The sequence below is a fragment of the Mytilus galloprovincialis genome, chromosome 9, assembly GCF_965363235.1.
Source record: "Mytilus galloprovincialis chromosome 9, xbMytGall1.hap1.1, whole genome shotgun sequence".
In the NCBI taxonomy this organism is placed as follows: domain Eukaryota; kingdom Metazoa; phylum Mollusca; class Bivalvia; order Mytilida; family Mytilidae; genus Mytilus; species Mytilus galloprovincialis.
In genome coordinates, this window is record NC_134846.1 from 33,876,533 (window position 1) to 33,948,621 (window position 72,089).

General features: G+C 33.5%; 6 protein-coding genes across 7 annotated transcripts in view; 1 reads left to right on the forward strand and 5 right to left on the reverse strand.

Annotated features, from left to right (window-relative positions):
* Positions 1-1,816: 1,816 nt before the first annotated feature.
* LOC143044861 (actin-2-like) lies at positions 1,817-3,258 on the reverse strand. Its single transcript, XM_076217062.1, has one exon. The coding sequence runs from the start codon at positions 3,252-3,254 to the stop codon at positions 2,256-2,258; it is 999 nt and encodes a 332-aa protein (XP_076073177.1). The 5' UTR covers positions 3,255-3,258; the 3' UTR covers positions 1,817-2,255.
* Positions 3,259-8,869: 5,611 nt separating this feature from the next.
* On the forward strand, positions 8,870-9,891 carry LOC143044858 (uncharacterized). The gene is made up of 2 exons (XM_076217057.1): positions 8,870-8,924; positions 9,372-9,891. Exon 2 carries the CDS (start codon positions 9,373-9,375, stop codon positions 9,883-9,885), a length of 513 nt encoding a protein of 170 aa, XP_076073172.1. The 5' UTR covers positions 8,870-8,924; position 9,372; the 3' UTR covers positions 9,886-9,891.
* A 5,071-nt stretch (positions 9,892-14,962) lies between these two features.
* LOC143044859 (actin, cytoplasmic 1-like) lies at positions 14,963-28,270 on the reverse strand. 2 transcript variants are annotated; one of them, XM_076217060.1, is made up of 2 exons: positions 28,089-28,270; positions 14,963-16,097 (listed from the first exon to the last, which is right to left on the reverse strand). In XM_076217060.1, exons 1-2 carry the CDS (start codon positions 28,209-28,211, stop codon positions 15,093-15,095), a joined length of 1,128 nt encoding a protein of 375 aa, XP_076073175.1. In that variant the 5' UTR covers positions 28,212-28,270; the 3' UTR covers positions 14,963-15,092. The 2 variants fall into 2 exon arrangements, with proteins under 2 accessions (XP_076073175.1, XP_076073173.1); XM_076217058.1 differs by lacking the exon at positions 14,963-16,097 and adding an exon at positions 23,416-24,560.
* A 3,631-nt stretch (positions 28,271-31,901) lies between these two features.
* On the reverse strand, positions 31,902-34,073 carry LOC143044860 (actin, cytoplasmic 3-like). The gene is made up of 2 exons (XM_076217061.1): positions 33,823-34,073; positions 31,902-32,924 (listed from the first exon to the last, which is right to left on the reverse strand). Exons 1-2 carry the CDS (start codon positions 33,940-33,942, stop codon positions 31,920-31,922), a joined length of 1,125 nt encoding a protein of 374 aa, XP_076073176.1. The 5' UTR covers positions 33,943-34,073; the 3' UTR covers positions 31,902-31,919.
* Positions 34,074-42,543: 8,470 nt separating this feature from the next.
* LOC143044862 (eukaryotic translation initiation factor 3 subunit B-like) overlaps positions 42,544-72,089 on the reverse strand; it is a 34,982-nt gene continuing 5,436 nt past the window's right edge. Inside the window, exons 2-17 of the mRNA XM_076217063.1 lie at positions 71,676-71,868; positions 69,291-69,410; positions 66,782-66,839; positions 65,976-66,104; positions 64,959-65,248; positions 63,266-63,332; positions 61,752-61,798; positions 61,130-61,370; positions 58,939-59,011; positions 49,385-49,504; positions 48,433-48,511; positions 47,849-47,987; positions 47,367-47,492; positions 44,325-44,402; positions 43,701-43,809; positions 42,544-43,046 (exon numbers count right to left, since the gene is read on the reverse strand). Coding sequence (XP_076073178.1) covers positions 42,955-43,046; positions 43,701-43,809; positions 44,325-44,402; positions 47,367-47,492; positions 47,849-47,987; positions 48,433-48,511; positions 49,385-49,504; positions 58,939-59,011; positions 61,130-61,370; positions 61,752-61,798; positions 63,266-63,332; positions 64,959-65,248; positions 65,976-66,104; positions 66,782-66,839; positions 69,291-69,410; positions 71,676-71,868 — 1,961 coding nt within the window. The 3' untranslated portion in view covers positions 42,544-42,954. The remainder of the gene's footprint in view (positions 43,047-43,700; positions 43,810-44,324; positions 44,403-47,366; positions 47,493-47,848; positions 47,988-48,432; positions 48,512-49,384; positions 49,505-58,938; positions 59,012-61,129; positions 61,371-61,751; positions 61,799-63,265; positions 63,333-64,958; positions 65,249-65,975; positions 66,105-66,781; positions 66,840-69,290; positions 69,411-71,675; positions 71,869-72,089) is intronic.
* Positions 50,325-55,045, reverse strand: LOC143044863 (uncharacterized). Its single transcript, XM_076217064.1, has 5 exons — positions 53,800-55,045; positions 52,180-52,979; positions 51,677-51,825; positions 50,912-50,998; positions 50,325-50,461 (listed from the first exon to the last, which is right to left on the reverse strand). Exons 1-4 carry the CDS (start codon positions 54,914-54,916, stop codon positions 50,989-50,991), a joined length of 2,076 nt encoding a protein of 691 aa, XP_076073179.1. The 5' UTR covers positions 54,917-55,045; the 3' UTR covers positions 50,325-50,461; positions 50,912-50,988.

Below are 72,089 nucleotides of genomic sequence, written 5' to 3' on the forward strand. Positions count from 1 at the left end.
GTGATCCATAATGTTAAAGGTCCTACGATTACCTATAACAGCTTAAACGTTTTTAAGAATCTTTTTGGAAAAATGTCTCATTGTTGAGGCCTTTCATGAGGGTGTCCAAGTAATCACATAATCACAATTTGTTGGCCAATATAATCACGTAATCATTAATTATATTTGTAGACAAGATAATTAAATAATCAAGAAACCAAATGACGTAGAATTTAACAACTACAGGTCACCGTACGGCCATGAGCAAATCCCATACCGCATAGTAAGCTTAGACAAGGCTCGAAATGACAAATATACTAAATGAATAAAAAAAAAAAAAAAAAAAAGATGTCGGCCTGATTATGAACAAAACAATAAACGAAAAACAAAGGAGCAGGTCCGGTAAGGACCAATTTTGGCCTCAAATTTCAGGTTTACCTGAAGAAAGATTTCGACCACTTTTTAAGCACTTAAGTGTCTATTTCATTTGAATCAATTAGTTAATGTGAAAGATTTTAACCGATTTAGTCATTAAAAACGATCCGATTTAAGCTCAAATATGAAAAATCTACCAAATATGCCGAAAAATGTCACTTTTCAGATAGTTATTGTCAAAAATGAAAGTGGCCGCATCCGTGTTCATCCTAAACCTTTATATATGTTATGTATTATCATAAAATACAACTTACATTTCAATATGAAGGATGAACACGAATGCGGCCACTTTCGTTTTACACGAAAACCGTCTAAAATTTAACTAAAATGATAGAATTGTGAAGATTTCAGTAATTTAGCATGACTTAATGGTGCTAGTACCCGATATATGTGCATTGTATTGTCAAAAACAGCCCATATTTATGTAGCAGAAGTATTCTACCGTCCAATAAACAACTAAAAGTTTACATTTTAACAATTTTGTAAAACTGCTATATTTTGGGGCCAAAAAGGGGTCTTACTGGCCCTACTCCTTTGATATACAGCGACAAACGACAAACGACAACCACAGAGTTACCGATTTAATATCTGCCAGACTTGCTCGTCACTATAAGAATTCACAGCAGATTTATGTGTTATTCCTTTTTTCTTAATCATGAAGACTTTAGTTTTATTCGCAATGCGTTGTACACTTGTTCTTTTTCTCTTTGGTCTTGTCAGATATTATCTGATTTTCTTTTGACTTACGGCTTTTCATTGTACCCATGGTAATTTCCGCCTCTTTTAAAATAAATACATAGTGTTTGACAAACCAGAAAATGTTCCACTCGCACCCAGCAATTGTAAAAGGAAACCTATACCATACTGGAGTAAGCGATGTGAAAAGCTGCCTTATATCTGATGGTTAAAGTCGCGTAAATCTGGAACGACACAACAGGAAATATCAAAAATGGAATGTTTTCATGAGAATTTGATTAAGGAAATTTGACTCATTCTACGAATTAAAGACCTACGGATGGACGGCCTACAGGGTAAGTTACAGTATAACGTAATAGGCAACATCTTCGCCTGGACGTATAAGAAATGAAAGAATTCAAATGGTCATTTAATTCAAAATTTAAAAAATTACTAAAATGGTATTTTGACGGCAACCATTTTTTTCTCGGCTACTTCGACTTGTCTCTCAATATTTCTAACATGCTAAAGGATAGGGGCAATTTACCCCAATTTTCGTCTGGACAGTTGGACGAAGTTGCATTTGTGCGGATATGTCAGCGGCTTGCATGCAGATTGTATCATTGTCTCTGGCTACTGATCAATTTATCAACCCTCGTCCTAACTTGATTGTTTATCAAAAAATTTGCTTTGAAATGTTTAGCTCACAACAATAAAAGAACTGATATAAGTACCAAAAGCGGAGTAATATATGCAAATGTCATAAGTTACACCAAAAATAAAACTAACGTGCAATGATGCGTTACATATCAAGTTTTCTACCGTGTTGTGAGGATAGTGACATATCGACTCTCCTCCCCAAAATGTCATCTTTATCGTTTGATTGTGTTAATACGATTTAAAAAAAAACGTTTTACATTTTTAGTAAGCCTTAAATTTACAATTTTCCCTCTAATAACTGTAAACCACCGTCTAGTGAATTTCTAATAATTCAAACAAACTTTTGGAACACATGAAATTAAAAAACAATGTCACACATCAAACATTTTGTTATATCATTCATTCGAATTTTCACAGTTTCATAATATATATTTCAATCCATTAATTGTGATTTAATATCGGTCATATATATGCATGCACTTTCATATAACTTTCCTTATATCAGCCTAGAAACATTTTCTATGTACGATACTTGGGCCTGCTTCGTCGTACTCTTGTTTGCTGATCCACATCTGCTGGAAAGTCGAGAGTGAAGCTAGGATCGATCCTCCTATCCATACGGAATACTTTCTCTCCGGAGGTGCAATGATTTTAATTTTCATGGTGCTCGGTGCCAAAGTGGTGATTTCTTTCTGCATTCTGTCGTCAATGCCGGGATACATTGTGGACCCTCCAGACAGGACGATGTTGGCATAAAGATCTTTTCGAATATCCACGTCACATTTCATTATAGAGTTGTACGTAGTTTCATGAATTCCGACAGACTCCATACCCAAAAAGGATGGCTGAAGCACAGCCTCTGGACATCTGAATCTTTCATTTCCAATTGTAATAACTTGTCCATCTGGTAGTTCATAGCTTTTTTCTAACGACAATGATGATGCTGCGGTGGACATTTCTTGTTCGAAATCTAAAGCCACATAACAAAGCTTTTCCTTTATATCTCTTACAATTTCTCTTTCAGCGGTAGTTGTGAATGAATATCCCCTCTCTGTTAAGATCTTCATCAGATAATCGGTTAAATCTCGCCCAGCTAAATCTAAACGGAGGATAGCGTGTGGCAGTGCATAACCTTCATAGATTGGAACCGTATGTGTGACACCATCACCAGAGTCTAACACCATCCCTGTGGTTCTTCCAGACGCGTATAACGACAATACAGCTTGGATGGCTACATATGTGGCTGGCGAGTTGAAAGTCTCAAACATAATTTGCGTCATCTTTTCTCTGTTGGCTTTTGGATTGAGCGGAGCTTCTGTGAGCAATGTTGGGTGTTCCTCCGGGGCTACCCTAAGTTCGTTGTAGTATGTGTGGTGCCAGATCTTCTGCATATCATCCCAGTTTGTGACAATACCATGTTCAATTGGATATTTCAAAGTGAGGATTCCTCTTTTACTTTGTGCTTCATCTCCAATATGGCAATCTTTATTGCACATTCCAATCATTACTCCCTGAAAAATATATGAAGAAACGGTTTACAAAAATGACTTCTCGCTTTCTTTATTAATAAAATATCAATAAAAGAACAGCGTTCCAATGTCCGACGCCGCGCAGCACATATCTTCTCTGTCCAAAGGCAATTACTCTAATAATTTTCCATTTTATCCAAAGATCGTTCAGTTTTCAAAGTCAACGATATTGCTCTTAGAAATAAATTTACATTTCAGGGGGCATATTTTCCATAGAAATATAGTTAATTTTCTATCCTATCCGAGACATTTCTGAAATAAACCTTTAGTATACATTTTAGGGGGGGGGGGGGGAATGAAGTAGGCGTGAAAGTCATTACATTGCTATATTCCAAATTTACATTTCTATGGGAAAAGGTCTTTAAGAGAATTTTGTCTTGTTGAACATTAAGACTGAAACTGTTTAGAATTACATTTAATATTCACCGAGATTTTGAGGTCTTTAAATAAGCAATTTTTCTAAAACATATGACAAAAATTGCATATTTTTAAATATTTGTGATTGATAAAAATAGTAGACTATTGCAAATGCCACAAAAAATAACATTAGTTCCTTAACGTAAAAAGGCGTGGTGTTGTTCATAACGCAGTGGTAAATTGTTTGGTTGTTACTTGCAAAATGCGCAGACGGTACTTTTCCATGACGACACATGTACATATTTTGTGACATCATAGATCATAAACTACCGGATTTTTGTTTTGTATCTGGCTCAACTTCAGAATGGATATACATTACATTAAAACTTCATATTTCACTGAAAAATTAGGCCAAATCAGACCTTTATCGCACCGTGTCCTTTGTAGCAGTTAAAGAGCATACACACCTCATGGTTTTATATAATTTTTCCTTGGTGCATAACTCCCCTAAGAATAGTTGTTTGGCACTGATTTTCGAATTACTCCGAGACTGCTGATATAAACCCTTTGTCATTTCATATTTTGTAAACCAACTTATTTTCGCGTTTATCCCTTTCAAGCCAACTTCGCGGCGATTTAATTTCGCTTTTTTTCTAATTTCTTGAAGTAGTTTAATAAGGAAAGATCCAAGTTATATATATTCGCGTTATTTTTCTACTCGCGAATTTCGCGAAAATAAGTTGGTTTATTTTTGCAAAATTTTGCCAAAATCTGACAAGAAATCTTACCCTACTAAAATGAAGATTAGCACTGATATAACGGGATGCTGATTTTTTTGGTCTGTAGTAGCCCTGTAGAGGCTGTAGTCTATTAGAATTAACTGAAATTTGTTAATTGTATAACTGCTGCCTATTATCAAAAGGAAGATATACTCAGCTAATCAATTTTGCACGAGATGGCTTATTCGGGAATATGGACAATCTGTAATCCTGGGGTTAAGGATAAACAGACAACTGCTCTGTTCTAAAATCATTGAGCCACTCGTGGTAATGTTCAGTTCAGAAGTCATGAAGTAAAGAAAGAGCCACCGTCCTAATCAGAATGATAACCACTTTGAGCTAGCTTTCAATAACTGTAAGCATTATTTACGATGGATCGGGTATTTTCCATCATCTCATACCGTATAGCGTGTTATGTTCGCGGGGTGTACATTTTCGCTTATTTTCGCGGACAGAACAAAATCGCCAAAATGAATCACATGTAAAGGTATTGATAACAGTTTGGAATCCACCAAAATAATAAACGACAAAATATTTCGTATACTAGTACCTTATTCAAGGAAAATCTATACGGCAATGTAAAACAGATACACATTAAATCAAATACATGTATGCAAATTTTGAGAGAGAGATGTAATTCATTCGTAAATTGTATTATGACTGCTTTGCAAACGCAGAATATGTTTTGTTTAATATTTTTCCCCAACTTAGCAATAGAAGGGGAGATGATTATCTCAAATAATTTACTTTTATAACAGGACGTACATTTTAAAATTTAGCGTTTCAAGTTTTTTTTCTATGCAAACATTATTTTTTTCTTTATGAAAATCTGACAAATTTGCAAAACCTGTAGTTTGAAAAAAATCTGAGTGATACAAATTGTTCAGTGAAGGTCGTATGAAGACCTATATAAGCTTAAACTTCATTTTCAATTTGTTGGAAAGATGTCTCAATAGCAATGACAATCATACCACATCCCTTTATTTCATGTTGTATTTTATTTTGAAAAGAGCATGTAGGCATAAAAGTCAGAAGATTGGATCACCACAAGAGATCAAATGACGTAGAAGTTAACAACTATAGGTCACCGTACAGCCATGAGCAGATCCCATACCTTTTAGCAAGATATAAAAGTCCCGAAATGACAAATGTTAAACAATTCAAACGAGAAAATGAACGATTATGTACAAAACAATAAGAGAAAACAATTTGATATACAACAAACGAAAACCACAGCGAAAACAATTTGATATACAACAAGCGAAAACAATTTGATATACAACAAACGAAAACCACAGCGAAAACAATTTGATATACAACAAGCGAAAACAATTTGATATACAACAAACGAAAACCACAGCAAAAACAATTTGATATACAACAAACGAAAACCACAACGAAAACAATTTGATATACAACAAACGAAAACCACAACGAAAACAATTTGATATACAACAAGCGAAAACCACAGCGAAAACAATTTGATATACAACAAGCGAAAACAATTTGATATACAACAAGCGAAAACAATTTGATATACAACAAACGAAAACCACAGCGAAAACAATTTGATATACAACAAACGAAAACCACAGCGAAAACAATTTGATATACATCAAACGAAAACCACAACGAAAACAATTTGATATACAACAAGCGAAAACCACAGCGAAAACAATTTGATATACATCAAACGAAAACCACAACGAAAACAATTTGATATACAACAAGCGAAAACCACAGCGAAAACAATTTGATATACAACAAGCGAAAACAATTTGATATACAACAAACGAAAACCACAGCGAAAACAATTTGATATACAACAAACGAAAACCACAGCGAAAACAATTTGATATACAACAAACGAAAACCACAACGAAAACAATTTGATATACAACAAGCGAAAACCACAGCGAAAACAATTTGATATACAACAAGCGAAAACAATTTGATATACAACAAACGAAAACCACAGCGAAAACAATTTGATATACAACAAACGAAAACAATAACGAAAACAATTTGATATACAACAAACGAAAACCACAACGAAAACAATTTGATATACAACAAACGAAAACCATAACGAAAACAATTTGATATACAACAAACGAAAACCACAACGAAAACAATTTGATATACAACAAGCGAAAACCACAGCAAAAACAATTTGATATACAACAAGCGAAAACAATTTGATATATCAACAAACGAAAACCACAGCGAAAACAATTTGATATACAACAAACGAAAACCACAGCGAAAACAATTTGATATATAACCAACTAAAACCACAACGAAAACAATTTGATATACAACAAGCGAAAACCACAGCGAAAACAATTTGATATGCAACAAACGAAAACTATAGTGAAAACAATTTGATATACAATAAAGGAAACCCCCACCGAAAACAATTTGATATTCAACAAACGAAAACCACAGCGAAAACAATTTGATATACAACAAGCGAAAACAATTTGATATACAACAAACGAAAACCACAGGGAAAACAATTTGATATACAACAAGCGAAAACAATTTAATATACAACAAACGAAAACCACAGCGAAAACAATTTGATATACAACAAGCGAAAACCACAACGAAAACAATTTGATATACAACAAACGAAAACCATAACGAAAACAATTTGATATACAACAAACGAAACCCACAGCGAAAACAATTTGATATACAACAAACGAAAACCACAGCGAAAACAATTTGATATACAACAAACGAAACCCACAGCGAAAACAATTTGATATACAACAAACGAAAACCACAGCGAAAACAATTTGATATACAACAAACGAAAAACACAGAATTACAGATTTGTTATCTGCCAGATATGATTGTCCTCACTGGAGCACATGAATCCACAGCCGATTTTTGCTGTGTTCGTTTTTTCTCAGTTTTAAGGACTTTTATTCGCCGACAGTGTGTTGTAGACTGCTGTTTTTCTTTTTGATCATGTCAGATATTCTTGATTTTCGTTGACTTACAGCTTTTTATTGTACCCATGGTAACTTCTGCCTCTTTTAGCAATACAAAATATTTTGTAAGACAAACTGGAAAATTTTCAAAATCGGAAGTGAGCTCCTTTTTATCTCTCCCAACAACAGTACTAGTATAAAGCTTTGAGGAAATTAGCACACGCATACTGGAGTGCGCGATGGGAAAAGTTGACGTTAATCGGACGGTATAAGTCATGCACGCTACTCTGGAACGACACAACAGAAAATATCCAAAATGTAATTGAAGCTTTTCCCAGTCATTGTACTGACTTCATGAGAATTGGGTTTCGGAAATTTGACTTATTGTATGAAGTGAGGACATACGGACGGATGGACTACAGTATAAGGAACGACTTCAAAAGTTCAATGTAGGATAAAAAACTTAATTCATATAGTTTTTTCACTGACCCCCCTACCCCCTCTTAACTTAATCTGGGAAAAATTGATTGACCAATAAGGATATATCGATGGGTTATTGCCACAACCAAGTAACATAAAATTTGTTAAATTTGGATTTTGGGTTATTAATGTGTTTTAAAGTCAATGCTTTAATCGCACCAAATTATAGAGCAAAAGGTATACTAAAGTATTTTTAATTGATAAAACATCAATCAATTATCTATTAATAATTGAATTGTTGGATGCATCAATCATCTATTTATAGATAAGTTACTTGGTCATTATAGTAAAATATTTTATATATTAAAACAATATACCTAAATCAAATATCTGGAGATAAATTGTTTGGCAAAACCAAATTTCAAATTATTTTCACAATTTCTTTATGCCTCAACATTGTGAATAAGGTTAACTGTTTGTTGCTGTCATGTTTACAATACTTAAATCTATTTTTAGCATGCATCATCCACTGTGTCTAAAGATAACCTGTTGCAGCTTTTAAATATAATCAGCAGATGAAAGGTCAACAAACTAATAAATCCTGATAATCTTTTGGGTCATTAAGACTTGTGTAAATATAATGTTGATTCGAGGTTAAAACCAAGTATCTTATTTCGTGTTTTTGTTTCATTTACACTATTACACATCTTGTAAATACTAATTTTCTCAGGGAAGGAATGCACATTGCTATTGTTAAAAATGATCATCTTTAAACAATCCAAAAGCAGTTATAGGTATGTATGACATTGTAAATTATATTATGAAAAACATTTATCTAAATATTTTTGATTTTATACTATGATAACAAAATAAGTATTAGCGTTGATGAATAATAATTAATTTTACTCTGAGAAAGATATTATAATTCAGATTTAATATGGATAATAATTAATTCTGTTAAAATGAATCAAATAAATACACAAAACATGGTCTAACTGCATGTTGCTTGAACTATTTTTTTTTATGTATAATTAAATGTTTTATGTGTCTCATAGTTCACACTGTTTTATTTATCTATTTTTTCTTCAGATTTTAGTCACAGAAATAATAAAGAAAAAAAACAGAGATCATAAAAAAATAGCACCAAGGTAAGATTTTTAAGTATTATATATCTATTTGTTATGTTACATTAGTATTTACAATAGCTCTAATTTTCAAATTATCTATCGATTCATAAAGATAAATGGTCAATCAAGAAGTATCAATATCAAGCTTATAAAAGACATCTCGATCATGGACAAGAAAAACAAGAGATAACTAACAGGGAACAACTTTAACAATGAGAGAAACAGAGGACCCTTTAAAATGGGCAAATCATATAGTAAAACAACAAAACTATCAAATTCAAAGTAGAATTAAAATCGTTATGTCCCTTATCAAACAGCACAATAAAAAGCTTAAACTCATTACACGAATGAAAAACAACTGTCGCATAGGAAATATCAAAATTTAAAGACTATAACGTCCAAATGTCATTAACAGAAAATATTTCCGAAGGCTAAACATAGACAATAATTTAAATACATGTTTTACAGGATGGAATGCACAGAATGGTCATCCGATGATGAATGGATGAATGCAATTGCAGTAGAAGAAAATAGTCATTCAATTGAAAACACAACTACCGAGAACAACCTGTCAGTGACAGGAGATAGTCAACGACAGCCAGTCAACACAACGCCTGAAAATATTGGACAAGAGGTTGTTGACACACCACATGAAGATATACAACAAGAATTAAATGACACAAGGCCCGTACAGAATGAACAAGAGGGCGATGATACACCACATGAAGATATACAACAAAAATTAAATGACACAAGGCCCGTACAGAATGAACAAGAAGGCGATGATACACCACATGAAGATATACAACAAGAATTAAATGACACAAGGCCCGTACAGAATGAACAAGAGAGCGGTGATACACCACATGAAGGTATACAACAAGAATTAAATGACACTAGGCCCGTACAGAATGAACAAGAGGGCGATGATACACCACATGAAGATATACAACAAGAATTAAATGACACAAGGCCCGTATAGAATGAACAAGAGGGCGATGATACACCACATGAAGATATACAACAAGAATTAAATGACACAAGGCCCGTACAGAATGAACAAGAGAGCGGTGATACACCACATGAAGATATACAACAAGAATTAAATGACACAAGGCCCGTACAGAATGAACAAGAGAGCGGTGATACACCACATGAAGATATACAACAAGAATTAAATGACACAAGGCCCGTACAGAATGAGCAAGAGAGCGGTGATACACCACATGAAGATATACAACAAGAATTAAATGACACAAGGCCCGTACAGAATGAACAAGAGGGCGATGATACACCACATGAAGATATACAACAAGAATTAAATGACACAAGGCCCGTACAGAATGAACAAGAGAGCGGTGATACACCACATGAAGATATACAACAAGAATTAAATGACACAAGACCCGTACAGAATGAACAAGAGAGCGGTGATACACCACATGAAGATATACAACCAGAATTAAATGACACAAGGCCCGTACAGAATGAACAAGAGAGCGGTGATACACCACATGAAAATATACAACAAGAATTAAATGACACAAAGCCCGTACAGAATGAACAAGAGAGCGGTGATACACCACATGAAGATATACAACAAGAATTAAATGACACAACACCTGAAAATATACAACAAGGGGAAATAGTATCCATTGATGAAGAAAGTAGTGACGATAATATTCCTCTATCTCGACTGAAACATAGGACAACCTTCGTAGAAGATGAGGATATTGAGTCTATAATAGATAGTGAAGATTCATACAAAGTAACTAAGGCAGATATCAACTCATCTGATTCTAACTTATCAGCACCGTCTTCAGAAGGAATTTCAAACACAGACTCTGAATATGAAACCTTGACTCTTCATAAAAGACGGAGAAAACTTTCGAAAAAAAGAAACACTAAAGAAAACAAGATTAATAGAAAGACAGAAAAAAAATCCAAAGTTGTACAAGTTATTTCAAAAAATAAAACTGCAAAAACAATCAATGCAGACAGAAGTACAAATGGTAATGTTCAGAACACACCACTTTCCTGTAAAGAAACTTACACAAGTCTCCAGCACCAAACTAATATTTCAAAAGGTCAGTCAACCAAACAGATGGAAGAGTATAGCATAATACAGTCAATTAAAGAAGTTAGTGCACAGGAGTCAGAATATTTTGAAAAAGAACGAAATCAGTGTGAACAAAAACTGGATACATTACTTGCTGCTAATGGTCTTGTCAGGAAGGAAGTATCTCCAGATGGAAATTGCTTTTTTAGGGCATCGCTGCTGCACGTGCCGTATGTTAGAGATGAGAATGAATTAAGAGGAATGTTATGTGGACATATTATAGACAACGCTAATGAATATGTTGTTTTTTTTCTCAAATAACGAAACAAATGAATCATTTGAAGAAGATATGATTTGGATCGATTTTCGCACAGAAGTTGAAGAGCTCAAATGTAGTGGGAAATGGACAAATCGAGCAGCTGACCTTTTGCCACTTGCACTTTCTAATTGGAGTAGGAAGCCAATCAAAATCTTCACAAGTCTTTCCCAGAAACCAGTGATAGATATAACACCAACTTTATGTGAGTCTGACCAATCAAGTTTCATTTTTCTTTCCTACATAACATCAGAAGATCACTCAATTCCATCTCATTATGATGGATGTGTCAAGAATAGTTCACAGGCAAGCCAGGAGCAGCCATGCAACAAACATGCAGAGAAAGACCAAAATGACGTACAGAATGATGCAATTGAAAATATAACAGACCAACAACCAATTACTCCTTCAAAGACTAGGAAAAAGGTTGGGCGGCCAAGAGGAACTCCTATACGAAAATCGCATACGTTTATGACACCTCCTAAAAAGAAACTCTATAGAAAAAGAAAAGCTACTCCAGATGAATGGAAAAAAAACATACGAAAGAAGTTGCGAATGTCTGGGAAAGAATATGTGTCACAAAGAGGAAAGCCTGTACATCAAAAGGTGGTTAAATCTGTAGATTGCAGCAAGTGTAAATTCAAATGTAGCCAGAAAATTACTGAAGAAAACAGACAGAAAATATTTGATTTATTTTGGTCCCTGGGATCGTACGAAAGGAAAAAGGATTTCATCATATCAAGAGTAGAAGAAAAACAAACAAGAAAGTACATCGACCCAAACAATGATATCACACAAAAGAGAAAAAGAAATATTCATCGATCATATTTCTTTGATATTGGAGGTACGAAGACAGTAGTTTGCAAAATGTACTTTAAGAAAACATTAGATGTTGGCGATGCTTACATTGACAATGCCATGCAAAATGAGTCAGGTGGAGTATTTTTTGGCGCTGACAAACGAGGTAAACACACACCCCACAATAAAACCAAATCAGAATATTTACAGAAGGTGAGAAGTCATATTGAGTCTTTTCCTGCTGTCGAAGGGCACTACACTAGGAAGTCTTCCAACAGAAGATATCTAGGAGCAGAGTTGAACGTACCCAGGATGTATCAGCTTTATCTTGATTACTACAAAGAGTCAACTCCACAAAACCAATTAGTTAGTTTAACAATATACAGAAAAACATTCAACGAAGAGTACAATTTCTCATTTCATGTTCCCAAAAAGGACCAATGTAATATTTGTGTTACTTATGACAGAGGTATTGCAGATGCATCTATTTCAGAAAACGAAAAGAAGAAGTATTATGAGCACCAACAGATGAAGATGAGAGCGAGAGAGGAAAAGAAGAAAGACAAAGATAAATCTAAAACAACTAATGATACCTTTGTAGCAACTTTTGACTTACAGGCTGTATTACAAACACCTTGTTCCTTAGTCAGCCAAATCTACTACATGAGGAAACTGAATTGTTATAATCTGTCAGTTTATAACTTAGGTACCAAAAATGCAACTTGCTACTTATGGTCAGAGGTAGAGGGTAAACGTGGAGCCTGTGAAATCACAACCTGTTTATATCTGCAACTGTTGTCTCTCACAGCCAATATCAAGAATGTAATTCTCTACTCAGATGCATGTGCAGGGCAAAATAGAAATCAGTTTACTGCAACTGGCTTAATGCATGCTGTCATCAATCTTCCAAACATAGATATAATTGACCACAAGTTCCTAGAAAGCGGACACACCCAGATGGAATGCGACAGCATGCATTCAGCAATCGAGTTTGCGAAGAAAAAAAACTGAGATTTACATCCCAAGCCAGTGGGCAACAGTTGTCAGGATGGCGAGGAGGACTAATCCGTACTCGGTTGTACCTATACAACATGAGGATATCTACGATTTCAAAAAGCTCCAAAAGACAACACTTACCTACAGCAAGGTGGATGCCAACGGTGAAAAGGTCAACTGGCTGAAAATCAAATGGCTACGATATTCCAAACAGGAACCTCAACATATATTATTTAAGCATACATTTGACGAAGACTTCAGAAGATTGAGGATCATCGAGCTTGACAAAAATGGAGTTCCTGTAACAAGTATTAAAGGACACGAATTGCCAAGAAAATACAAAGGAAAGCAACCAATTACATTGGCAAAGAAGAAGGATCTTCTTAACCTTTGCAAAACCAAGGTTATTCCCGCTGAGTATCACAAATTTTACAAAGATCTTCCTGCCAATGGAGAGGTTCCTGATAATCTACCGGACCCGGATGTAGAGGAAGAAGAACAGGACTCAGAACAAGAGTGATAGATTGCATATATGCTTCAAGCTTTAACATTTTAAAAATTCTGATCAATATAGTCAATTCAGTAATTCTTACAAAAATATCTTACAAATTTACATATTGTTTAACGATATTTCTATCAATATATCAATAATGATGTTTGTTTCAATTCATTAATTGATTATCTTATATTGGATATTGCGTTGTGGTCTTTATTTTTAAGATAAAATAATGATAAATTTTAATTGCCAACATAAGTTATTTCTTTATAACAGGTTATGGCATATTTTGTAAAAAATAAACAAATTTATTTGTAATGCCAAAAAAACATAATGCCTGTTATTGTATTCTGTCATACAAATTACTGTTTGATAAGATAAATTTTGATATGTCAAAAACAATTATCTTCTGTTAAATGATTAAGGCACTACTACCAGCATTTTTTTCATATTTAACGTAACAGCCAAAAGGTCATAATGGTACTTACCGTGTTATGGTACTATCATACCATATTTTTAAACATGGATATTTGATTGCATCAATACTGTATCACCCGTAACTTGGTTTTGGCAATTGTGTTTTCAATGTTATACTATGTTTTATTATGTCTCAAACAATTTGAAGCAATAAATCAATTGTCTTACTTATTTTGTTCTTATGTATTTGATAATTTGTTAGCAAACATTGAAACTGAAATACAAAATCATTTATTTACATGTAATAACTTTTAAAGTACCCATAAAACTTAAAAACATGCCGTCTGAAAAATGCTATATTTTCAGTTATTTGGTTGTGGCATTAACCCAACGATATATATATAAAATCGATGTCAATTAAACAAATCTTGCAGCAAGTTTGACCCCCCCCCCCCCACAACTATTTGAATCGTGATCATTTAATTCAAAATTTATATAATTTGCTAAAATGGTATTTCGACGACAAACATTGGTTTTTTTTACTCCACCACTTCGACTTGTCTTTCAATATTTTTAACATGTTAAGGGATAGGGGCAATTTTACCCCAATGTTCGTTTACACAGTTAGATGAAGTTACATTTGTGCGGTTTGCAGATTGTAATATTCTCTTTGGCTACTGATTAATTTTTCAACCCTCGTCGTCCTATTTATTCATTAAAAATTTTGCCTAGGAAAATTTTTGCCTAGGAAGTTCAGCTCATGATGCTTTACATATCAAGTTTTCTATCGTGTTCTCACAGTTAATTATCTCTCGACTCCCCTCCCCAAAATGCAGTCTTTATATTTTGATTGTTTGTTAACACGATTAGAAAAAAACGTCCCTCCAATAACTGCAAACCACCGTCTAGTGAATTTCTAATAATTCGAACTTCTGGAACACATAAAATTAAAAAAAAACGATGTCACACATCAAACATTTTGTTTTATCATTCATTCGAATTTTTACAATTACATAATATATATTTAATTCCATTAACAGTTCTGTTGTGATTTAATATCGGTCATATATACATGTACTTTCATTTAGCTTCTATCCTTATAACAGCTTAGAAACATTTTCTATGCACGATACTTGGACCGGCTTCGTCGTACTCTTGTTTGCTGATCCACATCTGCTGGAAAGTCGAGAGCGAGGCTAATATTGATCCTCCTATCCATACGGAATACTTCCTTTCCGGAGGTGCAATGATTTTAATTTTCATGGTGCTTGGTGCCAAAGATGTGATTTCTTTCTGCATTCTATCGGCAATACCGGGATACATTGTTGACCCTCCTGACAGGACGGTGTTGGCATATAGATCTTTTCGAATATCCACGTCACATTTCATTATAGAGTTGTAGGTAGTTTCATGAATTCCGACAGACTCCATACCCAAAAAGGATGGCTGAAGCACAGCCTCTGGACATCTGAATCTTTCATTTCCAATTGTAATAACTTGTCCATCTGGTAGTTCGTAGCTCTTTTCTAGCGACGATGAAGACGCCGCGGTGGACATTTCTTGTTCGAAATCTAGAGCCACATAACAAAGCTTTTCCTTTATATCTCTTACAATTTCTCTTTCAGCGGTAGTTGTGAACGAATATCCCCTCTCTGTTAAGATCTTCATCAAATAATCAGTTAAGTCTCGCCCAGCTAAGTCTAGACGGAGGATAGCGTGGGGAAGTGCATAACCTTCATAGATTGGAACCGTATGTGTGACACCATCACCAGAGTCCAGCACTATCCCTGTGGTTCTACCAGACGCGTATAAGGAAAGAACAGCTTGTATGGCTACATATGTGGCTGGAGAGTTAAACGTTTCAAACATAATTTGTGTCATCTTTTCTCTGTTGGCTTTTGGATTGAGCGGAGCTTCTGTAAGCAATGTTGGATGTTCCTCTGGTGCGACTCTCAATTCATTGTAGTAAGTGTGATGCCAGATCTTTTCCATATCATCCCAGTTTGTGACTATACCATGTTCAATTGGATATTTCAAAGTGAGGATGCCCCTTTTACTTTGTGCTTCATCTCCTATATGACAATCTTTATGGCCCATTCCAACCATCACTCCCTGTAAAAATATAAAGAAACGGTTTACCAAAGTGTTATAAATAAAGAAGTACTTGATTTAACAAGACCAAAAACTTGGTCCAGACCTTCGTCGCTGCATGCAATTAATTGAGGTATTATGTATACTGGAGCATAACTGAATGTTAACTTTCACTTCTGAAATATTGCGTCAAATCAAAGCAGCGTTTTAAAAAATGTTCATTATTTTTTTAAAGTCTTGCAGATATTGCTTTCATAACCTTTATTATATTTATAAAAAAAAAGATGTGGTATGATTGCCAATGAGACAACTCTCCACAAGAGACCAAAAATGACACAGAAATTAACAACTATAGGTCACCGTACGGCCTTCAACAATGAGCAAAGCCTATACCGCATAGTCAGCTATAATAATAAAAGGCCCCGAAATGACAATGTAAAACAATTCAAATGAGAAAACCAATGGCCTTATTTATATAAAAAAAAAACAAAAAATGAATTAAAAACAAATATGTAACACATAAACAAACGACAACCACTGACCAATTTGGGCAATTTTCGAAAACATACATGTTAATGTCAATGGTTGTTGTCTGTAATACTTTTTTTTTATTAATCAGACATTCGTCTTATCTCCCGTCGGAATGGTTGTTTGACACTAATTTTCGTAATCCAACGAGACTACTGGCATAAATCGTATAAAAATACCAGAGATATTCAAACTCACAAAACCCGAGAGCCGTGGTGTAGTGGTTAGTGCATCGGACTACTAACACAAAGGTTCCTGGTTCGATTCCCGTTCCGGAATGAAAATTTCAGGGACTGAATTTTCGGCCCTCCCTTGACACCATTTGCGAGGATGATAGTCCGTCGGAAGGGGACGATAAATGGCTGACCCGTGTTAAGAGAGAGCCATATCTCTTGCACGTAAAAGACACCCTTGTAGATTTGGGCCATTTCAAAAACAATGAGGTTTTTTACTTTTTGTGGTATATTTTTATATTAGTTAAGTTTAGAATTATAACACAGGTGTTATAAAATGCAGGATAGTCAGGGCTAGCTTGCTGCTAAGTTTCATGAAGATATCTCAAACCACTTCAAAGAAATGTTTTAAAAACAGGCCATTTTTGTCAGGAGTGTGACGCTTTTAGCGTGACATTTAAAAAATTAGAAATTTTCAAAGTAGTATTGAAAAAAGTGGATCGTTTTTATGCTAAACTGAAATATTTCTGGTAGTTGCTACATTATTAGTCTTAAATATTTTTGTAATTTTGTCCAATAAAATTTTATAATAAGTAAACACTGACCTTTATTGTGAAGGTATGTACAAAAAATAAAGTCTTTCAAAAAATGACACTTTTAAAATTAAAGCTTCCTTGTAACCATGTTTTAAAGTCCAATAATGTCAGTATGTGAAATAAGTTTGTATTGGTATATTAGCACTATAATTAAGGGTATGTTGGTGCTCTAAATCACATATTTTATTGTTTTAATGGACACCAAAGAGAGGCACCCAAAAATGTCAGGAGTGTGACAACTGTCTTTAAACATCTACCAAAGAATACATAGGACTTAAATATTTTCTTCTTCTTTATTTTTCAGAAGTGGCTGTTTCAAAGAGAAGAAAAAAATTTATTACAACTGTGATATGTTTATATCATAGATGTGGGAGTGCATTATATATGTCAGGAGTGTGACGCTTTTTTTAAGGCATTTTCTGCCAATTCATAATTTCACAAGGACAAGTTCCACAAGTTTCTTTGTGTTAGAAATGTTGAAACCAAGTTATATTCCTATCATTTACCTCTTAAATGTGTTATTTATCATGATTGTTTTGGCACAATAAGTTTTAATTAGTCATTTTTCTATTTTTTGTGCACAGTAATGCAAATTTATCAAAGGAAATAAGTGTGTACAACTATAATATCATATAGGAAAGTGAGGAAATGAATTTTGTACAAATTAGAACAATTATTTGATTTAAAATGGTATATTTAAAGATGTTTCAAGGATTAACCATTCAGATGTAATTCGTCACACTCCTGACATGAATTTAACAATTTAAGAAAAATATGAAAATTAGCTTTATTTTTAGGACAGATAATTGAAAGACAGCTAGTAAAATGAAGAAACTTTTGGTAAAACTTCCATTCCTTAAAACATCTACTAGATTTGCTGAAATAAGCAGGGCAAAATTCTCTAGAAGAAAGCAATCAAAGAAAGAGACTTCGAAAGAGAGAACCCGCAAATACTGGCTGAATCTGAAATTAAAAGATGATCAGAGGAAGTTGGACCATCTTTAACAAAATAAAAACCTATAAAACCAAGCTAACAAAAAAAGGCTTAAAGAAAGAAGAACTTTGAATTCCAAATTTGATAAACAATATAAAGAAAAACAAAGGCAGTGGCAGAGAAACAGTAGAAAAAAGGAAGAAAGATGAAAAAGAAGTTGGGTTGAATAAGGACTTAGAATCGAACAAAAACAGCTCAAAAATTCAAATGAGAACAGATCTGTGACTGTGTCAGATTCCAGATCTACAGTGAGAAAACCTCCACAACACACAAGAAAACAACTGCTTATGAATGATCTCGTCTAGAAGGCCCTTTCTTCTTGGTGTAGCATTTTTTATGATGTGTTTCAAAGTACTTGTCCAAGCATTTGGGTTTTGTGGCAGTTGTTTTCTTGTGTGTTGTGCAGTTTTCTACTGTTTCTCTGCCACTGCCTTTGTTTTTCTTTATATTGTTTATCAAATTTGGAATTCAAAGTTCTTCTTTCTTTAAGCCTTTTTTTGTTAGCTTGGTTTTATAGGTTTTTATTTTGTTAAAGATGGTCCAACTTCCTCTGATCATCTTTTAATTTCAGATTCAGCCAGTATTTGCGGGTTCTCTCTTTCGAAGTCTCTTTCTTTGATTGCTTTCTTCTAGAGAATTTTGCCCTGCTTATTTCAGCAAATCTAGTAGATGTTTTATGGAATGGAAGTTTTACCAAAAGTTTCTTCATTTTACTAGCTGTCTTTCAATTATCTGTCCTAAAAATAAAGCTAATTTTCATATTTTTCGTAAATTGTTAAATTCATGTCAGGAGTGTGACGAATTACATCTGAATGGTTAATCCTTGAAACATCTTTAAATATACCATTTTAAATCAAAATAATTGTTCTATTTTGTACAAAATTCATTTCCTCACTTTCCTATATGATATTATAGTTGTACACACTTATTTCCTTTGATAAATTTGCATTACTGTGCACAAAAAATAGAAAAATAACTAATTAAAACTCATTGTGCCAAAACAATTATGATAAATAACACATTTAAGGGGTAAATGATAGGAATATAACTTGGTTTCAACATTTCTAACACAAAAAAACTTGTGGGACTTGTCCTTGTGAAATTATGAATTGACAGAAAATGTCTTAAAAAAAGCGTCACACTCCTGACATATATAATGCACTCCCACATCTATGATATAAACATATCACAGTTGTAATAATTTTTTTTCTTCTCTTTGGAATAGCCACTTCTGAAAAATAAAGAAGAAGAAAACATTTAAGTCCTATCTATTCTTTGGTAGATGTTTAAAGACAGTTGTCACACTCCTGACATTTTTGGGTGCCTCTCTTTGTATTTTTTTTTAAATGGCCCTAAAAAGAAAGTCCTGTTCTATGGCAAAAGATATCAGTAATTGAAATCAATGATATAGCAATGTGTTAAGTGATTTTTTGTGAAAGTTTAAAGCATTTTTCAATCTTTGTAACATATGTCAGGAGTGTGACAAAATACTGAAAAATAGAAGGCTTTTTCTATATACAATTACATAAAAACGGTACAATGAAATGACATTTTTTTTTTGCAAATGATCACAAAAACTCAGGGCTTTCAAAGTTTACTATTTTAACTGAAATATATTAAGATTCTTTTTATTGGCAAAAACTTCAATCACTAGTTATTATTATTTTTTTCAAATTAAGCTATTCAATTTGATTGTTATTATATGATTTAGCAGAAAAGATGGAAATTTTGGTTTTAAAATTTTTCTTTTTCTATTGACTTTCATTTGGAAAAGGTTTGAGCAATGTTTTTTTAACTGTTTTATTACCAAACTTGTTTATAAGTAGTATGGTTTCTGTTCAAATTTTTTGAGATGTATGTTATTAAAATTTAAGATTATTCAATGTGTCTGTTTCATTCTGCCTGAAACTTTGGAATTATAAAATTTAAAGTATCGGTAATAGGGTAAGACAAAAAGAAATACAAAGTATTGAGTTTGAAATTGGACCCCCCATGTCACACTTTTGCCTCATTTTTTTTTAAATAGCCCATTTCAAAAAAGAGCAGGCTAATGCCGCTACAAGGCAGCACTCGCACCCACAAAGTGGCCGGATTAATATAAGTTGCAAAACTTGTTTCCCGATCCACTATAAATAAATATGTTTAAATAACTCACAAAACCGACAAAAAAACGAAAAACTACCAAAAGACCAACAGTACACAAAATGCAATATAGAAAAAAACATAGACCGAGAAACATGAACCCCACCAAAACCTTGCTTGATCTCGGGTGCTCCGGAATGTAAAGCAGATGTTGCTTCACATGTGGCAGGTACCCTTCGTGTTAAAATGTTAAAATTTCGCACGCTTTCATTGGCAGTCATACCACATCCCAATCTTATTAAAATAAGTTCTCATCACTTGCTCCTCGATTTTTTATATGTCACACGGCGACATATAAAACATCGAGGAGCAAGTGATGAGAACTTATTTTAATAAGATTGACCACATCCCTTAATTATATATTTTTTTGAATAACAAGATACGACACTTTTGGCAAAGCACTATCATATCATATCGGTTTTAATTGAGACCCCCGCCCCTAAAAAAAATATACCTTAATACTGTTTGTTTTGATTTCTGCAGAACCTGCGGATTCTTCCGCGAGGCACATGAACCTAAAGACTTTGTGAGCAGCTTTTAGGGCTTGTTAACTTGTTCTTTTTACTTATCGTAAAGAGCCTGTGTCGCTCACCTGTCTATTTGCATATTAAACAAAGGACACTCTCCAACATTGTAGACGAGAATAGACTTCATGACAAAAATCTCTATTTTGTTGATCTTGTAGATATAGGAAGATGTGGTATGAGTGTCAATGAGACAACTCTCCAGCTTGTAGTCTGGTAAGCTTCTCTGTATCTTCTTTAGATTTTGCTCAAAACACAAGATGGTAAAAAAATCCTCATTTATAGGACGGAGTCGAATAATCTCCATGGAAATGAGATATGACAATGCTTATACTAGTATGCAACTGCATACCAAATATCATTGACCTTCATCTAGTGGTTCCCCATCAACTGACCTAATCACAAACTAATACATGTAAACTAAGCAAGTGTTGCAACGTCAATAGACCATGGCTGAGAGGGCAGGGCCAAATAATCTCCATGGAAATGAGATGAGCCAATGCTTATACAACTGTATACCAAATAGCATATAACTACCACTAATTCTGTGGTTCACCACCAAACTAGTACAGTGTTGACAACGCCGCCGCCACTTCAAAAATCAGCACACCTAAACTATGTCTCGCTTTTTGACTCTGTCAAGATGTTAGACATTAACTATAAAGTGAAATTACTCTTTAAGGGATCAATTGACCAGTTAAATAATGTTGACCTTAAGTTCTTTCACTTTGTAGACCTTACTTTGTTCAATCTAATTAAAAACCGATCTCTCATCGCTCCTGTTTCTGATATGTCGCGTGGGAGATCTAACGAAACCGGCTTTGAGGTCACATGTGAGTGAACTAAGTCATGAATTTATAAAGATATGCAAATGAGTTGACGACCTATTAATAAGCCAATCAAAAAAGTTTATGAATTATTATGACTGACGATTTCGTCGTAAATAAAATGAGTTACATCCCTTTGCCTTACGTTAAACTTCCAAGATCGTGGAAGACTCAATTTCATTGGTCGAAAAAGACACACCTACGAGGTCACTCACATGTGACCTCAAAGTGGGTTTCGTTAGATCTCCCATGCGACATATCAGAAACAGGAGCGATGAGAGATCGGTTTTTAATTAGATTGTACTTTGTTGTACATAATGGCTGTTAACAGTTTTCTCTATGTATAATAATATTGAAGAGAATACCAAAATACTAGTACTGCAAAATTTTCTTAAAATTACTAATTCAGGGGCAGCAACCTAAAAAACAGGGTTGTCAGATAATTTCAGGCCAAATTGATCTGGACCCGATGAACAATTTTCCCGAAAATGCTTTGGTTTCGGAGATAAAAATCAAAACATGTTAACCCTTATGTTCTATTTTAGACAAGGCGGCCATCTTGGTTGACGGGCCAATTCATCGGACATATGTTTTTAAACCAGAAACTCCAATGATGATTTTTGCAAAAGTTAACGACGGACGCCAACTTATAACATACTCCACTCATTGTCATTGGGCAATCAAAATCTCAGATTCCTAAGTTAAAAGACTCATCCGTCTTCAAAACTTAACCGATAAAAAAATCTTGTGGATATGTGCATCTACATATTATGTCCTTATTATCAACAAAGTTTCATAAAATTATGTTGTTCGATTTCAGAGGAGCTATGATGACAAACTGGCATGTAGTATATTTAGGCCAAAATTGTAAGTTAAAGGGGCATAACTCCTAAGAAAAATCAGTCATATATGTCCAGTAGCTATGCTTAGACTTGTTACTATATAATTTCCTTATTTAATATCTAGTCATGAAATTCTGTTCTTTGGTTTCAGAGGAGTTGTGATGACAAAAACAGGACTGATGGGTTAAAAACATTATACATATACTTTTAAGCATATCATAGTTCGCGAAAAGTGGTGGTCCTAAGGTTTGACTGCCAGATGTTTTAAAGAATCTACACAATTTTGCAATAGAAATAAGAGGACCAGCAGATTTTCTTCAAGGACCTCCAGGGAAAAAAGATTTTGCGAACTCTGGCATATGAAGAATGATGTTTAGCTTGTTCATACTATAATATCGGTGAACATGAAGTCAACCTCCGCCTTGCTTTTCAGTTTGTTTAGTTTTCATCATACATTTTTTTTATCAATTTTCCAGAATTCAAGATTCTTACAATTCCTTATTTTACGGATAATATTCTTTCGACTCCCCTCCAAAAAAAATGAAATCATCGTTCGTTTATACAATTGAATTAGCTACCCCTTTTTCTTTGTTTTTAATTGAGCCTTTAAAGTTAACTAGTCAATATTTCTGTACAACAACTGAAAACAAGGTCAAGTGAATTTCTAATATTTCAATGTACACACAAAATTAAAAAAAAACAAAAAAACAATGTCAATACAATTTGTTATATAATTCATTCTAATGTTTTACAGTTTGACGATATATATTACATTTCTTTATCTATTTTAAAATTCTTCTGTTACATAATATTAGTCATGCGCAAAGCTATTTCTGTCCCTTAAAATATCGTCCTAGAAACATTTTCTATGCACGACACTTGGTCCTGCTTCGTCGTACTCTTGTTTGCTGATCCACATCTGCTGGAAAGTCGAGAGCGAGGCTAAGATTGATCCTCCAATCCATACGGAATACTTTCTCTCTGGAGGTGCAATGATTTTGATTTTCATGGTGCTTGGTGCCAAAGATGTGATTTCTTTCTGCATTCTGTCGGCAATTCCGGGATACATTGTGGATCCTCCAGATAGAACAGTGTTTGCATATAGATCTTTTCTAATATCCACGTCACATTTCATTATAGAGTTGTACGTAGTTTCATGAATTCCGACAGACTCCATGCCCAAAAAGGACGGCTGAAGAACAGCCTCTGGGCATCTGAATCTTTCATTTCCAATTGTAATAACTTGTCCATCTGGTAGTTCATAGCTCTTTTCCAGCGCCGATGATGATGCCGCGGTGGACATTTCTTGTTCGAAATCTAAAGCTACATAACAAAGCTTTTCCTTTATATCTCTCACAATTTCTCTTTCAGCTGTAGTTGTGAACGAATATCCCCTCTCTGTTAAGATCTTCATCAGATAATCGGTTAAATCCCGCCCAGCTAAATCTAAACGCAGGATAGCATGGGGTAGAGCATAACCTTCATATATTGGAACTGTATGTGTGACACCATCACCAGAGTCTAGCACTATCCCTGTTGTTCTTCCAGACGCGTATAACGACAGAACGGCTTGTATGGCTACATATGTGGCTGGCGAGTTGAAAGTCTCAAACATAATTTGTGTCATCTTTTCTCGGTTGGCCTTTGGATTGAGCGGAGCTTCTGTAAGTAATGTTGGGTGTTCCTCTGGTGCTACTCTCAGTTCATTGTAGTATGTGTGGTGCCAGATCTTCTCCATATCATCCCAGTTTGTGACGATACCATGTTCAATTGGATATTTCAAAGTGAGGATGCCCCTTTTACTCTGTGCTTCATCTCCTACATAGCAATCTTTCTGGCCCATTCCAACCATAACTCCCTGAAAAAAATATGGAGAAACTTATAAAAATGGTATATACCACCTATTTAACAATAAGATGTGATTAAATTGCCAGCGAGTCAGCTCTTCACGTGATGACGTAAAAAATGCAACTGTAAAGTATATCACTGTACTGACTTCAAAGAGCAAAACCCAATACCCACTAGGCACTATAAGTATATCCTGGGACAGTTGTGTAGCAGTACTAAATTTAAATAAACAACAGTTGAAACTACAGAAATCATTTGAAAAGGACATAACCTATCCGATTGATACCAGCTTTCACGCTTTTGAGTCTAAACGCTCATTTTATTTGAAAATAATTTGGCAAAACATTCCAGTTATAATACCACTAACACAGAAAGAAGATTCTAGTCCTATGACATCGGGAACTCCCAAATTGTATGAAGTTGTTTTGTACTCCTATTCGAGGAAATCTTAAGGAAAAAAAATAACCATTACACGATAATTTACACATATTTTTTAAATATAACATAACAAATTGACATCACACATACCTAGAAAATCTGATTGCACGTGCTCGCTATCTATTTTCATTGATATTTATATCAGGTAATAATACCGTCGGCAGTCTTCGGAGTTAATATCGATGGATAATAAGGTGGAGTCACAGAGTGTCTGATCTAAAAATACGCACGAAACTGGTACGTTTTAGCGAGCACGTATATTGTTAATTGTTTCACTTGGATATTTTGGAATTTTGGATATTCGTCTAAGTATGTTGTAAAGAAAATATGAGAATTTTGGGTCAAATCGGTAAATTGAATCTAATTAAAATTAGATCGAAATCGGTGAAGAACATGCATTTGACAGCTAATGCCCTTTCATGGGGTGTCCAAATAATCACATAATCACAATTGTTTTGCCATTATAATCAAAAAGTCCCAAACATTATTTTTTAAGTCACTATAAAAACAGCCAAGTAATGTGACATTGTCATAATCAAAAACTTCACGAGGATGCTCTTTGTAAGATATTTCTAAACCATATAAATCGTACATTTTATTCAAAGATAACTTAAATTATGTCAGATATGTGAAATATACACACAAATACACAATGTCTTATTTTTATTATTAAGCCAGAGATAATTGCAGCAGTGAAACTATTTGTTGCATATTGATTTTTTCCCTGAAATTCATCGATCTAACTGCATACCAATACGTATAATTGGTCTGTTGATGTTCAAGTGACAATCTTCACAATGAACTGTTAGATCCACAGGCCAGGAAGTGAACTTTTGGACAAATTTAGTTAGATTCTGTTGGCCTGTTGATATAATTTTTACAGACCCAAGAGCAATTTTACAAGCCTGGGCTGCTGGGCCTGTGGTTCAGCGCGAAGACTGAAGTGATGTTTATAGCCAGTAAAAATTACATTAAAGTTTGCACCATAGGAATTTAGAATTATTACAAAGGAAACTTGTGCCCCCCCCCCCCCCCCCACATCCCCCTCCCCATAAGTTCGCTCTATAATATTATATAGTTTCACGTTGATGGTAAACATGCATATTTAGGGAAAATATGGAACATTGCTATTGGTACTATAGGGTTATTGCATGAATATTGGGGAATATTGTCCCGAGTAGAACTTTATATTGCACGAGCTTGCGAGTGTAATATTTGTTCTACGAGGGACAATATTCCCCAATATTCATGCAATAACCCTTTTATTGTATAGCAATATAATATTTGAAAGTCAAAATTTATTTAAACTAAGATTTTGTCGTTGATGACGTCATGAATTTTGAAGATTTATTGCACTAGTGCAATATTAGAATTTATTGCACGCTAACTTTTGGTTACTTTTTGTGGAGAATATTATATTGCTATACAATAAATATATATATTGTACAAATAAGTGATATATTGAAAAATCTAGAATGTATGATAATAAGGGGGAGGGACTATGGGGCTCACAAGAGGATCCTGTCATCAAACACTTTAGTTCGAGACGCAAAAATATTCAATAAATTAATTCTAAATTATAGTATAGATCGTTTAGATTTCATGGATGCATCGAAAATAGTTGTAAAATTGATTACTAGTATACCATATCTCCCCAGCATGTAGGTTTAGATGAATGAAATAAATTTTCGTAAAAATTAAAATGCCACTGCCATTTGCCACTGCCACTGGATGTTAAGCAACCAACAATCAATAACTCAATCTATCAATCAAGACAACAAATTCAGGGGAGATTGGCCAGTCTTTTTTTGAATAATTGATATGACGAGGCAGTGCGTGAATAAATCAATATCGTTTTATTAAAGTTCATTAGTATTAATATATTATTCTGATGATCGGCATTTATTTAAATTGGACCAAGATTGGCAAGAAGCACACAATAAGAACAAAACTATCCACCATGTTTTTTTTTTTCTCCGTAAGGTCTTTTTGGATTGTTGCCTTTGCATGTTTTGATATTCTCTGATAAGCAATGTTCATCCAATGTAGGGCATTTATTTTTATAATTAACTCTGTACGCCCATATGGGCAAATGGCTTAAAACATTATACATATTCAAATAATATCAAGGACTCCCTGCCCTCAGTCTTAGTGATTTATACTAATTATAGCTTATAGCCTTTATATTTTTCAGACGAAGCATGTTCATATAGATCACATTTATGTTACCTCACTGTATGAAAATATATGTAGTCCACCCTGAATTCAACGACAAAACATAGCATAATGAAAATAAGTCAATGATGTCAGGGTTCATGCCGTTAGTTTTCTCGTTGAATTGTTACATTATTGTATAGCGGACTATGGACTATGTGGTATGGGTTTTGCTCATTGCTGAAGCCCGTACGGTGACCTATAGTTGTTAATTTCTGTGTCCTTTGGTCTCTTGTGGAGAGTTGTCTCATTGGCAATCATACCACATCTGCTTTTTTATGCATCTTTAATGTAATGACAAAATACGCAAATTCCTTTTGCCGCGCAGAGAAATGATATATTAACAAATTTGTATACACAATTATTCCTTGGACTTTATCTTGCAGAAAATAAACAAACACTCTATTTTGGGAAATATATCGTTTAATACCAGGCATCAATTAAAATTGCCCTGTCCCCTCACCGCACCCCCACCCAACACCAAACAAAAAACATGCCATGCAAGCAGCTTGGCAAGTCTCAAACAAATTGAAATATCCTAATCTAGAATAGATCGTAACTTACAAGGCTATACCAAATAAAAATGCTTTCTTTCTCTGCACTATAATAACAGTTAAATTTGACTTATTTGTGAAGGAATTTGAGCACGTTGTCCTGTAAGATGGCTACAAAGGGGAATAACTCGCATTACGGCAATGAAAAACAATGCTCCATAGTTTGACAGTTGAAAATCAAAATATGTTCTGTATCAGATAAACTGGTGGGTATTTAGTTACTTTTGGTGACATCAAGTCAACTTAATGACTCGTGGCAAGCAAGTTACTTATAAATGTGAATTTGAGGATGGAAGTATTCAGATTTGAAAAGAAAAGTCTCAAATGCCAACCTGATGACGAGGACGTCCAACAATTGATGGAAACACTGCTCTTGGTGCATCATCTCCGGCAAATCCAGCTTTGCACATCCCAGATCCATTGTCAATAACGATTGCTGCAACGTCTTCGTCCATATTGTATGATTTGTTCCTTCCCGCGTGGCAACTTTTTGATGAATTTAATACAGATGGCGCTGTTTAATATTACCAAATATGGTCGCAACTAAGATTCTGCACTTTCATTGGACAAAGTAAAAATCTTTTCCAGGAAATGTGCATGGGGCTCTATATGGAAAATTTCAATCTAATTAAAATTATTTAACCCCTAAATTGCTCACCTTGATGTGCGACATATCAGAACGGGAGCAATTTAAGGATTAAAAATGTTAATTAGATTGAAAAAAATGTAATCATCATTTGTAATCTATTCATCTTGGAATAAAGAGAAAAAAGAAATTGAACATGTTTTAAATTTTCAGTTGTTCATATCGCCTGTTACTTTTTGCATTCCTTATTTTCACGGAGGGTCTGGGACTGTGACACAAACTGTTATCTACTGTGCCACGGTTATTGACTGTTTAGTTGGAGGTGGGATGATAGAACTTTATTTCGATAAACATATAATTGTCTTTATATAAAGACTTGAAGAACACGTACTTGTATTTTATGTCAATAAGTATATATATGTTCCTGCTTGGCGACATTTTTTTTGGCCCTTTCCTTTTTTTCCAATATCCGATATTTTTTCGTTTACTATAAATTTCTATTATTTTCGCGTTTTTCTGTATTATAATGAAGAACACATGATACATATACTACAAATAACTTGTATTTTCTATTTACTATCAATTCCAAGTTGACTATCCACAGCGGTCTGATATACTATCATGACTCTCTATTCTGAGATCTCTATAATATATCAGTGACCGCTGTAGATATTAAACTTGGAATTGATAGTTGATCATAGCAAAATAAAGTTATTTCTAGTATATATGTATGTTCACATTCTGTGTTCACATTAAATAGTAAAACGCAGTTATGTTCATATTAAACTGTAAAACGCAAAACTAATTGAAATTAATGGAAAACAAAAAATAACGGAAAGGGTAAGGCTAAACAAATTGTCCTGTCCGCAATTACTTATGATAAGCCCAATTTAAAATGACAGTCAAGACATTAACAACTATAGGTGACCGTACGGCCTTCAACAATGAGCAAAGCCAATACCGCATAGTCATGCAGCTCAAAAGGCCCCGTAATGGCAAAATGGAATACAATTCAAACGAGAAAACCATGTACCAAAACGGAAAAAAATATATAACTCAACAACAAACGACAACCACCGAATTACACCGAGGTTCCTGACTTGGGACAGACAAATACATACATAATTTGGCGGGGTTAAACCTCAGTGATAGCGAGATTGACAACCCTCCCCCGAACCTGTAACAGTATATACTAGTAACATATAAGAACGAACTATAACACTCAGTTAAAAAAAGTCTTAACTCATAAGATTGATACAAATAGAAAAACGAAAACACAAATTAAAGTGGACGTGAACGAGTACTTCTTGTACATACCAACAACAAAAAGTCACTTAGTACAGATTTGAGCGTACATGTAATTACTGACAGTTATTCCAAAGCAAATAACAACTGATAAAAAAAATCATGCATCTAAGACTAAAGTATCATTCAGGACAGTACACATCCAACATCCAACGTTTTTAGTATAAAGACATAATTAACAGTCGGAGAAAAACATGACCTTGTGCAATGCCATGATACATGAATCGACAGATACTAGTAGCAGAGCCATGAATGTGCATTTGTGTATAACATTAATATTAATACCAAAACTGGAGACTCTAAAGAGCCTTGTCGCTCACCTTGGTATACGTACATATTAAACAGGACACAGGTGGATTCATGACAAAATTGTGTTTTGGTGATGGTGATGTGTTTGTAGATCTTACTTTACTGAACATTCTTGCTGCTTACAATTATCTCTATCTATAATGAACTTGGTCCAGTAGTTACAGTTGAAAATATTTTGTAAAAATTTACCAAAATTTATGAAAATTGTTAAAAATTGACTATAAAGGGCAATAACTCCTTAAGGGGTCTATTGACCATTTTGGTCATGTTGACTTATTTTTAGGTCTTACTTTGCTACATACATTATTGCTGTTTACAGTTTATCTCTATCTATAATAATATTCAAGATAATAACCATAAGCAGCAAAATTTTCTTAAAATTACCAATTCAGGGGCAGCAACCCAACAACGGGTTGCCTGAATGGTCTGAAAATTTCAGGGCAGATAGATCTTGACCAATGATATCCTGTCAGATTTGCTCTAAATGCTTTTGGCAGCCAAAAACTGCATTTAACCCTATGTACTATTTTTAGCAATATCGGCCATCTTGGTTCGCAGGCGGGGTCATCGGACACGATACCCTAATGATGATTGTGGACAAGTTTGATTAAACTTGTCTTTGTAGTTTCAGAGGAGAAGATGTTTGTAAAAGTTTACAAAAATTTACGAAAAATTGTTAAACTATAACGGGCTATAACTCCATTTTGGTCATGTTGACTTATTTGTAGATCTTACTTTGCTGAACATTATTGCTGTTTACAGTTTATCTCTTATCAATAATAATATTCAAGATAATAACCAAAAACGGCAAAACTTCCTTAAAATTACCAATTCAGGGGCAGCAACATAACAACGGGTTGTTTGATTCATCTGAAAATTTTAAAGCAGATAGAAGCTGACCTGATAAACAATTTTACCCCACGTCAGATATGTTCTAAATGCTTTGGTTTCAGAGATGTAAGCCAAAATCTACATTTTACCCCTATGTTCTATGTTTAGCCATGGCGGCCATCTTGGTTGGTTGGCCGGGTCACCGGACACGTTTGTTAAATTAGATATCCCAATGATGATTGTGGCCAAGTTTGGTTAAATTTGGCCCAGTAGTTTCAGAGGAGAAGATTTTTGTAAAAGTTAACGACTACGGCCGTCGACGACGCCGGACGCCAAGTGATGAGAAAATCTCACTTGGCCCTTTGGGCCAGGTGAGCTAAAAAAAAAACAATATTCAAAGATCTAATCACAGTGTTGAATTGGTAACCTTTTCGAATAAGTTTATTTTAAAGATCGCTAAAATTACCCACATCATTTCAAAATTTCTGTTCTCTCCGTAAAAATGACCAGGCGAAACATGACATCAAATTAATAATACATATAATAAAATCATGACGTAGTGGCGATTGACTTATAGTATCTGTAAACAATTGTCACTTACAACCTTATACTAAAGTTGCAATTAGTTGATTCACTAGCAATCATACCACATCTCTTAAATTTTATTCTTATTCTTATCACGAAACTAAACTTGACTTACAAAACATTAAATTGCGGTAGATGACTTGGACTTAAAGTTGACCCAATCATGGCTTATATCATCAATATGAGAATGGAACTAATCACGAAAACTTAAAAAAGAGAACTTAAGAATGCGAAACTTTGTTAATGTCAAAGTCAAACTTTTTATTGATATAAAATCCAAAATCTGGATTGTCATCAACACATAAATAAACAAACAATAATCATTACAATATTTGTTATGAGTGCTCAGTATTGCTTTTTCAGAACGTTTTCTTGTGAAAAGCGTCCTTACAGAGATCATTCCAATATGTTAGAAAATTTATATTCACAAGTTATGAAAATTTAGTTTTTTAAGTAAACACCAAAACAAAATTTAGAACAGATTTATTTGAACGATCTTAGTAGTTCTTATCTTCTTTTTCTCCAAAAGAAAACAAATTCACTGCTTTTAAAAGCATTTTCTATGTACAATACTTTTACCGCATTCCACATATTCCCTTTTACCAATCCACATGTCCTCAAATGTGGACAAAGATGCTAAAATAGATCCCCCAATCCATACCGAATATTTTCTCTCTGATGGAGCAATGACATTTACAGCCATGTTTTGAGGGGCTAAATGTCCAATGTCTGATTTAAGTCTCCCTGACATCCCGTCATAGAGTGTCGTTCCCCCAGATAATACTATATTGGAGAAGAGGTCTTTCCGAACATCAACGTCACACTTTACAATTGAATTATACACAGATTCGTGAATTCCGAATGCCTCCATTCCTATAAAAGATGGTTGGAAAAGGCACTCGGTTGCACGGAATCTTTCGTTGCCAACGGATATGACTTCCCCGTCTGGTAGTTCGTAATGCGTCTCTAAATCCGTGGTTGTAACGGACCGAAGCATGTCCGCGTCATAATCTTCTGTAACAAAGCATAATTTTTCCTTGATGTCTCTAACAATTTCTCTTTCGGCCGAAGTTGTAAAGGAATAACCTCTTTCCGTTAAAATTTTGAGGAGGTAGTCGGTAATATCTCTTCCTGCTAAATCAAGTCTAAGCGTCGCGTGAGGTAGTGCGTATCCTTCATATATCGGTACAGCGTGCGTTACTCCATCACCAGAATCCAGTACTATCCCCGTTGTGCGCCCTGAGGAATACAATGAAAGCACGGCCTGGATAGCAACATAGCTTGCAGGAACACTAAAGGTTTCAAATAAAATTTCCATCATTTTTTCTCGGTTTACTTTCGGACTGAGAGGTGCTTCCGTCATCAAAACAGGGTGTTCATCCGGATATACACGGAGCTCGTGATAAAATGTATGGTTCCATATTTTTTCCATGTCGTCCCAGTTCGTCACTATTCCATGCTCTATTGGATATGTTAAAGAAAGAACACCACGGTAGGTTTGAGCCTCGTCTCCGACATAATAGTCTCGAATGTTCGCTCCTATCATTATTCCCTGAAAAATAACGCAAATTAAAGTTTTCACTATAGGAATTGGGCGATTGTTGTAATATAGCATCTTTTAAAGTATATATATGATAAGGAAAACCTTTCTTCATAACCTTAATAAATTCGATTTGAAAAAATGTTTTGGTTATGATATTACAAATAAGTTCTTCTGCGGACTTTAGTTGTCAATAATTACAGTACTTGTATTTTTGATTATAATACGTTATTTTGATTGACTTACATCAATCTTTCGTCATTCTGAAAGAAACCTTCATTTCATAATGAAATGTTCATATTCATGATATCGAGCTTCCACAATAAGGTACACAGGTATATAAATATTAGAAAAAAATGAAAGAAATCGCGGGTTTTCGTGGTTTTTACAACAACAAAATCACGGTACGTGCGCACATTTTAGAATGAAGCGCGCTCGCGCTATATACAAAATGTAATTCAGTCAACGCTTTTACAATTCAATAAATAAAGAAAAAGAAGAATTCAATTATTAAATGAATAAAATTATGAAACTAGCAGTCATGATTTTAGGAACTTGAATAAAAACGTTTGCTTATAAATATTATTTAGTATTTTTAGCTAGAGGGACAAATTGTGTATATTAAAAAAACTAAGGTTTCAACTCCCTCAAGCAAAGCTGACTTTAGGTGAATTTGGCTATTTATTTTACGTATTTTTTGTCATATAGCTCTTCAACGGTTTCGGTACTTATACATCCTTGGATTTCAAATGTTTGACTTTGAGCGTTCCTGATGGAGGTACATTCATAAAAGCGCTTCGTTCGCATGAAATTATTAAACGTGTTGTTTTCAATTTTTTATAACGGTAGATTTTTACATATCTCAGAACTAATTAGATTTAGAGAGTTTAATATTTAATGAATGACAAACCTGATGTTTCGGCCTTCCAACAATTGACGGAAAAACGGTGGTGGGGGCATCATCACCTCCATAGCCAGCTTTACACATACCCGACCCATTGTCTATAACCAGTGATGCTATATCATCCATTTTAACTAATGTAGAACCACACCCCAGTAATTGCAGGAAATCCTAAGACTCCTAATATCGATTATTGTGGATGTCAACTATAGTTTATATGATGTTGTCTTTTTCTTAATCACGCATTGATGAGCTGAATAAATGTTGATATCATGATCTGTCACACCTGAGAATCAATTCTATATCTATAGATCGAAATCGGAGATATATATCAATTTTATAGCAGACTTTGTAGATTTGCTTCTTATATTTGTCCAGAATTTATATGTTTGTCTATTTTGAAATCAGAGACAAACAAATGTATATAAAAGCAAGCAACATTTATAAAATATCACTTACATGCATAAGGATCATATTGATGTCGGTGTTTTTCCGTGTTTCAGATTTAACACGTTAAAATTACTAACACTTGAAAAGATAATTTAAACAAACAAAGAAATAAGGGATTTTATCCCCTTTTTCCAAACATATATATAAGCAGAATATTGAAAAATATTTCATTATAAGTGGTCATTTTGTTTTAATTTTGTCTTTCCTCGTTATATCTGACTTAATGTTCTACAAATCTTTACATAATAATTTTGTTATAAGCATCAACAAAATCACGGAATGAACTCAGGCGATCCGGAGGGGTAAGCAGTTCCTCCACAACTGGTATCATACACTTTGATGCGTCATACAAAATCAGTAGGTTACATTTGGGGGTAGGACGCGACAGGACTGTAGTAACCACAATTTGGAATATATCCGTCGTCATCTGTGAAATAGATATTCCAAAAGTCATGATTTCATCAGGTATTCTGGAATGTTGGTACATAGAAATCACAGATGGGAAGCTCAAATCATCTCTTTTGTCGAAAAGTTTTGTTTTCAACCAATCCTCATTGCCAATTTCTAGATGCAAGTCAAGATATGAGGCAGACTTAAATGTATGTTATCTCAAGTTCGATGGGAAAGTTGCGTTCAACAAGTCGCCTACTTTTGAATTATTTAGTCAAAGAGCACCATCTATAAAGCGGAGAGAGCAGAAAAAGGAAAGTGGTTACTTTTTTTCTTTCTTCCCAAGTTCCTATTAAGATAAGGCCATCCGCATATGAATAAAAGAACAAGTCGAGAAGTAAATGAAAACAGTTTGTTCTCGTGCAAAAACACATCTTCCAAACGTAACAAATCCAAACGTAACAAATATTGTGTCAATCAATAAATCAAGCATCTTATGTTTGGTTCAATTTTGTCAAAATAAGCTAAGAAACATAGGTGATGTATTATTCACATGCAATTCGACCTCCTTGAGTCCGTATTCATGCATCCTTCAATTTCATCCCCGAGTTAGAGACAGATTACGCACTAATATTCACTGGGGTAAAGCTGATGACCGTAACTGCATTCACGGTCATCCCAAGATGTCGGATGAAAAATTAGGTCAGTATCTGTATTGTCTGTTACAGTGTTTCTATATCATTTTCTTTACAAAGTATACATTGATACGATGTAAATTTATAAAAGATTCACACAGAAATTACAAATTATTACCGAAAAATGTTCAGGAAACGCGAAATTCAATTTGAAAAAATCGCTAAGATGTCCGTAAATCATTATCAAAATATTTTCAAGATGACCGTAACATAAAACAAGGATGACCGTGATTGGTAAACAGATGACCGTAACTTGTAAAAGATGACCGCAATTTGTAAAGATTGACTGTAATTTATAAAGGATGATTGTAACTTTTAAATGATGTCCCTCAATTCTAAGAATATCCGTATTTGTATTCATAGCTTTTTGTTGTGTTTGTCTCAATAGGGGCTTAGTTAGCGGATATAAACATGTTTCAACAATTTATTTTTAACTATTTGCCGTATTTTGAGTTCATGACAAATTTCTCGTAAACAATGAAATATTTATTGATAACGACTTTAAAATTTTAATACAAATTGACAGAGATACGACGAAAAGTTGAAGAAACAAGAATGCGTCCCTCTGATGTGTCTATAGTACATGCCTCATCTACACTATAATTTTCTATGTTCATTGGACCGTTAAAATCGGAAAAAACTGTTATTTGGCATTATGATTAGAAAGATCATATCATAGAAAATATGTGTACTAAGTTTCAAGTTGATTGTCATCAAAAACCTCCTCGACCAAAAACTTTAACCTGAGGTGGGACAGACGGACGAAAGATCAGACGAACGGACGAACAAACGAACGGACGCACAGACCAGAAAACATAATGCCCATGAATGGAGCATACAAAACACTAATCACACATATGAATATCCAGTAATCGAGCCTGTGTGTATGGTTCCAGAGGAAGCAGATTAAAATCTTAGTTTGTCTTTATGTATATGAATAACATTGCTGTATATACAAATTGACAAGGTTACCCTCAGTGGTGGATCCAAAAGGGGGAGGGGTGGTCCGGGGGTTGGAACCCCCTTTTTATTTACCGATCAGTGCATTTACCCTGGGTTGGGGACCCCCCTTTTTTGGCAATGGCTTAATCCGCCCCTGCCACTTTTAGCACACAAGACTATTTTAAGGATCTATTTTGCTTGAGCTCGCCTTCACCAGTTTGGTCGTAGTATTTTAAAAACAGGCTCTGTTATTTTACTTGACAAAATAGAAGACAAATCACATGTCAAAGACGATATAATATCAATGGGTGTACATCCATTGGCATTTTTAAAAAAGTGCATTTATTATATGTCATTACAAGGAATTCCAGAAATAAAAAAAAAATCTTTTGGCTTTTAGATGGAGGCTGTGCATGCAGCACACTTTTTTTTATTATACTTGTAAGGTGTCATTTAATTGCGCTTTTGTTGCATGTTTTCCCCACTTTTTTATGTGCATGTCTTGTTGTATGTTTATTTTAAAAATTATACCCTCTACCGTAAAAAAAGTTATATATGGTGAACTTTGTCAGGGCCGTAACTACATTGAGGCAAATGAGGCAAATGCCTCATGTTTGAAATTTCCAAAAAAAAAAAAAAAACTGAAACAAAAAGATTGTCAAATTGTTTTGACGGAAAGTGTCTTGCAAGAAGCCAGTTCTCTTCACTCTCTGGTGTAGCTCCTTCATGTTTTTCGTGATCCATGTTTCTATTTTACTTTTAGTTATCAGAGTTGATGGTCTATTGTTTGTACTTCTATGTCCTGGGTTTATCTTTTGTTAATTTATTGTCCTACTTAATGACTATAGTCTGAGTGTTGATTTTCATTTGTAAACGTGTGGTTTTGCAATGTTGCATGCCAACCGATGTCCAGACAATGTGCGAGAAAATATTTTAAGAATATTCAATATACGATGCTACAAGACACAGAAATGAATCGTCGTTTCTGCATGGAGAATTGAACTTGATATTAAAGAGAACAAAACTGGCTTTTTTCGTAGATAAAACTAGAAGGCTGACATGGTTTAAATTGAAATATGGTCACCAATTCCACGGTATAAAAAAAAAAAAACTGAAAAAAACAACAACAATGTATTGCCATATGACCTTTTACATTGAAGGGTTACCCTTGTATTAAGTCATGTTCAGACTCTTTTAACAGAAAAAAAGGAATATTGAATACACGTGTACGGAACCTAATCGCACACAAAGTCAATGTATAGAAAAATACGAATGATCAATTGTTAAAGTTTAATTCCTGTTTTTCATCTTGATAGTCTCCAACAATAAAAGAATCATTAATATCGTAAAACAAGGTCAAGATGGTCCCTAGTGTCGACTTTAACAGTACTAGTACTTAAAGTATAATACTGCAATGTCACTATATTTAAATCTAGTCATAAAAAAATCACCAAAGTCTAAGTACAATACAAGACAAGAACAGACAGACAGATTCGGTATTAAGGATTATGAGAATTACGATTTTTGCTTTATCCATCATATATATATCGATCTTTTTTTAATGTTATCCCTCAAACCTAAAAGTCTTAAAATACAATGAATTTTTATACGACCCCAAAAAAATTTTGGGATCGTATAAGGGTATGATGTCGTCGTCTGCGTCGTAGTCGTCCGAAGACACATTGGTTTCCGGATAATAACTTTAGTTTAAGTGAATAGATCTTCTTGAAATTGTTTCAGAAGTTTCAATACCACAAAAGGAAGGTTGGGATTTATTTTGGGGATGATGGTCCTAACCGATTAGGAATTAGGGGGCCAAAAGGGCCCAAAAGAAGCATTTTTCTAGTTTCAGGATAATAACTTGCGTAGAAGTATTTCAATTGCTCTGAAATCATACCGCAATGTTTAAAACACAAGTAGAAGGTTTGGATTCATTGTAGGGGTTATGGGGCCAAAGTTTAGGGATTAAGGGCCAAAAAGGGGTCAAAACAAGCATTTTTCTAGTTTCAAGACAATAACTTATGTGTAATTGTATGGATCTCTCTGAATGTACCACAATGTACCATATAACAAAGGGGAGGCTGGGATTAAGTTTTGGGTTAATTGCCCAAAATATGTAGGAATTAGGGGCCAAAAAGAAGCATGTTTCTAGTTTCCAAACAATCATGACAATAACTTGTGTTTAAGTGTATGGATCTCTCTGAAATTGTACTACAAGGTTCAATACTGCAATGGAAAGCATGGGATTGAGTTTAAGGGTTATTGCTCCAAGGGGGTTTCAAAAAACTGGGGGGGGGGGATTTTTTGTTTACCATTTTTTGAAGAGCTTCCTTTTTTTCAATTTTTTTTAAATTTCGAATTTTGAAAAGTTTCAAGAAGAAATCTTCAGTTGCACAGTATTGTGCAATAGATTTGTTAAATCTTTGACCACATTAATTTTGTGACAAAAACCTATATTATGTCAAAAATTTGATCACAATCCAAATTCAGACAGAATCAAGCTTGAATATTGTGACCAAATTTGCCCCAACTGTTCAGGGTTCAACCACTGGGGTCGTATAAAGCTGCGCCCTGCGGAGCACCTGGTTGTTATTGCTATGAGACCAGAATATTGTTGAAAAAATAGCTCAGAATGCACGATTTTGCATTATTTTTCTCAGAGCGTCTGGGGGCCTTCAGCGCGCCCCCGACCCCTCGCCAAAATTGTTTTGCCTCGCTACGCTCGGCGAATATTTTGCCTCACTTTTAAAAGAGGCTAGTTACGGTCCTGAATTTGTATTTAAAGCACGTCTTATTTTCTCCTTCCTATAGGATTATACTCTCATATAAATACGTTTTATATAATCACCATTAATCATTTGATACAAAAAAAGTAGTTATACAAATACGGATATTTCTTAGAATTGACGATCATTCTTTAAAAGTTACGGTCATCATTTAGAAATTACGGTGATCCTTTACAAATTACGGTCATCTTTAAACCAATTACGGTCACCCATGTTATGAATTGCTGATTCTGTTACGGTCATCCCGATTGTGATTTACGGTCATCTTAGCGATTTTTTTTAATCGAATTTCCTGTTTCATGCACATTTATCGGAAGTAATTTGTGATTTCCGTGTGAATCTTTTATAAATTTACATCGTATCAATGTCTCCTTTGTAAAGAAAATGATATAGAAACACTGTAACAGACAATACAGATACTGACCTATTTTTTCATCCGACATCTTGGGATGACCGTGAATGCAGTTACGGTCATCAGCTTTACCCCAGTGAATATTGTTGTTATTAAAAGGGATGTTTCAACATTGAAAGTGAAACAAGGCTAAACCATTTCGTTGACCGATTCAATCCACAGTACCTCATTCTTTTACAGGTAAGAACGATGATTAGATATATGAAGCTGTGGTATGAATGCCAATGAGACAACTCTCCGTCAAAGCCACAATTTATAAAAGTAAAACATTATAGGTCAAGGTACCGTTCAGCAAGCTATAAAGGGCCCCAAAAAATTACTAGTGTATACCATTCAAACGGGATCAACATATTTGTTTTAACCTGTCATGTGAAAATCTAGAAAATCCCACTGCACGAGTTTGCTATCTAATTATCTTTATATCGCGTTATATGAACAACAGCAGTATTAGGGATGTACCTAGTTGATTAGATGGCTATTTGAATAAAATACACACGAAAATGTCATCATTTACCGAGGCAATGCATTGCAAATTGTGTAATTTAGATGTTTTCAAGTTTTATGTACATTATAGCATGTTATTTAAATCAAATAGTGAGCTTTTCTCATCACTTGGCGTCCGTCGTCCGTCGTCGTCGTTAACTTTTTACATTTTGAACTTTTTCTAGAGAACCACTGAATGGAATGAAACCAAACATGGCATGAACGTTCCTTATGAGGTGCTGACCAAGTGTTGTTACTTTGTAGACGATCCATCATCTAAGATGGCCGCCAGCGGGGGACTTAGTTTAACATAGGACCCTATGGGAAATATATACAAATGTCTTCTTTTAGAGAACCACTGAATGGAATGAAACCAAACATGGCATGAATGTTCCTTATGAGGTGCTGACCAAGTGTTGTTACTTTGTAGCCGATCCATCATCCAAGATGGCCGCCAGCGGGGGACTTAGTTTAACATAGGACCCAAGGGAAATATATACAAATGTCTTCTTTTAGAGAACCACTGAATGGAATGAAACCAAACATGGCATGAATGTTCCTTATGAGGTGCTGACCAAGTGTTGTTACTTTGTAGCCGATCAATCATCCAAGATGGCCGCCAGCGGGGGACTTAGTTTAACATAGGACCCAAGGGAAATATATACAAATGTCTTCTTTTAGAGAACCACTGAATGGAATGAAACCAAACATGGCATGAATGTTCCTTATGAGGTGCTGACCAAGTGTTGTTACTTTGTAGCCGATCCATCATCCAAGATGTCCGCCAGCAGGGGGCTTAGTTTAACATAGGACCCTATGGGAAATATATACAAATGTCTTCTTTTAGAGAACCACTGAATGGAATGAAACCAAACATGGCATGAATGTTACTTATGAGGTGCTGACCAAGTGTTGTTACTTTGTAGCCGATCCAACATCCAAGATGGCCACCAGCAGGGGGACTTAGTTTAACATAGGACCCTACAGGAAATACATACAAATGTCTTCTTTTAGTGAACCACTGAATGGAATGAAACCAAACATAGCATGAATGTTCCTAATGAGATACTGACCAAGTGCTGTTACTTTGTCGCCATTCCAATGTCAAAGATGGCCGCCAGTGGGGGACTTAGTTTAACATAGGACCCTATGGGAAATACATACAAGTTTCTTCTTATAGAGAACCACTGAATGGAATGAAACCAAACATAGCATAAATGTTCCTTATGAGATGCTGACCAATTGTTGTTACTTTGTAGCTGATCCATCATCCAAGATGGCCACCAGGGTGACTTAGTTTAACATAGGACCCTATGGGAAATACATACAATTGTCTTCTTTTAGTGAACCACTGAATGGAATGAAACCAAACATAGCATGAATGTTCCTAATGAGATGCTGACCAAGTGTTGTTACTTTGTTGTCATTGCAACATCCAAGATGGCCGCCAGTGGGGGGACTTAGTTTAACATAGGACCCTATGGGAAATGCATACAAAAGTCTTCTTCTAAAGAACCACTGAATTGAATGAAATCAAACATAGCATGAATGTTCCTTTCCTTATGAGGTGCTGGCCAAGTGTTGTTACTTTTAGCCAAATTTTATATTTTTTTTATATGATTTCAAAAACCCAAGTAGAATCAGGTGAGCGATACAGGCTCTTGAGAGCCACTAGTTGTATATCTTCTCGAATTGATACTTTTTACAGTGCAGTATCTATCTATCTGTACTAGTTCCGAAGATATGATTGACCACAATAGAAAAACATTTTTGCTGTTGACTTTTTCTACCATAACCATCATAGTATTGATTATTGTCTGGCACACAAAGTCTTCAAATTATCATGAGAGGCAATGTCTCTTTACATCCAATGGTTGAATCTTGTATTTTTGATAATTTTTATTATCAGTTTGTCTTTTAAATTATTTCTGAAGTTAAAAAAAAAACACCTCATCTTTAACTGCTTCCAGGGGTTAATTGACAGTCATGCATTATCATGTGTATACCTTATTTTGATTCTTGGTTTCTCTTTATTTATTATAGTTACTGCATTAATTCCCAATATCACTTATATGTTGTTGTTTTTTTTACATCTGTGCCCAAAATCCATTTGATGTGTACTGTTTGATTCGGGGAGAATATTTATTTCTTATTAACTGAGTACTCTCATATAATTCTGTGTGTTGTATGACAAGCACTTACAAACATGTTTAACCACTCCACATTTTCTATGTGCCTGTAATTGAGTGGTTGTCATTGGTTGCTGTATGTTATATCTGTTTTTTGTTGATTGTTTGCTCATAAATTATGTTTTTTTGTTTTGTTTCTATTTTAATATCTGGTCCTTTTAAGGCTGACTATACAGAATGGGTTTTTCTTATTGTTGAAGGCTGTACAATTTACACCTATAATTGCTTAAGTCATCATTTTTGAGACTCACTCTCCATTATACAAAATCTCCTTGATTTACATTGGCCACCATTAAATATCTTTCTGAATGCATAGTTCGCATGTTTCAGAACATGTAAAATGTGACAAAATGTAGCAGTCAAAAAATTCAGAAACAAACAGATGGATCCAAAATTTTTACTGTAAGTTTTGATTAAAAAGTTTATAATTCTCTTCCTACATTTTAAAAATTGGCTGCATCTAAATTTTATAGCATTACTAAAATGGACTACACATAATCGATAAGGTACGGGAAACTGTCCTGAAAAGTGAGAAAATATGATACTGAGCGGGATAGACGGATAAATAAATAAAAGCAAATTCATAAGCACTTTCAGAAACCATGACAACGTATTTGAGAGCAAAATCTTCATTATTCTATATTCTAATGTCAGCACTAATTATTCCAATTAAAAAATCTTCAAGAAGTAGTCTCCCCTTGCTGTTTTCAAGATGGCTGCCGCTGATAATGGCTGGTGTTAAAAATAATAATTAAACAGCAAGAGTTGACCTAAACGTGGTGGAATGCTGAGGTCTACTCGTCAAGGACTTTCTCTTCAACTTTCAAAAGGAATTCAACAACTTCTTCATCAATCTCTTCTTCATACAAGACGTCAGTATCCACGCCTAAAAACAACAAACAAAATGGAATTATTTTTTTGATAAAATATGTCATTTTAATATAATCAGTTGATTGATGTAAGTTGTTTACCTAAGCATACCTGATCTTTAAAAGACTAAATATAAAATCACTCCCTTTGATACCAAGAAAACTTTGACAAAAACTTCCCTTGCACAATGAATGTTCGTATATTTCAAACTGTTGGCAAACAGAAACTAGGTAAATGACATGTAAATAGACATGCCAGATGCGCGTTTAGTATACATAAGGCTCATCAGTGACGCTCAGATCAAAATAGTTTTAATGTAACAATTGCTTATTCCTTACAATCCAACCCTATGAAGCTGCAGACCAAATATCAAAATATTCCCTTTCAATGAAGCCAAGACAATCTTGACAAAATGTTTGTTTTGGACAGACGAAAGGAGTCAAGTTCCACTTAACCTACTATCCCATTTTGCAACCCATACCATAACTATACAAAGACTAAAATATAAATCATTCCAAAACCTTCTTTAAATCAATTTATCACAAAGATGACTATTCGAAAAAGAAGAGACCCACCAGGGCAATGTGATGAGTGAGACTTGTAAAATGTCTATCCATTAACTGTATATGTGCCTCTACGATGTCTATCTGCCTCAATCATCTATACATACCTCCTCGTAATGCTATCCTCCTGCTTTTGTAGTGCTCCAACTCCTCTTCTTTCTCCTCTCTGTATTTCTTGAACTCAGCCATGAGGGTTTTCCTCTTCTCTATTTGCTCCTGTAAAATAGATTATAAAACCTCAAATGAATGGTATTCAAGGTCAAGGACACAAGAAACTATAATATTATCTTCATAAACCATAAGGTCAAGGACACAAGAAACTATTATATAATCTTCATAAACCATATCTAGAAGACAAAAAAATAAACAAGTCGGAAATACTAAAATAAATACATGTCTTTAAATTAAGATGAGTGTTGCCTCCTAAATATTAAAACATTAATGCTTAAAGTCCATGTTTCGGGAAAACAAAAATTAATACCCCAATTAAATATCAAGAAAGGATTTAACAACTTCATATCCTGTTGGAAGATTTTGTATTGATTTATTGATGTTAAAATTTTGTCAGGTTCCCATCATTTTATCATAGTGATCCAAAGAGAGAAAATAATCTTTTGGTTTGAGAAAAAAACATGTAAATTAACACCAAGGACATTGCCTTATAGAAAATCATAAGATACCCCTATATTCAGTACGGTCAGCAATATTCTAACTAAGGTTTACAAACTTACTGAAGAGACATTAGACTGTCTCAACCTGTCAACCGATTCAAACTGTTCAGTGTATTTCTTCATGTTCTTCTTAAGACCCTGAATAAAACAATATAAGCTTTGAGAAACCATATGTTCATTTTATTTCATTAAAACAGAAATTAATGTATGTACAATATCTAGGTGTTTTTTTTTTTAAAACATTTATGTATTTGAAAGAGATTTGATGACAAATGTAAGACATTTTTTTTGTTTGCTAATTTTATGTGCTTTCTATACAAATGATCACATATTTTGATAGAATTCTCACTCATATTTCACAAATAAAATAGAGAACTGCATTATTTAAGCTGTATGCTGGGAATGAAGATTTTTTTTTTTTTTTGACAGATTAACTAAAATAAAAGAAAAAAAAACTAAATAAAAACCAGATGCTCCGCAGGGCGCAGCTTTATACCACCGCAGAGGTTGAACCCTGAACGGTTGGGGCAAGTATGGACACAATATTCAAGCTGGATTCAGCTCTAAATTTGGATTGTGATTAAATAGTTGACACAGCATAGGTTTCTGACACAGAATGAATGTGGTCTAATGAACTTAAAAAAAATTTTTTGCCTTTGAGCAATTCACTATGCTGTTGAATATTAATCCTCTCAAAAAAATGTTTGAAGAAATTTTCTTTTTATTTATGAAATCTGAAATGAAAAAAATTGACCCCCCAATTTTTTTTTCACATCCCCCTTTCCCTTATTTCAAAACTGATCTCAATTCAAATTTCTAATGAAGTTTGCAACAATAACTACTCATTTAAATACATCATAAAATATTAAAATGTAAAAAAGTGCTTGTTATTACTGAATGGTAAAGATTGTTTTAATCTATCAGTTGGTAGTAAAAGTGAATATACATTGTATATTGTATAAAACAATGATTTAAGTTGATTCAACTACTATTCTGGACAAAGAAAGATAACTCCAATTGAAATCCAATTGGATTTTCTTGCTATTGCACAATATTGTGCAATTAGATATTTCTTGCTATTGTGCAATACTGTGCAATTGAAAATATTTGCTATTGCACAATACTGTGCAATTGAAGATTTCTTGCTATTGCACAATACTGTGCAATTGAAGATTTCTTGCTATTGCTGAATACTGTGCAATTGAAGATTTCTTGCTATTGCTGAATACTGTGCAATTGAAAATTTCTTGCTATTGCACAATACTTAATATAATAATTTTGGATCCTGATTTGGACCAACTTGAAAACTGGGCCCATAATCAAAAATCTAAGTACATGTTTAGATTCAGCATATCAAAGAGACCCAAGAATTCAATTTTTGTTAAAATCTAACTTAGTTTAATTTTGGACCCTTTGGACGTTAATGTAGACCAATTTTAAAACAGGACCAAAAATTAAGAATCTACATACACAGTTAGATTTGGCATATCAAAGAACCCCAATTATTCAATTTTTGATGAAATCAAACAAAGTTTAATTTTGGACCCCGATTTGGACCAACTTGAAAACTGGGCCAATAATAAAAAATCTAAGTACATTTTTAGATTCAGCATATCAAAGAACCCCAAGGATTCAATTTTTGTTAAAATCAAACTAAGTTTAATTTTGGACCCTTTGGACCTTAATGTAGACCAATTTGAAAACGGGACCAAAAATTAAGAATCTACATACACAGTTAGATTCGGCATATCAAAGAACCCCAATTATTCAATTTTTGATGAAATCAAACAAAGTTTAATTTTGGACCCTTTGGGCCCTTTATTCCTAAACTGTTGGGACCAAAACTCCCAAAATCAATACCAACCTTCCTTTTATGGTCATAAACCTTGTGTTTAAATTTCATAGATTTCTATTTACTTATACTAAAGTTATGGTGCGAAAACCAAGAAAAATGCTTATTTGGGTCCCTTTTTGGCCCCTAATTCCTAAACTGTTGTGACCAAAACTCCCAAAATCAATACCAACCTTCCTTTTGTGGTCATAAACATTGTGTTCAAATTTCATTGATTTCTATTTACTTAAACTAAAGTTATTGTGCGAAAACCAAGAATAATGCTTATTTGGGCCCTTTTTTGGCCCCTAATTCCTAAACTGTTGGAACCAAAACTCCCAAAATCAATCCGAACCTTTATTTTGTGGTCATAAACCTTGTGTCAAAATTTCATAGATTTCTATTAACTTAAACTAAAGTTATAGTGCGAAAACCAAGAAAATGCTTATTTGGGCCCTTTTTGGCCCCTAATTCCTAAAATGTTGGGACCAAAACTCCCAAAATCAATCCCAACCTTCCTTTTGTGGTCATAAACCTTGTGTTAAAATTTCATAGATTTCTATTCACTTTTACTAAAGTTAGAGTGCGAAAACTAAAAGTATTCGGACGACGACGACGACGCCAACGTGATAGCAATATACGACGAAAAATTTTTCAAATTTTGTGGTCGTATAAAAAACAAACTGAAGCATAACTCTAGATCAGTTGAGATACTTACAGCCAAAATTTAAACTGTCTGCCTGTTGTAGTTTTTAGCTATATATGAGTTTCATAAAATTTGGAAGAGGCAAACTAAAATTAGTGTGGAAGTGAACAAAAATTGCATTTTTTTTTTTTAAGTTTTAAAGGGGCATAACTCTAAAATGGTAAGCAACTCAATGTTCAAATTTGAACTCTGTATGGTTCTTAGCATTGTTCAGGAGTTTCGTAAAACTTTGATTATGAACTTTTTAAGTTAAAAATGAAAAAATAAAAATGGGATTGAAAGAAGGAGTCAAGGGTAACACTTCTACTCGGATGCCTTTGACGATTGCATAAATTATTCATTGATAGAGTTCATTCTAAGCAGATTTCTCCGTATAAGAAATTACTGCAGTTGAAATACACAATTCCACCTAAGATCAATCGGAAGAAAATCTTAAATCCTAATTTGTCTCAAACAATTCATTCAACTAGTTCAGTTCCATCTCCTTAATTGTGACTAGCATATAAAATTAAATATAATGGATTGTTCCATTTCAAATTCTAGTCATGCTGTATATAAATTTTACCTTCAGCTCTTCAGCAGATAATAAACATTGAGGTCTAGGTCTCCACTGTAGTTGACAGAACCTCTCTTGAGGCTGTTTCAGTAATAATCGGCCTTGGAATGACCAGATCCAATATGCATTGTCAACCTAAAACAAAATATTCATTCAATATAGTAATAAATAATTAATTAGCAGACCAAAAAAGAAAATGTTTTCTACCCAGTACCCACCCACCAAAAAGCAGTCAACATTAAAGACACAAATGTTTTAAAATATTATTTTAAATTTTTTTTTGGTGCTATACCATTATTTTTGTGTCTAAAACAAGTAAATAAAGTTGTCAGCCAAAAAACTTGATGCTATAAAAAAGATGTTCTTTGATTGCCAATGAGACAATACATATAATTGAAAACATAGACAGGATTCATACGTCTCCCTTATGTAGCAGGATTAAAATCAAACACATACTTGTATATAAGCATCTAACTAATATTATTACTGACCTTATGACCCCACCAGCTGACAGCTGAGACAACATATCTGCCTGTAGGATCCCATTCTACGTCTGTTGCCATGAAATGTTCAGTATTAGCCATCACTGTAACATCTGAGGCATCTACAAACTCTAACACACCATTCATACTGAAAAAAGTCAAATAGTGATAAACATTGTACAATATATGGTATTTTTAAAGAGTTTTATTTCTTATGAACTGAAAGTTGCAGTCACTCATTCAACCAGTTCAGATCATAATTTAAGGATTTTTGTTCTAATAAATTCCATATATCAAAGATAAAAAATGTCACACTTACTTTAAATTTTGTGATATATTGGCATAAAATGTGAAATTTAATATGTGCTAGCATAAAATGTGAAATTTAATATGTGCTAGCATAAAATGTGAAATTTAATATGTGCTAGCATAAAATGTGAAATTTAATATGTGCTAGTTATCTAGTACATTTACATAGTAAAATCTTAATACAAGCTTATCTTATTAGGTGAGGAATTTATTAAAATTCACCCTTGACAAGCAATATTGAATCTATCTATGATCTTATTACTATTGCAATTAGTATAACTTACTTTCTAAGTCCAGCTAAAACTATAAACTGTCCAGCAGGACTCCAAAACAAATGGTTAGCTTGTCTTCTTTCCAAAGTTTCTACAAATATTAATTTTTTTAAATGTGTGACTGACCTCATTACGAATTACAATAATTGCAATGCTTCTGATTTCTGAACATAAGTAGCTGATGACTGGCCTTTCTTTGCAACATTTTAAAAATACTCTCACTCTGTCAGGCCTTAATTAAAATAGTTTGTTTCCCCAGTCCGGACCAATCCTGGACGATATTGTTCCAGCTTTTGGAAAAAATAAAATTATTTCCCTATCTACCTACCCACACCTGGCTTGGCAGGGTCAGGATTTGGAAAACAAACAATATATTAATTTAGGCCCCAAAACCATTGTTAGTTTGGTAGGTAGTTAGGGGATTTACCTGTATATTCTTTTTCACTCTATAAGTACTTGAAACAGAAAAAAAAACCTATATCAAGCAAGAACTTTAAATTCCTTTATTATTTACCATTGTTGCATTGTAAGCGGGTCACGTCTTAAGATTTAACCAAAAATTAACTGTTCAGGTAGCAGTTCTTAAAAAGCTAGTATAAAATCTTCCAGTAACTATCAAGATGAAGAAAGTAATAAAACTGCAAGTCTTTTTAGATGCATTTATGCGGTAGGAAGATTGTTAATGTATCCTGTCATTCAAACCAAATCAATGCATCAAAATTGAAAATCTTGTAGCTTTTTACATCCATTTTACCAGAACTGCTGATCTGAAAAATGCTTTTTTTTAAATTCTTAATGAAACTAAGAGGTCTTGCTTTCTAATATATTCTTGTCAAAATAAAGCTTCTGAGTATTTAACATCCCTCAACTATGTAATGCAAATTTGAATGGTGTTGAACAAAATGGTGATTTCACAATATCTACATAGCAGACTTAGCAACTTTTAAATTAATATATCACTTACTCATTAATTCTACCTTGCCAGCTCTTATACTGTAAAATGATACAGATATTCTAGGACTCTCTCCATGGATAAAGGCAAATTTATTTCCTGTTGGTTCCCACGCAAAAGCCATGACACTTTCTGAAAGAAAAACAATTATAACCAGATGCTCCGCAGGGCGTAGCTTTATACGACCGCAGAGGTTGAACCCTGAACGGTTGGGGCAAGTATGGACACAACATTCAAGCTGGATTCAGCTCTAAATTTGGATTGTGATTAAATAGTTGACACAGCATAGGTTTCTGACACAGAATGAATGTGTTCTAATGAACTTAAAATTTTTGTTTTCTCTTCAGTGATTTTCCTGGTGTTTAAGGGAAGGGTCCTGGGGCCCATGCAATTGGGAAAAAAATTATGGTTTGGGAAAAATATGATTGGTGTTTACCACGGCGGGCACACGGCATAGCCGTGTGCGCCTCGCTAGGGGGGTTTGGGGGCATGCCCCCCCAAGAAAATTTTGAAAAATTAGGTGCAAAATCCTGCATTCTGAGAAGGATTAACTGCATGAATTGCCTACAAAATAAGCTATCTTTTTAAGGAAAAGGATTAAAAATAAAAGTTGAATGTGTCTGAGGACACATTTTGCATGCACTCAAGCTTTGTAACTTTACTCTTGAAAGGTAAAATTCAACCTATCCCTTCTGATTCTATTTATAATGATGAGAATCTATAAAAATTCTAAAAAGACACATTTGAAATCTGAAGCATTTATTTTTTAGTTTTATTTAAAATTCAAGTTTTCGTTCATGTTTATTTTTAAACATGTCAACTAGTTGTTCCAGTTCTGTATCTGAGAGTCGGTCTTTTCCTTCTTTCGCTATCCTCATTATCGCATCTAGATTCTTTTGTGTTAATCTGTTCCTATCATTAGTACATATGTCATTCATCAGACTGAATGATCTTTCAACTGCTGCTGTAGAACATGGGATGAGCAGGGCATAACAAAGCAGTTTAAATACTCTGGGAAAGCATGTTCTTAGCACATCATCAGCTTCAAAGGCTTGCAATACTTTGCTTATTGAATCTATTCCTCTCATTCTGCAAAAAATAAAATAAAAACATCCCTCTTTTAGTTTATAGTATCCTAAGTGCTATATTATAGCTAAGCAATTAAAATTTCTATCATTGACATTCAAAAATATCCCTGTTCAACAGAAAAAAACATTTACAAATTCTTTTAATAAGAAATAACTAATGAATTGAATAAAACTAATTCCAAACCTTTGCTTGCTTTTTGAAATTTAAATAAAATCAAATTTATATCAATATGGAAATTCAAAATTATTGTTTAAGCTTTGCAATTAAAAGAATCATGCACGTAAATTAATATGAAAAACAAGTTCCTTGATTGATAACTGTAATATAACATTTAAACTAGAATGATGATCTCATTGGCAAGCGTACCATATTTCCTTATTTTTATTTTGTGATCCTAATGATCCATTCTAATACTCACTGAACTATACAATTTTAAATTTATATTTGTACCTCTATATATAGCTAAGCTGCTAGTCATGATTTGAACAACTTTTTCATTATGATTAAAATCCATAAACAATCCTTTTTTATTTCAAGCTGAAAAAAATGTTGTATGAAGGATTAAAATAAAAGAACAAGTTAATAAACTAATTTAACAATTCATGCAAAACAAAATAATATAATATGAACTCAATAAATCTGATATCATAGACTAAGATTATTTGATTGTTATGTAGCATCACTTTCAGTAGGGTTATCACATACGGAGTGATATCCATTGCAATGCTACATGTCTAAAATAAGCCCTTTTATATAAACAGAAGTTATTTGAGTAAAAGAACAAAATTATCAATATATGATCTAATATATGATCTAATATACTTAATAAATTACTGACTAACTCAGTATTAAACTGACTGAAATTAAAATTCAAAATTAATGTAAACATTATAAATTGCATACTTAAAAATGCTGATGTATTGTGACAATCTCAATAATCTTTCATAAAAATAAAATAAAAACATTTGTCAAAAAACAAATAAAGTTTCAACATGTTAAAAGAATAATTTAAATCAGAGTTGACAGTGTTTGCAAGACTAAATATTAAAAATAACAAATTAAGTTATTTCATTCATTTAGCATAATTAAAAGAATTGAAGCTTAGAAAAAAATATGAATGCCAGACTGATTGTAAAATAAAATGCTTGCAAACTTCTTTGCAAGCTTCTTGTCAACTCTTATTTGAACATCAAGAAAAACGAATAAAAATAATACCTCATCATCAACAGTTGTGGTTTAAAGACCTTCAGCTCATTGAAGGCAACAGCTGGAATATCTATGTCAGATCTAACCACTGTTGTATGGCCATTGTAAATATCCTCCTTGGGTTGCCCATAAAAATCAGCAAGTCTCTGATATTCTTCCTGGAAAATAATATAAAATATAAAAATTTGAAATTCAAAAGAATTCTGTTAAATTGAAATTAAACATTCAATCAATTATTATTATTAGCTGCTCATATGATTAACATGAGTTAATCCAAGTTGTATTGTCAATATTCAAAATTCTATTGTATTTACTTATTAATATACATTGTATGTATGTTAATAAGATGTGTACAATTCAAAACAACACAATTTGCAAAAAATGTATAATATCTTTTTATGAATTCATTATGGAATTTTATGCTGACAGAGGTCAGCAATCTATAAATTAATGTAATTAATAAAACTAATTAAAAGATATCAGACTTAAAAATATTTCTGTTATTTTCTTACATTGCCATAATCTTGTAGATCATCTGCTTCAGGTAAATTCCTTGGATCCAATGCTCCAAAAGCTTTCAGTAGAGGAGTAGAATGGAATGCATCTTGGATTTCATTAGTTAACTTAAAGATAAATGGAATGCCTGTGTTCAGAAGAAACTGTTGTGGCACAAGGTTTTCCACAGCTCCTCGGACACGCCTACCAAGGGCAGTTCTTTCTGTTATGATATTCATTAAAGTGTCAATTTTGGCAAATTCAGTGTCCTGATAATTGTTGTTTTGATATTTATCTTTAATTTCATGCAATGCATCAATGGTTTTCTGAACATTTTGGTCCAAATTTGTAAAATTCACATTTTCGGATTGCAAGCAAAGATTTAATATGTTGACTGGCTTTAGTACATCACATAATAATAACATCATGGCCACAACATCTTTCCGTGTTAAGATATGTCTGACTCCAAAGATCTCGGGTTCTTTGAGATCATTATACAATGAATCCAGGGTGTCAACAATGGTTTCATATCTCTCAATTACCCTAAGACATGCATGAAGGTGCGACAGCCACCTAGTCATGGATGCTTTGATTAGTACCATAGGTTTTAGGCCATATGTTTCTTGGAATACTCTGAAAACGCCTGCCTTTAAAGGTGAGTATTCAAACATCTTCCAAAGACAGAGAAGCGTCTTGTCCAATTCAGCAAGTAGGGGAATATCTTTCGCCAAGTGTTTGAGACACAAAGCCAGCTTATGGTTCCTGCAGTTTATATAAAATGACAATGGTGAAAGGTGTCTCATTCTCCTCTGCAGACCTAAAACAAATTTTAATAACAGTAAAAAGACTAATAAATTTACATGCACAGTGTTTTACAGTAATATATTTTTTATATACATTAAAATATATATAAATAAATTAATAGATAATTCAGCTGATGCCTTATATAATGTATCATGTACTATATTACGCCGCTTGATTAAAACTGACGAGGAAAGATAACACCCGTCCACGGACGGGAAAGCTTGTTTTTTATCAAGCCTAGGTGGTCTAGCAGGTCTACTTATGTTGTAAGATTAGAAAGATGAAAACAACCTCATTGGTCTTTATAATAAAGGCTTCTTTTTGATTTATTGATTTATTTAATTGTTGGTATATAGTGCAAAGCAATTTGATCACGGAGGCACCAGTTGAATCCCGGTGAGGGAAGAACAAAAAATTTACAGATCTAACATTGTGGGGCTGTTATTAAGAGTCATTATAAATGATGATAAATATGCATACATGTAAGTAAGTTGTGCGTTTTGTTCAATAAAAATAATTTATATTTTTTACAGGTTTCTTGTTTTTATTTGTGTATCTTCATGAATAAATAAATATGATTGAAAATGATGTGAGCAATAAAATGTTCTACCTTAACCCTTAATTGTTTTGTCTTTTTCTTTTATTGTATTATATCTAATAAAAAAAAAATCATAGTCAGCATTATTGTGGACTGGCTGAATAATGTGGGGTACATGTACATGTAAATGTAATTTTTGATACATGTATGAATGAGATAAATCCTGTCAGTGTACATGTGACCCAACATTTTGCGCAAATTAATATATTATTAAATAATTTATATGTATACCAACCTTTTTCTTCGCCACTCATTGTGTTACAGCCATCAAATGCCATAAATCTCATGTTTTCTATTGGAATATTCTTTCCTACAAAGAATGACTGAAGGGATTTGCAGATATCTTCTGCCCTTGCCCTGTCCAGGTGGATCAGCCCCATGTAGTGGTCATTTACATTTCCACCCATATTCCATCTCGCCATGACTGATAGTTGCATGCGGTTAGCATTGTCAGTTGATTCATCTGCCAATAATGCAAATTTTTCTGTTCTTAAAGAGTTGAGTAGTGATGATTCAATCAGATCGCTTAACAGCGTGGTCATTTGAGTTACAATTTTTGAACTCATGTAGGTAACTTTAGTAAACTCAGAGTTTGAAATATGTCTTTGTAAATCCTCCACCCCAAGCTCAGCAATAAAACGAACGAAACTTTCGAAGTTTTCAGTTACGGCCCATTTTTGTCTTATCATGAAGTACAGACAGCGAAATAGTTTTTTCAGCACTGACCTGTTTGCCTCCTTGGTACTTTCAGAATGTTTTTTTATTTCGTCTAAAACATTTACCTTTGCACTGAACTGGGCATATCTTTCAACCGAAAAAATATGTTTTTCACTTGACTGATGTTTTTCAAGTTTTCTGGTTGGATGGGTCCCAAGACCAACAGCAATATTAACAAATTCACGTGCATTTACACATGTTCCACCAAATAGTTCACAGTATTTACACAAGTATCCTTGAGCACTGTGATACAACCAGGGATATTTGTTCTCATATTTCAGAGAGCTAAATTTTCTGGCATCAGAAACTTGACAAGAAGAGGAGGAAGACTGTGACTCATTATCAGTTACACAAGGGTCAGGATCATTACATGTTTCAGACTCAGATGAAACAGCTTCACTTTGAATTTGAATTTCATTTGTAACATGATCAGTTACACTAGCTATAGGTTCATTGTCATCTTTACATGGTTGAAACTCAGAGACGGATGGCGGAGATGGAACAGCTGGAATTTCACTTGTTTCATCAGAAGGAAGTAGAAACGACTTTTTGAATCCAAAAGCTTCCAGCTTCCGGCATTTACTACCGTCCGCCGCCTTTAGCTTCTTTGTGTAATATTTGGAATTATGAGACATGATCTACGTTCATTTTGTTTACATTATGTCTCATTTTTTTGCTTTGTCATTGAATTATTCATTCGGATGTTTCAAGCGCAAACGTGACCAGAATATCGTAGATTGCAATGCAATCCATAAAAGATTGCAAACCAATCATCGTCTTAAGTGAACGATAATGATAACTCCCGAAATACCCCGAACGCTCAGAGATTTGTCAACAAAATAATACACGATACGGAGATACGACAATAACAAAATCTCGCGACGATGTCCATATACGATTGGGAATTTTAGAGCTGAAAATTGGGAAAAAAAGAGCATATTTCTCTTTGGGAATGGGGCCGAAATTCGGCCCCAAAATGAGGGTTGGAAAATCACTGCTCTTAGAGCAATTCACTATGCTGTTGAATATTAATCCTCTCAAAAAAATGTTTGAAGAAATTTTCTTTCTTATTTATGAAATTTCAAATGAGAAAAATTGAACCCAATTTTTTTAATCACATCCCCCTTTCCCTTATTCCAAAACTAATCTCAATTAAAATTTCTAATGGAGTTTGCAACAATAACTACTCATTTAAATACATCATAAAATATTAAGATGTAAAAAAACTGCTTGTTATCAATGAATGGTAAAGATTATTTTAATTTATCAGTTGGTAGTAAAAAGTGAATATACATTGTATATTGTATATAACAAAGATTTAAGTTGATTCTGGACAAAGAAAGATAACTCCAATTAAAAAAAAATCTTGCTATTGCACAATATTTTGCAATTAGATATTTCTTGCTTACTATTCTGGACAAAGAAAGATAACTCTAATTAAAAAAAAATTTGCTATTTCACAATATTGTGCAATTAGATATTTCTTGCCATTGCGCAATACTGTGCAATTGAAAAGACTTGCTATTGCACAATACTTAATATAATAATTTTAGATCCTGATTTGGACCAACTTGAAAACTGGGCCCATAATAAAAAATCTAAGTACATTTTTGGATTCAGCATATCAAAGAACCCCAAGATTTCAATTTTTGTTAAAATCAGACTAAGTTTAATTTTGGACCCTTTGGACTTTAGTGTAGACCAATTTGAAAACAGGACCAAAAATGAAGAATCTACATACACAGTTAGATTTGGTATATCAAAGAACCCCATTTATTCAATTTTTGATGAAATCAAACAAAGTTTAATTTTGGACCCCGATTTGGACCAACTTGAAAACTGGGCCAATAATCAAGAATCTAAGTACATTTTTAGATTCAGCATATCAAAGAACCTAACTGATTCATTTTTTGTCAAAATCAAACTAAGTTTAATTTTGGACCCTTTGGACCTTAATGTAGACCAATTTGAAAACGGGACCAAAAGTTAAGAATCTACATACACAGTCATGACAGTTAGATTCGGCATATCAAAGAACCCCAATTATTCAATTTTGATGAAATCAAACAAAGTTTAATTTTGGACCCTTTGGGCCCCTTATTCTGTTGGGACCAAAACTCCCAAAATCAATACCAACCTTCCTTTTATGGTCATAAACCTTGTGTTTAAATTTCATAGATTTCTATTTACTTATACTAACGTTATGGTCCGAAAACCAAGAAAAATGCTTATTTGGGTCCCTTTTTGGCCCCTAATTCCTAAACTGTTGGGACCTAAACTCCCAAAATCAATACCAACCTTCCTTTTGTAGTCATTAACATTGTGTTTAAATTTCATTGATTTCTATTTACTTAAACTAAAGTTATTGTGCGAAAACCAAGAATAATGCTTATTTGGGCCCTTTTTTGGCCCCTAATTCCTAAACTGTTGAAACCAAAACTCCCAAAATCAATCCCAACCGTTCTTTTGTGGTCATAAACCTTGTGTCAAAATTTCATAGATTTCTATTAACTTAAACTAAAGTTATAGTGCGAAAACCAAGAAAATGCTTATTTGGGCCCTTTTTGGCCCCTAATTCCTAAAATGTTGGGACCAAAACTCCCAAAATCAATACCAACCTTCCTTTTGTGGTCATAAACCTTGTGTTAAAATTTCATAGATTTCCATTCACTTTTACTAAAGTTAGAGTGCGAAAACTAAAAGTATTCGGACAACGACGACGACGCAGACGACGACGCAGACGACGACGCCAACGTGATAGCAATATACGACGAAAAATTTTTCAAATTTTGCGGTCGTATAAAAATTATTTATTATAAGCATTACCAATTTACATTGTCAATTTTTATTAATGTCATCCTGTTAAATTTCCTTGGTCCTTTGAGCCAGGTGAGCTAAAAATGTTGTGGAAAAAAGCTCTGACTAATGCCATAATAGCAGAGGACAATGCAATTATTAATATAATTTCAAACAATTACAAGATATTTGTTAATTCTTACTTTAAACTACAATTCTACAATACCCTTTAACTTGTGCCTTCATAGATGCCAACCCCCTTTTGACACAATCAGTAACAAACTATCAAATTTTCCGTATTTTTGAAAAGTTTTCAGTAATCATTCATAAACGTGCATTTACCAATAAAAATTACTGACGAGTGGTTGCAAAGTGATGTACACTAAAATTTGTCATTTAACATGTTGTCTGTAGTATGTATTCCATTCATTAATTGTTCAGATGTTCTCGACTCAAACATTTTTGTTTTGTCAAGGAGAAGTAGAGAAAGGGGGAAAGCTACTTAATAAAATGCAAGTTTGCCTCTTCGGAAGTCAGTTAGTTACCCAACAATAGGTTGATAACTCCCGAGAAACCGGAAGCATTACATTGGCGTTTCCTAAATACTGGACCAGGACGGAAAAGTAATGATAAAAATCCGCGTTTTACAAAATTGAACGTCGATGATTGGGAATCCGTAACTATTCGACTTTGACCGTAATAGCGTAGTTTTTATCGCAAAATCGGAAAAACTACGGAAAAATCGTAATGGTTGGCATCTATGTGCCTTACTGTACAAATTCATCAAATGGATGTTTATTGTATTTACGAGTTTGTAAATTGTATGATAGATAATTTTGGTCTGTCTTTTTTCTCCATCATTTGGCAAACATAATATATAAATTCAATCTTAAGGATGTACACCTCTGAGGAGCCAAAAATTTGTAGAATTAAACTTTTTTTCTTAACCTGATTTTTGGGTTTATAAGACTGTAACAAAATAATTGGTGAAGAAAAAATCATATGGTGGTGCACTTCTTTTTTTGCTACGGCCCTCTGAAAATGCCCAATTTTGATGATTTTCCCATTTTTCATCGATTTTTACCTATTTTTGGGCTATTATCATGAAAAAAATCTCAGTTCCACAATTAAACTTTTTCTCATACTTTCTATAAAGATGAAGTGGACCAATCTGAATAAATTTTACTTACAAAAACTATAGGTAGGTGTTAATATAAAAAAGTTTTATCATATTTTGACGCTTTTTTTGTGTAAAATTTACCATGCTGTCAATTCTGTATTTTTGTGATTTTTCTCAGTTTTAAGAACAAAATGCATATTAGTTCAACTTTTTTGTTATAAATGAATGAAAAAAGACATATCTAAGAAATTTGAAAAGACCAAAATGATATGGGATGTACATGATTCTTGTAAAATCATTTTTTGTATCCCTCACCCATTTTCTCAACATTTTGGCTAAAAATACTGACTTGATTGGTCGTAAAATTTGAAAACTGGATTACGCAAAAACTATTCATTGTAAATACACAATTTTTTCACAGATTTATGTTTGCTTATAATATTTTTAAAATTCACTGATATTTTCCACTTCTATCACATGTTTTGGAAATAATTCAAGAACGAGATTTCAACGAGACTGAACGAGACTGAAAAGTCAGAAGAATACATCCTTAAGTCCCTATTAAGATATGCTTACGTTGATATCTACGGACTATGAGATGATGTGGTGAAAACACCAACAAGACAGCACAAGCTATCAACCTTAATATATATTTGTTTGATAAAAACATCACGTTTCAGTTTTGCAGGCAAAAATCAATTCTTTCCAAAAACATTTTCCAGCAAAATATTCAATCATTACCTTTAACTTCCAGTTTATCTACAGGAATCTGTTTCTCTCTGATTCTAAACAATTCAAAGTTGTAATACATTCCCTGCAAAATATAATAATAAAGTACATAAAAGACTATGTTCAAACTACTACTGGACATTGGACAAGCTGAATTACTGGTTTAAATGCTTTTATTATAAGTACAACATTACACAAAATGAAGAAATAGATATGATGAATTTTTTAAAGTCATGACAATGTCAATCAGTAAAGCATTAAATGGCACAGCCCTTATTGTTTTAATTCAGAATATTTTATGTGCATTTATAATTATTGCGAATCCTATCATAGTTTTCCACAGATTCACCTGCAAGTTACCTGTCCATTTAAACTTTTGTAAGTCCTATTGTCCCTTCTAACAAATACAACAGCTATTGTTCTCTGTTTAGTTTATTCAATGGGACCTTTAAATTTCTTGCAAGAGAAATCTATCACTCACTGATTAATTTACCTGAACAAAAAATTGAGCTGTCAATGATGGAAATACATGTACGAATAAGTAATTTTATAACTGCATGTGATGTTGTATAAATTTATTCAATCAATAACACATTTTCAATTTGTTTGATATAAACACTGATTTAAAAATTAAAAGTTGATTTCTGATCAAATTTCAACATTTTACCTATTAAAATTTGCTTTGTTTTAGTCTGTTCATAAGTAAAAACTTGAAATGATAATGTTTAAATAAAGGTCTTCGTAAATGTATTCTTTATAACTGAATAATTACATTAGATGTATGTTTCATTATAATACTTTATTCTGATTGGCTAACTGCACATCACGTGTTATTCTGTAAGCAGTTGCATTGCTCAATACAACTTTTCATTCATGATAACACGTGGTCCAACAATAAAGTGCACAGGTGAATTAAATAGAAAAATATATAAAATTCGTGTTTTCATTATCATAGCTAAAAAATGTAATTATAAGTATTGAATGCTTCTTTTTGTAACTTTATAGGGTTGTAAAAGCGTTGACCGTGCGCACATTTTTAGAATGAAGCGCTTGCGCGCTTCCGCGCTTCATACAAAATGTACTTCGGTCAACGCTTTTACACCCCAATAAATTTACAAAAAGAAGCATTCAATTCTTAAATTACCACAAAAAACATGCAAATTCTTTAAAACATAAATGCATGCAGTAGTTAAAAAAAATCAGAAATAAACTTTTTATAATTAAATCAGTGCTTATACTGAACAGATTGAAAATATATTATTGATATTGAATAAATACTGTATCACATGCAGCTTATGCGAGTTTAAACATGTATTTCAGTGAACAAAGAAGATATTTTTTTGGTCAGGCAAATTAATCAATGAGTGATAGATTTCTCTTGGAAGAAATTTAAAGGTCCCATCAAATAAACTATACAGAGAACAATATCTGTTGTATTTGTTCAATGGAACAATAGAACTTACAAAAGTTTAAATGGACAGGTAACTAGCAGGTGAATCAATGGAAAACTATGATAGGGTTCGCAATAATATTGTCAATAAATAGACAGTAATAGATAGCATACAAATAACGCTATTAAAATTCAAAATGCAAGTTTTTATTTTTTACTTAATGTTTCCTGTAAAAATTTTTGCAAAATTATAGAATCTTCATAATTAGACAACCACACACTAGCGAATAAGCTCAACAAAGACCTGTATCCAACGCTAATGAAAAATTTGGCTGGCTCTGAACTTTTTACAGAATATTCCCATATTATCAATGCTTAATTTTAAGTTTGTTAGTTGGGCTCCTGCAGTGAAATTTTATAGCTTATTCCCTGTACACAGTCACTGGGGCATACTGTGCATATTGTTGTGAGTATTTTCTACATTGGCTAGAGGTATAGGAGGAGGGTTGAAACCTTAAAAAAACATGTTTAACCCCTCCGCATGTTTGCCCCTGTACCAAGTCAGGAGCCTCTGGCCTTTATTAGTCTTGTATGATATCTAGTTTTAGTTTCTTGTATATATTTTGAAGTTTAGTATGGCATCCATTATCCCTGTACTAGTATACATTTAGGGGCAAGCTGTAAAACGCCTCCAGGTGCGGGAGTTTCTCACTGCATTGAAGATCCATTGGTGGCCTTCAGCTGTTGTCTGATCTTTGGTTGGGTTGTTGTCTCTTAGACACATTCCCCATTTCCATTCTCAATTTTACTTACACTGTATTTATACTGTTCTTTCTCTTCCATTTTTTTGGCTTTAGAATATCGATCTACTTTGACACAAAGGTAGTCTCCATTCTTCTGCCAATGCATTTTACAGTCTGCTACATTAAAGAGATTCTTGACACACACTTCCTGTCTGCTTGGCATCTGTATCAATGTCACCCTAGCTGGTACATTCTGATCTTCTGGTACCCAATAGGCTATAAGGTTATCTGTAGGGGACCAGCTGAAGTCTCTGTTGAAAATAATAGGATATAAATTTAATATTTGTGTTGTACAAATTTATTTTCTGTTTACCTGAATAAAAGTTCATCTCATGCCATGTTTCTTTCAAAAATCTTAGTAATGTGTCCATTTTTATGATAGAAATGAAAAAAATCATCTATTATAAGATGTCAGGTTGTGGTTTCTGTAACATAAGTACATATAAATCAAATGCAAAATTTAAAACATAAAATTCTGTCTCTTTACTATACTATACTATAAATTATCTTTGAAGCAGTCACACTGAAACATTTATTTCCATTTGACAGTGATCCAAAAGTGACTAACTAATGCAGAGATTTATGATCTATCTTTTATAACAATTTAAAATGCTAATACATGTAATACTTACCTAACGCCTGTAATTTTCAAACTTTTCTTGTCTAACAAGCCAAAAGACTAAAATAGAGAAACAACAAGTGAAACTGCGAGCTACTGCTCACTGATGATACCCCCGCCGCAAGTGGATAATATTAATAGTGTAAAAATATGCAAGTGTTCGGTAAACAGGAAGTTGTCGAGTGATGAATCTGAAAACGCATCACACGGTATAGCTGACTTATAAAAATCCTGAAACCAAATTTCAGAAATCCTTGTATTGTAGTTCCTGAGAAAAATGTGACGAAAATTTTTAACTTGGTTATCATGTGTAAAATCATAGAAGTGTTCGGTAAACAGGAAGTTGTCGAGTGATGAATCTGAAAACGCATCACACGGTATAGCTGACTTATATAAATCCTGAAACCAAATTTCAGAAATCCTTGTATTGTAGTTCCTGAGAAAAATGTGACGAAAATTTTCAACTTGGCTATCATGTGTAAAATCATACAAGTGTTCGGTAAACAGGAAGTTGTCGAGTGATGAATCTGAAAACGCATCACACGGTATAGCTGACTTATATAAATCCTGAAACCAAATTTCAGAAATCCTTGTATTGTAGTTCCTGAGAAAAATGTGACGAAAATTTTCAACTTGGCTATCATGTGTAAAATCAGACAAGTGTTCGGTAAACAGGAAGTTGTCAAGTGATGAATCTGAAAACGCATCCCACGGTATGGCTGACATATATAAATGTTGATACCAAATTACAGAAAGGGTGGATGTGTAGTTCCTGAGAAAAATGTGACGAAAGTTTCATGGGACGGACTGACTGACGGACTGATGGACGGACAGACAGAGGTAAAACAGTATACCCCCCTTTTTTTAAAGCACAGTATACCCCCCCTTTTTTAAAGCGGGGGTATAATAAAAACAAATCTTAAGATTTAATTCAAGAAAACAAATAAGTGCTGCCATCTGTCTAAGAAAATCATCTTATTAGACAGGTCTAATTTATAGAAGTTCCATGTCTATTTATGTCTGAATGTCTTTTAAACCAATGCAGGGCTTAAGACCTTTTGATATAGTGTTCAAAATTTTTCAACTAAATTCTTCTTTTCGCCAATTGTATTGTGGAGTAGGAATTACAGAATTTTTCAAAGCCACTGCACTACAACCCAATATTTGGCTGCTCACTCATTAGTTTTCTGTGAAGTGTAGTCAGACAGTCTTTTCAACGTTTTAATAATTGTAAATCGCTTCCCTCCATAACCATACAGTAGTTGTCATTTGTTTATGTGGTTCATAAAGGTTTCTCGTTTTCAATATAGATTAGACCGTTGGTTTTCATGTTCAAATGGTTTTACATTAGTAATTTTTTGGGGCCCTTTATAGCTTGCTGTTCGGTGTGAGCCAAGGCTCTGTGTTGAAGACCATACCTTGACCTATAATGGTTTACTTTTATAAATTGCGACTTGGATGGAGAGTTGTCTCACTGACACTCATACCACATCTTCCTATATCCAATAATTGTTTACAAGTACTTACTGGTGTCTCATATACACTGAGTGTATCTGGACTTATTCTGGCAAAGTAGGCACCATCAGGATTCCATCTAAAATTGACATATGAAAAATTATTTCAATTTTAATTTTAGCATTTACTCAAAAGCAATTATTATTCCGTTTTAAAAACTATTGTAGGTTAGAAGTATACATAACTGAAAGATAAACAAGAATGTGTCCACAGTACACGGATGCCCCACTCACACTATCATTTTCTATGTTTAAAGGACTGTGAAATTGGAATAAATTCTCTAATTTGGCATTAAAATTAGAATGATCTTATCAAAGGGAACATGTATACTAAGTTTCAAGTTGATTGGACTTCTACTTTATCAAAAACTACCTTGACCAAAAACTTTAACCTGAAATTTGCACTATCATTTTCTATGTTCAGTGAACCGTAAAATTGGGGTCAAAACTCTAATTTGGCATTTAAATTAGAAAGATCATATCATAGGGCACATGTATACTAAGTTTCAAGTTGATTGGACTTAAACTTCATCAAAAACTACCTTGACCAAAAACTTTAACCTGAAGCCAAAAACTTTAACCTGAAATTTGCACTATCATTTTCTATGTTCAGTGAACCGTAAAATTGGGGTCAAAACTCTAATTTGGCATTTAAATTAGAAAGATCATATCATAGGGCACATGTATACTAAGTTTCAAGTTGATTGGACTTCAACTTCATCAAAAACTACCTTGACCAAAAACTTTAACCTGAAGCCAAAAACTTTAACCTGAAATTTGCACTATCATTTTCTATGTTCAGTGAACCGTAAAATTGGGGTCAAAACTCTAATTTGGCATTTAAATTAGAAAGATCATATCATAGGGCACATGTATACTAAGTTTCAAGTTGATTGGACTTCAACTTCATCAAAAACTACCTTGACCAAAAACTTTAACCTGAAGCCAAAAACTTTAACCTGAAATTTGCACTATCATTTTCTATCAGTGAACCGTAAAATTGGGGTAAAATCTCTAATTTGGCATTAAAATTAGAAAGATCATATCATAGGGAACATGTGTACCAAGTTTGAAGTCGATTGGACTTCAACTTCATCAAAAACTACCTCGACCAAAAACTTTAACCTGAAGCGGGACAGACGGACGAACGAACGGACGAACGAACGGACGAACGGACGCACAGACCAGAAAACATAATGCCCCTCTACTATCGTAGGTGGGGCATAAAAAGAATGGAATTACATCAGCTTAACTCAGAAAATCTATTAGTTTAACAATGACCTCTTCATTAACAAATCTTTGAAACACTTACTTCTAATGTTCTATTCACATCAGATAAATAGACATTAGTTGCAAGATGGAAGTAATCATCTATATGTATAGAAGAACAAATGTCTGCCTGCATTTATCTGTTTTATAAAAACTTTTGTAAAGGGCACACCATATATGCCATGCTATTAATACTGACTTCTTGTAACAAAATGAGCACTACAATTCTTAGATTAAGGTAAACTACCTTCCTTTAAAGAGTAAACTAGTCCGACAGATAACCTATCTATCTGTCTGTAGGACTAGACTACTTTGAGAGGAGGATAGTATACCTTACCTTATAAAGACTTCACATTCCAGCTAACAAGCAAGCTAACCAAAGATATTACGTTTACCTACACACTCAATGCAATTGGCTGTAACAAAATAATACTAACTTAAATATTGGCCAAGTGGATTGGGTTTCACAATGAAAGCCTCTCTTCTTTTGACCAGTTCGAATGTCCCATATGATGATTGCACTTGGTTCCTCTGAATTGGTCTGTAACGGACTAAAGGTTACCAGATAGCGCTCACATGGTGAAAAGTCTATCAGCTGCACACCTGGATGACTGAATCTCATAATCTGTTCAAATTTAGGTCCTCCCCACAATGCAATACCTTTACCATGGAAGGTGGCAAGATAGCTTCCTTGTTGTGACCATCTGACATATGTTTCAGTCCATCTCTTAAAAAAAGACAACAATAAATACATAATGAATTAAACAGTTAGGCAGCCTCCTGCAAATCAATAACCAATTTTTTATTTGAAAATCCAATTAACAAGAGTTTAACATTTTTAAACTGATTTTTATATTTTGTTATTATGTTGTGCTGTTACACCACTACCCTAGAATAAAGGATAGTTGAGACTTGAGAGCTAATAAAAATGTTTAGCCAAATCGTATTGGGAATAAGCTTGTCCTAGGTCAGGAGCCTGTAATTCAGTGATAGTTGTTTGTTGCTGTATGATAGTTTTCTTACTGAATCGTTTTACATTTTCAATTTTGCAGTCTTTTATATCATGTTATGCGGTATGAGTTTTGCTCATTGTTAAAAGTCTGATCCAGTGACCAATAGCTAACTTCTCATCATTAGGTCTAGTTGAAATGTCTTATTGGTTATGGGTTTTGTTCATTGTTAAAGTCTGATCCAGTGACCAATAGCTGACTTTTCATCATTAGGTCTAGTTGAAATGTCTTATTGATTATCATTGTCTTTTTTTATATATCAACAGATTTCTACTACGAATAACATCAGCCTGTCACTGTACTATCATAGTGCCTCCCTGGGTTCATTTTTATTGTTCAGCCAATAATTTGAGAAATAAAGTGTCAGCAAAATGATTCAACAACTGGATGATTTTTTTGTTTATTAAGTACATGTTCACTATCATCTACTGTCACTCCCCTTACCGTTCTCTCTTCTATCACAGTTGGTTCTCTTGGTGAATTCTTGAGGATAGCAGTTCTTTCTCCACCGTCGTATATTACACTGTATTCATCAAAGCAGTCAGTTTCTTGCAAGAAATACCTCAAATTTCCCTGAAAATATATTCTAAATCTTAATTTCTTTTCGAGGGGTACATATTTGTCTGCAATAGATATGTTTAATAATACAGACACAAAAACAATCAGTACTTCACCCTAGGCTTATAAAATAGTACCACAAGACCCTCAATAAGCATTTTTACAGACACTTTCTCAAAAAACACATGGTTATTTATGAACTTGCTCTGATAAGAAAACATTTTAGCCTTTGCAAATTGTGATAAATATCCCTCTAGCAATTTAAGTTTTTATGATTTTATGTTTAATTTTGGATAAAGCTAATGAACAGTTTGTAACAATAAATTGTATTTTTACAGATGTTGAAAGGGTTTTACAGTAGTCCTTTACGATACACTACTGGTAGTGGGCACCAATTTAATTAAATCATCAAGATCTCTCTGTAGACATTCAAATGTTCTCAATATGACACCAATTTGCATAAATATGTGTGTAAACTTCTGTCATTTGGTCTCTGGTGGAGAGTGGTCTCCTTGACAATCATACCATGTCTGCCTTTTTTTAGAAGATTCACAAATGAATGTAAAGTTGATTTAAAATAATAAGATTGACTCTAGAGCATTATTTCATATAGCGTTGAAGACCTGTCGGTTTAATCATCAATAATAACAAATGTACAAATGTACAAGGCTGAAAAAGACAGCAATATTTACCACATCTTTAAATGGTTTTGCATTTGGAGGTTCCCAATCATCAGGAATATTTCCATACCTAAAATAAAAGAGAATTTCTGTATTCATGTGTTCTAACAATGTCATCAAAAGTAAAATTCTTGACATTATTTTGCAATGTTCTCTATAAAATTTAATGACTTTAATAGTTGATCAATTCAAATTGTTTTAAACATTGTAAAAACATTGACTGAAAATCTCTGAAACACTGGTTTGAATAACACACTATATAATTCAATTCAATAGTATGATGACACAAATTTTCAATAAATCGCCACACTAACATTTAATCATTCAAAAGTGTCTATCTATAAGGCCCCCAGTATAACTTTAAGTATTAAGTATAAACCAGATGCTCCGCAGGGCGTAGCTTTATACGACCGCAGAGGTTGAACCCTGAACGATTAGGGCAAGTATGGACACAACATTCAAGCTGGATTCAGCTCTAAATTTGGATTGTGATTAAATAGTTGACACAGCATAGGTTTCTGACACAGAATGAATGTGTTCTAATGAACTTAAAATTTTTGTTTTCTCTTAGAGCAATTCACTATGCTGTTGAATATTAATCCTCTCAAAAAAATGTTTGAAGAAATTTTCTTTTTTATTTATGAAATTTCAAATGAGAAAAATTGAACCCAATTTTTTTAATCACATCCCCCTTTCCCTTATTCCAAAACTAATCTCAATTAAAATTTCTAATGGAGTTTGCAACAATAACTACTCATTTAAATACATCATAAAATATTAAGATGTAAAAAAACTGCTTGTTATCACTGAATGGTAAAGATTATTTTAATTTATCAGTTGGTAGTAAAAAGTGAATATACATTGTATATTGTATATAACAAAGATTTAAGTTGATTCTGGACAAAGAAAGATCACTCCAATTAAAAAAAAATCTTGCTATTGCACAATATTTTGCAATTCGATATTTCTTGCTTACTATTCTGGACAAAGAAAGATAACTCTAATTAAATTTTTTTTTGATATTTCACAATATTGTGCAATTAGATATTTCTTGCCATTGCGCAATACTGTGCAATTGAAAAGACTTGCTATTGAACAATACTTAATATAATAATTTTAGATCCTGATTTGGACCAACTTGAAAACTGGGCCCATAATAAAAAATCTAAGTACATTTTTGGATTCAGCATATCAAAGAACCCCAAGATTTCAATTTTTGTTAAAATCAGACTAAGTTTAATTTTGGACCCTTTGGACTTTAGTGTAGACCAATTTGAAAACAGGACCAAAAATGAAGAATCTACATACACAGTTAGATTTGGTATATCAAAGAACCCCATTTATTCAATTTTTGATGAAGTCAAACAAAGTTTAATTTTGGACCCCGATTTGGACCAACTTGAAAACTGGGCCAATAATCAAGAATCTAAGTACATTTTTAGATTCAGCATATCAAAGAACCTAACTGATTCATTTTTTGTCAAAATCAAACTAAGTTTAATTTTGGACCCTTTGGACCTTAATGTAGACCAATTTGAAAACGGGACCAAAAGTTAAGAATCTACATACACAGTCATGACAGTTAGATTCGGCATATCAAAGAACCCCAATTATTCAATTTTGATGAAATCAAACATTCAATTTTGATGAAATCATACAAAGTTTAATTTTGGACCCTTTGGGCCCCTTACTCTGTTGGGACCAAAACTCCCAAAATCAATACCAACCTTCCTTTTATGGTCATAAACCTTGTGTTTAAATTTCATAGATTTCTATTTACTTATACTAACGTTATGGTGCGAAAACCAAGAAAAATGCTTATTTGGGTCCCTTTTTGGCCCCTAATTCCTAAACTGTTGGGACCTAAACTTCCAAAATCAATACCAACCTTCCTTTTGTAGTCATTAACATTGTGTTTAAATTTCATTGATTTCTATTTACTTAAACTAAAGTTATTGTGCGAAAACCAAGAATAATGCTTATTTGGGCCCTTTTTTGGCCCCTAATTCCTAAACTGTTGAAACCAAAACTCCCAAAATCAATCCCAACCTTCCTTTTGTGGTCATAAACCTTGTGTCAAAATTTCATAGATTTCTATTCACTTAAAGTTATAGTGCGAAAACCAAGAAAATGCTTATTTGGGCCCTTTTTGGCCCCTAATTCCTAAAATGTTGGGACCAAAACTCCCAAAATCAATCCCAACCTTACTTTTGTGGTCATAAACCTTGTGTTAAAATTTCATTGATTTTTATTCACTTTTACTAAAGTTAGAGTGCGAAAACTAAAAGTATTCGGACGACGACGTGATAGCAATATACGACCAAAAAATTAAAATTTTTGCGGTCGTATAAAAATGTGAGTTCATGTTAGCCATGTGATATCGCTGTTGCATTTTTAGCAATAATATAAACATCCCGATAGTTTCTGAATTTATAGTGAAGTGAAACTGTAAACACAAAATTGATTTGGGGGTTGACATGTGGGTTGGATCAGGGGGTAGGCTTAATAAACAAACACTTACTTGTCAAAATCTGAGAACAAATTAACAGAAAAAGTATGCATTTTGTCCAGTTTGTATCCATTAGCCATTTTGACAGCTTCCAAGGCATGTACTGGAGAGGAATACTCGATGAAAATGTATCTGCAAAGAAAAAAACTCACTTAAAATTGTAAGGGAAATAACTCAATTCATATTTCTTTTCTACCCTTTCACACAAACTACAAAACAAACATTCAAACTGAACATCACATATACATGGTGTAACATGTATAATACTTTAGGAAAAACATTTGAAAAAGTGGATTTAAAACAGACAACCCAGGGATGATTCCAGGTGTTTTCAAATGGGTCCCTTGAATATCAAATTGGGAATTTTTATTCTAATTGGGAATTTTTTAAGCATAAAATTTTAAGACGAAATAACATTATTTTCCTGTAAAAACGGAAAATGTATATTAAGTTTAAACTGTACACTGATTGTTCATGTTAGTTGTAACATTTTGAATAATTTTGGATGGGCTACTGTTATTACAGAACTGGTCAATTGTCGAATTCAGAAAAGCAATTACAAAAGTTCATATACCTAATTGATAAGATATTTAATGCATTGAACCAGTGTTCTTTAAAATTATTTGGATCCTCTTCAAAACTTTTGAAATAGTTCCATAATGATGACATCGTATTTCATGAATGGTCTATCATCAACATTATTTTCGAAAAACGCTCAAACTTTTGTCTTTAGAGGAAATAATTTCTTTTACAAAACAAGTTTTCATCTTACTGTGGATTCATTTATTTTCGTGGGTATCAATTTTCGTGGATAGAGAAAAAAAGACGTTTCGTGGTATACGTAAATTCGTGGATCGCTGATTACAGCAACAACAATTAGATACGTAATTCGTGGATTTCTTTTTGATTTAGGAGATCATATAACATCCTTGGTTCGATCAATAATAAAACAAAACAAAAAAGAAGGAATTCATTGAAAAAGTTTTGAATTGTCAAAATCCTCGCTTAATTGGTCATTCTAGGTTAAAGTGTTCATTGATCACTTCGATTACAATAATGGGCAGAGACAACTAATTATTTGTTTGTTTTACAATTTATAAATTCTTGTCTGAATTCTATAAGGCATTCAAAACTTTATGATTGAAAGCTAATTTCCCTAATCACGATATAGTAAACAGTGATATAAGTATAAGGTGTGAAAATAAATGTTCCTGTCATAAACAATATTACCTACGGGCAATATCCCCGTACTTAATCCTATTGATTTTTAATCACTGGTAAACCAAACTATGACACGGTAATTAACAACTTGCAGTTATTTTCCATGAACAGTTTTAATCAATTTTAAAAAGTGAATTATCACTGATATTCGATATATTTATTATAGATTTAATCAAAATACTTGTATCTTCTTTCAATAAAAATCACGTGTTATGTTACAATGTTTATCGCTAGTCAACACTATACTAGAACTGCATAACATAACCGAAAAATAAACATCCAACTCCATACACATTTCTCGGGATTATTCTTCGTTGAATTCTTAAATTCGTGGTTCGCTGTGACCAACGAAACCCACGAAAATTGGTATACCACGAATAAAAATGAATCCACAGTATTATATAATCGGCTCTGCTGGGCGATCTGCTTTTACGAGATCGGCGCCCATTAAACTTTATCCATCAATGTTATATCAAATTTGAATTTGCTCTCTGCCGAAGTCTGCTTTGACACCCATTTTTATCAACCTGCTGGGCGATCTGCTTTTACAAGATCGAATACTTCAATAACATATTAATCAATTGAATTCGGCCGCTAAAATTGTTTGCCACATGTTGACATAATTAAATCGTTGTAAATAAAATGCGATCGTAAACAGCATTCTTATCCGGATTTTAAAACGTTTTGACAACAAACTATGAAAAATTATAGTTGCCTTGATCGCTGACAGAAACTTTTCCGGAAATATCGATTTTTATTTCATTTTCCTGAATTGGGAATTCATTTTCATGTACATTTTTTGGGGGGCCGCTGGCCGATTTAAGGGCCGCTCGCGGCCCCAAACAATATAGTGGAATCATCCTTGCAACCATACCTTCATGTTTCAAAATTAAACATGCTTGAGTCGAATCAGAAATTTCAACTGTGGTTTCATTTATGAAGTGGAAGTTTTCGTAGGTATCAGAATTCGTGGATTAGGAAAACTTGCATTTTTGATGATGAATGATTCCAAATGTTTTGCCAATCTCTGCATACAAGGTTTGTAGAAAATTTCTTCATTTGTTGGACATTTGAATTGGTAGTTAACATACACCCATGAAAATTGGTATCGAAAGAATAATGAATAATTCACTGCATTTTATATTTCAAAACTCAAGATGTCTTAAGGAGACTTACCCCTTCGTTTTGTCCCCATCTGTAGGATAATATTCGTTAACAATTTTCCCAAATTTTTCAAACAGTTTTCTAATAACTTTTGACAACTTTTCTTGACGATCAGGACCAACTTCTGGGACATTGTCTACAACAATAATGTTATCAATCCCATCAGACTCCTTTGGCTTAGATTTCAATAAATCTCCAAGTAATTCTGAAAAAAAAACAAGAGAAGTTTCTGTGATGTACATTTTACAGTAGAAAATGCAAAGCTATTTGAAATCTCAAATTAGTGATTTTTCCTATTCATGTACAAACTCACAAATGATATACATGTAAGCCCAAAGAAGCATGCTTTTAAGCATATCTTAATTTAAGGAAGTACATATGTACGCTTGTCATGTTTTGGGATTTTTGTAAGATTTTCAGAATCCT

Coding starts and splice junctions, on each gene's coding strand:
- LOC143044858 (XM_076217057.1), top strand. CDS start 9,373: ATGGAATGCACAGAATGGTCATCCGATGATGAATGGATGAATGCAATT.
- LOC143044861 (XM_076217062.1), bottom strand. CDS start 3,254: ATGATTGGAATGTGCAATAAAGATTGCCATATTGGAGATGAAGCACAA.
- LOC143044859 (XM_076217060.1), bottom strand. CDS start 28,211: ATGGACGAAGACGTTGCAGCAATCGTTATTGACAATGGATCTGGGATG. Junction 16,098..28,088: donor TTGGACGTCCTCGTCATCAG/GTTGGCATTTGA, acceptor ATATTTTTACAG/GGAGTGATGGTTGGAATGGG.
- LOC143044860 (XM_076217061.1), bottom strand. CDS start 33,942: ATGGATGATATAGCATCACTGGTTATAGACAATGGGTCGGGTATGTGT. Junction 32,925..33,822: donor TTGGAAGGCCGAAACATCAG/GTTTGTCATTCA, acceptor GTTATTTTTCAG/GGAATAATGATAGGAGCGAA.
- LOC143044863 (XM_076217064.1), bottom strand. CDS start 54,916: ATGTCTCATAATTCCAAATATTACACAAAGAAGCTAAAGGCGGCGGAC. Junction 52,980..53,799: donor AATGAGTGGCGAAGAAAAAG/GTTGGTATACAT, acceptor AATTTGTTTTAG/GTCTGCAGAGGAGAATGAGA. Junction 51,826..52,179: donor ATCTACAAGATTATGGCAAT/GTAAGAAAATAA, acceptor ATTATTTTCCAG/GAAGAATATCAGAGACTTGC.